Source organism: Lotus japonicus, chromosome 5, assembly GCF_012489685.1.
Source record: "Lotus japonicus ecotype B-129 chromosome 5, LjGifu_v1.2".
Classification (NCBI taxonomy): Eukaryota; Viridiplantae; Streptophyta; class Magnoliopsida; order Fabales; family Fabaceae; genus Lotus; species Lotus japonicus.
This window is the reverse complement of record NC_080045.1, coordinates 42,687,967-42,760,055: the sequence shown is the minus strand read 5'-3', so window position 1 is coordinate 42,760,055 and position 72,089 is coordinate 42,687,967. Positions and strand designations below refer to the sequence as shown.

Here is a 72,089-nt window from a genome sequence, read left to right as displayed (position 1 = left end):
ACTATCAGAGTTATATATAGCGGAGATTGTACGACTTCACGGAGTACCGACAAGTATTGTATCCGATCGAGACCCGAAGTTTACATCACATTTTTGGGGAGCTCTTCAAGAAGCTTTGGGAACGAGGCTGAGACTAAGTTCTGCTTATCATCCGCAGACTGATGGACAGACTAAGAGAACTATTCAGTCGTTGGAGGATTTGCTATGCGCTTGCGTTCTAGACAACAAGGGCAGTTGGGATACCTTATTGCCATTGATTGAGTTCACATACAACAACAGTTTTCATACGAGCATTGGTATGGCACCGTATGAGGCTTTGTATGGCCGCAAGTGTAGAACACCTTTGTGTTGGTACCAAAACGGAGAAAATCTGTTGGTAGGACCGGAACTTCTGCAACAGACCACTGAGAAGATCAAGCAGATCAGAGAGAAGATGAGGACTTCTCAGAGTAGACAGAAGAGTTATGCAGATCAGAGGCGCAGAACTCTGGAGTTCGAAGAAGGAGATCATGTATTTCTGAGAGTTACTCAGACGACGGGAGTTGGTCGAGCAATCAAGTCAAAGAAGCTTACGCCCAAGTTTATTGGACCGTATCAGATCACTCGTCGAATTGGACCAGTCGCTTACCAGATTGCACTACCTCCATTTCTATCAAATATTCATGATGTATTCCACGTGTCACAACTGAGGAAATATATTGCGGATCCGACACATGTTATCGAGCTGGATGACATTGAGTTGAAGGATGATCTGTCTTTCGAGACACCGCCAATTAGCATTGGTGACACCAGGATAAAACAGTTGAGAGGGAAAGAGATCGAGTTAGTGAAGGTCATTTGGAATAAAGACACTGGTGATGCGACATGGGAGCTGAAGGAGAAGATTCAAGAACAGTATCCAGAACTTTTTACTAACCCTTAAGTTTCGAGGTCGAAACTTTCTTTTTGGAGGGTAGTAATGTAAGGCCCGAGTTTTTAAGTTTATGCTAAGTGAATAAACTTCTTATTCACGATTAGGGTTGATGTAATGTGAAGGGAAACCTGAACGAAAGTTTATTAAATGAAATATATTTATGAAGGAGAAAGTTCAGGAAAAGTTCAAGGATTTCATTATGATCGATAAAAGTTATAGCACGATCGTTACACGCTTAAACCTAGGTCAGAAACCCTAGTATATAGCTAATTTTCACTTTTAGGCACGCTGGCAGTTAATTCCAAAAATCTTCAGAGAAATGTTAGAACTTCTCTTTTTCCATATATCACCATCATTTCGAGGCGAAACTCTAGGATCTACGAACGTCCGATTCCAATCATCGGAAGTTTGCCGAAACCGAATCCCTGGTATTTCAAAACCCTAGAATTTCTCGACAATGAAGACTTTATCTATTCAGAGCTTCAAATGAATATTCTACACGCGTACACCCATTTCTCTTGATGATTTCAATCTTTCTTCCGAAGGAAGTTTTCTATTCCGACATTCGATGCAAAAAGCAACTTATCGGGTAAAATAGTTTTATACCGACTATGCATTAGTTGCCAAAAATACAAGGAGACCTCTTTATAGTTTTGGAATTCTTTTGCCAAAACATATCTATTAATTCACGGAGAATGACGCCGGAAAAATCAGATTCGCGAAACTTTCATTTTCCCGCGAATTTCCAACCTTTATATATAGCAAAGAAAGGAAGAAAAACTCAAATTTTCCTCCATTTTCTCTCCTCAAATCCGCGGCCAAGAACAAGGAAGAAGGAAGAAGAATTTTCTTCATCGTTTGCTTGATCGTCGATCAATCAGTTGCTACTTCAAGGCTTCGAGGTATAGTCGCTAATCCTTACCTCCGATCGCTTTTTCCATAGCTTTTCTGTAGAGTTTTCTGAGTGGATAGTTTATGGGTTTTTGCAAAACTATCCTGAATCTTTCATTTTTGATTCTAAACCTCTTCCTTATGCGCCCAAGATCACTTCTGCCGGATTAGATTTTCCGTTATGTCGCCGGAATTCCGTCGGAATCAATTTGAGCCTAAAATACCCATTTTTGGAGTTTTTGGAGTAAAGCTTCAACCTTTAGGCTGAAAACTATCGCCTTAGCTTAGTGCTAGTAGGATTAGTTGTCATAAACGTCGTTGGTGACGTCCCTGCAAAATTTTATTTTTGGGATTTCAGTTTTGAAAAATCCTAAGTTAAAAATCATGACCAAAATACCCCTGCGACAGTTTTTGATCCGATAATTTTTCCGAGTTCAGAATACCCTTAGTTACGGCTAATGATAGCATAGGAACCAAGTTTGATCGAAGAAAAATCGAGCCCCACAATTACCAAAAGTGGCCGAGCCCTATAGGGGAGGAGGAGGAAAAATTTCCTTTTCCGAAAACTTGTCTTTCGCGCTAGATTATCGTACCTTAGAGTATAGATTACTTCGAGTAACCTTAGTAAGTATCGATAGCTTAGTTTTCGATAGATTCTTATAGTATTCTGTGATTTTATTGTAAAGGTGCTTTTGAGGATTTCCCCGAGGACCAACACTTTGAGAGCGAGGAAGCACTAGTTGATCATTCTGGAGAACTTTCAGGTGAGGGCTTCTCACTGAATCTCTAGTTAATGCTTAGGGTCGATGTTTCGACATGGTTTACTGTTTATGCACTGGAATTGTGTGTGATTGGAAAATGTTTTCTGAGGCTTCGGCTGACAATGTAGATGATTCATCTACTGAATGTTTTTGAGATTGACTTACATGCTATGTGCTATGTGGGTAATCTAGGATGTGTGGTGCATGCTTTATATGCTAAGTGCTAAGTGTTTATGATGCGATTTATTGATATATGACATGTTGTTGATTGTGATGATTTAAAATATGCTCTGTACTGGAATCTGAGATTCTGAATGGTGAGAATAGCGGGCAGGTCATGCCGATTTTATTTTGAGAGTTTTGAGAAAGTTTGATAGGACGAACGAGGTTCGGGCCTTAATTTTGTTTAGTGGATCGAGACATCCTCTGGAAGCGACTTGGGATTGGGAGATCCTGAAAATGTATAAGACTTGCGATAAGACAAAATGGAATCTATTTTATAAAGAAAATTCATAAGACCTTAAATAACCTCAAAATCTTTAAGTAATGATAACAACCTCGAAGGAAGGCATTGGAAGTCAAATCATAGTTTTGGAAAAGCGAGGAGTGTCGTCGGATCCAAGTGTAGCGTTTATTGTTGTGCTGTTGGAGCAGCGTTTGTTTGTTGTGCTGTTGGAGCAGCGTTTGTTATTGTGCTGTTGGAGCAGCGTTTGTTGTGGTGCTGTTGGAGCAGCTATGTGTCGTTATGAAGTGTGTCTTTTGGTCGCAGAATCGACTTTACCTTAGGGTAAGCTTTTGGAGACTTTAACTTCCCTAGAACACGTGGCGACGTGTCGAGTGAGGACGGAGACGTTGTTTGACTAATCATTTTGCATATATGCAACATTAATGAGGTATTAACACAGGACGTACTCTGGACCTCGTCGGTTTCCAAAATGGTCATAAGACTCGGAATGCCGTGGAAGAGCGTTTGTAGACGTCTCTTGTAGCAGACCGAAATGGCAGACCTACGGGTTTACTGCTGATCTGACTACCCCTGTTGGAGTAAGAGGCACGCGGGCCGAAATGGCTCCACCGTGGCTGGTGTTAGGGCTGATCCGTTTGATGTCCATCCCTTTCCGGAATGCATGTGGTTGACTGGGTTAACCTGCATACATATCATGCAACATGCATACTAATTTAGTTGTTGAGTGTGATTGGTAATTGTTAAACCTATTTGGAACATGCTATCTGCTATTATTGTGTTTATGTTATTGTGGAACATGCAACCCTAGGAATGACATCTTTAGCTATAAGCCTAAGTGGCTATCTATTATTTGTACCTATTGGGTTTATTATCTACATAGTTCTTTAGAGTTGACCCTCGCGTCTTCTGTGTGTGCTTTGGCGGACAACGCCTTTTGTCAGATGAATATTGCGGACTGGTTCACCATGGTCCACCCTTCGGGGGGGATTAGGTACGAGATGATAGATCAGGACGACCCCGGGTCGTGGGTGGTTGACCCCGCGAGCCATCGAGCGACGTATTCGGGGCGCATCATGGAGGACCACGTGGACAGTGGAGGACTCTTGAGGTCAGGAGTGTTGAGGCGATGCTCTATCAGCTTCAACTTGCCACCGGGCGTTCACTGCGGACCAGGATTCGGAGGAGCACCGCCGCCACCGTCATCTTCAGAGGAGGAGGATCCCTCAGAGGAGTTTCCAGTGGGAGTGCCTTCGGCAGGGTCTAGTGCACCCTCTGTTGCGATCATTGATGATCAGGGTTCGGGCCCTAAGCCCGTGAGTCCAGCATCGGAGCGCACTGCGGTTGCGAGGGGAGGACGGATAGGGCTGGTAGACTTGGTCGTTCTGGATTCTGATTCAGACGACGATCATGCTAGCACATAGTTTTGAGTGTTGGTATGAGCTCCTCGAGTTAGGATTAGTGTAGGAGTAGAGTTTTAGCTCTGACAGTCTTGCTTCATTTGTTACTTAGGGGACAGGGTAGATCCGCCTATAGCTTTTTGTGTGGTTTCCTTACGGGAATCACAGAGAGTTGGTTGGACTTAGGAGGTCTTATTTTCAGGCCATTGGGTCAGCTGATTCTCAGTTTTGAGGGATGGTGTTGCGGGCACTTCACCCTTTTCATTTGGTTTGTATATATTGCCTACGGGCGTTGCACTTTTCTTTCCGTCACTGGAGGTTACTCGTGACGAGGTTGTTACTTACAACGGGGGCTGTTTATATATTGTATATTAGTTCTATTGCTTTTCGCTTTTGGGTTTTATTTAATTAAGTCTTGTCTTAGTTATTATAAAAAAAAAATACTTCACGTTTTTCCGCATTAAGTTTACTTTTGGTTACTAAAGTGACGCCACCGAAATCGGGGTGTTACAACATAATAGCGTGAGCCTCTAAGAGATTTCACTGGGGCTGGACCCCACACATATGTATGCACCAGTTCGAGCTTTTCTGATTTTGATTTCCTGCCTGCTTTTGAGAAGCTAACTTTTCTCTGTTTTCCCAAAATGCAATGCTCACAAACACCAAGATCAACATGCTTCAAATTTGACATCTTACTCTTTGATGCCATGATCTTCATTCCTTTTTCACTCATGTGTCCAAGCCTTTGATGCCATGTAGATGAGCTATTGACAGCTTCAGTTACTGCTATCATGTCCTCCTCTGCAACCATATAAAGGGAGCCTCGTTTCTTTCCTCGAGCTACAACCAGATTGCCTTTCGTTACCTTCCAAGCTCCACCCCTAAAAGTGGTGTGATAACCCTCATCATCCAACTGGCCTATAGAGATCAAATTTCTCTTTATTCCAGGGACATGTCTGACATTATGCAATGTCCATAGAGTTCCATTAGAGGATCTGATATCAATATCACCTCTTCCCACAATATCCAGTGGTTTTCCATCTGCAAGATAAACCTTTCCAAACTTTCCAGAGATATAGTTAGATAATAATTCATTTGAAGGAATAGTATGAAAAGATGCACCTGAATCTATAACCCATGAATCAACAGGACTATCCAAGCTGCAAATTAATGCGTCTGCTACTTCCTCAGTTGCTGCATTAGCAGATTCATCATCATCTTGCCTCTTTTGGTAATTCTTCTTCTTCCTTGGGGCTTTGCATTGATTGGTGAAGTGACCTTTCTTGTCACAATTTCAGCACGTGATGTCATTCCTGACTCTTGTCTGACTTCTTCCTCTTGATTTTGATCTGCCTCGGCCTTGGGCTTGATTGTGACTCTTCTGGCTACCTCTTCCTCTACTTTCAGTATTCAATGCTGAACCGGAAGCGTTTGAAGACTCTCCTGAATCTTTCCTGCGAATATCCTCGCTTAAGATCAGGTCTCTGATGTCATCAAACTTCAGCTTGTTATCCCTTGCAGAGTTACTGACCGCAGTGACAGTTGCAGCCCAACTATCCGGTAAGGATTGTAACAGACTCAAGGCCATCAATTCGTCGTCAAAGGTAATCTTCACTGACGATAGCTGCGAAATAATTGTATTAAAGCTATTAATGTGTTCAGTTACAGAGTTACCTTCTCCCATTCTGAGATTGAATAGACGTCGTATCAGATGTACTTTATTGGCGACAGATGGCTTCTCGTACATATTTGATAATGCCTTCATCAGATCTGCAGTATTCTTCTCATTCACAATGTTGAACGCAACATTTTTGGATAACGTCAATCTGATCACACCAAGGGCTTGTCGATCTAACAGATCCCAGTCTTCCTGCTTCATGTCGTCTGGCTTCTTCCCTGTCAAGGGTTGATACAACTTCTTTTGGTACAGATAGTCCTCCATCTGCATCTTCCAAAACCCGAAGTCTCTGCCATCGAACCTCTCAATCTTCACCTTCCCTTTTTCCAGGGCCATTGCTCCCACTTCTTCCTCTAAACTAAGGATCTATCCCACGAACCTAAAGCTCTTGATACCAGTTGTTGGGAGCAATAATAGAAAGGAGAGAAGAGAGAAAGAAAAATCACACAGGAATTTTTAACGTGGTTCGGAACACAATGTGTGTACCTACGTCCACGGCTACACTAGGTAGTAATATTTCTTTTGGTGTGTATAATGCTTACAATGAAGTGCTTATATATAGTAGGAGTAAGTCAACCTCCTCCTTATTCTAAGCGATGTGAGACTTACAAATAGACTACATAAGCAATGTGGGACTACAAATAGACTACATAACATAATGTGGGACTACAAATAGACTACATAACATAACTTGGCTTACTAAAACTATCTTGTGATCAAATTCAACGGGCTGGAATGACATTTGGAAGTGATTCAAAATATTTAAATATCTTTTCCAATAGCATACGAATGCATATATTTCTTTATTAGTAGGAAAATTGTCCCTTCTAAAAAGAACTCTCCAAAGTAGAGGAACAAATCAACCCATTTAACTTACGGGTCCAGCTCCTACCATTTGTTTGCAACTATCAGTAGCTGAATTAAAGTAGTAATGCCACATGCAATAGCTGATTTTTTTGGACTTAAATTAGGGGTCATTCATGTCACAAAATACTACAATATATGATTTTAGTGAAACTTTAAGGAGTGGACAATCTCAAATCATATTTTGTTCTTCCATTTCCCAAAATGAGGCATAGCATGTCTTCAATGTCAGGAGAAGAGGAACAAAAAATCCAAGACTCGAGCATCAGACATCTCCTTGATCCTTTGAAATTAACTACCTAACATTCAATGGTTGTAAGGAAATTTGAAAATCAAAAATAAAACTCTTGTATGCATTATAGAGGTACCAGTTGTCAACAATTTTCTGCTTTCTTATCTTTCGACCAATAATAAAAAAATCACTTCCTGGAACAGCCTCATATGTTCCACCATTATGCAACCATAGAATAATTAGTTCTTCTTTCCGCAAAAATGGAAAACAAAAGGGCAATAAAACAATTACTCTGAAATTGATCACTTACATAAATTGATCGGTAAAAAAAGGGGAAAATGAGATACACAACATGAAATTAATCAGAACGACACAAATACTCAAACAAATTAAACAAAGGCTAATCACCAATAGCACAAACACTGATGAAATCAAAGGCATAAAACTTGTGAAATAACATGATGAATTACAGAACATTAAATTAATTGTATGATGTACAACTATAATAGAAAAGATACACTTAACAAGCCCCATTCACCAAGTACCACAACTTATGCATCAGCAGTTATCAGTCAAATGAAGTAATAGAGTCTCGATTAACCTACAATTGGACAAAAACTTGTCCTACTATGATGCTGGAAAAATTACATAAAGGTATTGAGTTGAATATTTCAAAAATGTTAACATAATACTCCTAATTATTGATAAAAAGCATTATTGATCCACATATATAAATAAAGTATCCACGTCTTAAGTTCAAATCATATGAATAAAACGAAAGGAAATGGGACAAACGAAAGTCAATGAACTACATCAGATGTAACACATAAAGCCAAACTTAAAAATTAAACCGAACCAACATCATATGGAGAGCATGAAGGGCATGTAGGAAAAAGCAATACCATCATACAGAGTAGCTATCACTATCTGGGTGAATTAAACAACACATATATTGAACTGAGGAGTAAAGATCAAAACTTTTTTAAAAAGAAGCAAGGAAAACATTAGAACTTTGCTTTCAATTAACCATGTCAGTAGGAGCAACCAATATCAAAGAATTTTAGTTTTGATGATGGTCATATATATCTTGTTGGTTTGGGGCATGGCATAACTATACCATAAAATGACATATGAATTAATTTGTGGGCAAAAGCTTTGGAAGTGACTTCAAAAAACTATCATAGCATCTGCTCATATGATCAAGGAAGACCAACAAAGAAAATAACTATACCATAAATAGAAACAGAGAGTGGGAAACACCTTCTGAATCCTCTCAATGCAACCCTGATGATACGGCATCACCGTCGTGTTCGAAATGCATCTGTCTCCACCAAATCAATAACCCCAAAGCCAGAACTAACCTACCTGCAAAGATTGATAGAGAGTAAGAAGGAGTGCATACACGGGGCCAGCAGAACTATATGAACAGACAACAGAGGAAGGACCAAGCAACAATGGGTTCAATTTATAAGCACTAAAAGGCTATGTATATAGGGAACATAGAGTATATAGAATAGAGAATATGACCAAATTGTAAAGAAGAATGAAGAGCTGGCTTTCTGATCTAGAGTTTAGGCACATATACAGGAAAGCAGAACCCACAGCTGGATTTTGAAATATTTAGAATGCATAGAGGTTGGAACCCATTTGTAAAGCAAATAAAACAGTTGTATCTAGCAGCATGAGGTGAGATGATGACCACCAAGCATCCCTCAATATTGAAGGTTGGAGTTATAGGATGCCCTTTCTTCAAGGTTCCTACAGAAGAAGATGCCAAGCAAAAATCATCACACTGTGCCAGTGACGGAAACTTTAGGATTGCTATGGCCACTGAACATAGCTATGAGAGTAGGAGGACGAAGGTGATGACGAACAAGAAGAAGCAGTAGCAAAAGATGACTACGTCAAGCTGTTAGGGTGATGATGTTTTAGAATTTGGGCCAAATATTGAATATTGAATCAGACAAAAGCCCATCCCGTGGAAAAGTAAGGAGTAGTTAACCAAAAAAAAAACCTGTGAACAGTAGTTGAAGATTTGGAAATAGAGGGTAGAAGATTCATTATGGTCAACAGAGCTGAATGGTATTTACAAATAGTAAGGATAACAGCTAATGGGGCGTAAGGGCCAATCCTTGACCCAATAAGTGGGTCAGGGTTCACTACATTAGGGAATCAAAAACATATTTAAAAACATATTGGAATACTGCAATTGACTTGTTCACACATAATCATCTAGCTTAATGGGCCGCTTGGTTTGCCTTTTGGGCCTTCCTCCTAGTGGGTCATCATAGGTTATATCAATAAAATTCTTTTTCATATAAATTATGTTCCTCCCGAGCTCTCACTTGTAGACAACTCTGTCGAAAAGGAGGGACCAAATACGCAGTGTCTCCTAAAAGCCATCTTTCAAAGTACCTTGGCCCTAGAAATTGCTTGATAAATGTTCAAATGTCAAGGGTCTAAGCGCACTCACACTCAACGCTAAATAGGCACCCATAAGCACCTAAAGAGGCACAATTTTTTTTTTACCGCATTTAACATGTAATAAGGCACAAAGTTTTTGTGAAATCCCCAACAAACCAAAAGAGTCTATAAGAAGACACAAAGAACTTGAAAAAGCATCTTCATTCTAATGCTAATCTTAGTAATCTAGGACTTGGGCTTAGTGATTTAAATTCTGAGTTTGGGAACTCAAAGTTTAGGGAGAACATCTGGTCGCCCAACATGATTTTAAAATTCTCCAATTACGGACCTTGAACTCCTCAAGAAGTAAATTTTTTTCTTTCATAAGTTCAAGTTTTCGAAATGTAGAATTTTTTTTCTTAAAAGACACAAAAATCTAAAAAATCTAAAAAAATACATAAATAGTTTATCTCAATGAATTTAAGATTATTTTATTTGTGCTTAATTAATCTTTTAAGTGTTTTTTTAAAGTTAATTAATCTTTTAAGTTGAAGTTTAGATATTGATCCTTATTCACTAAAAAAAAGCAAATGAATGCGCGCACATACGAAAAGAGAAAATGTATGCAGTTCTCAGGAAAAAAATAACTATAAGGCATAAGCTAAGAGCTCAAGAAAAAGAGACCAGTCTAGGCAGTCAACACACTCTCTCTCCCATTGAAACATTATTTCACTCTCTTATAAAAAAGGCATCAGACTTTCTCTCATCCATTAATTTTCCTAAGAAAAATTCTATTCCTAAGGGCGAGAAGTGGGCAACCAACACACACTCTCTCCCATTGAAAGTTTGAATCATTCCCTCACTCTCCTATAAAAAAGGAATCAACCTTTCTCTCCTTCTCTCATCTTTAAATATTCCAAAGAAAAATCCTATTCCTAAGGGTGTGAAGTCTGGGCAGCCAACACACTCTCTCCTATTGAAAGTTTGAATCATTCCCTCACTCTCCTATATAAAAGGCATCAACCTTTTTCTCCTTATCTCATTCATGAATTTTCCTCTCACCCACCTACAACCTTACAAAAAAACTTGAGTCTCATAGCTTATATCGTCACTTCTTCTCCTTCTCTCATTCATAAATTTTCCTCGCACGCCACGTGACCAGCCACCGCATCACAATCGTCCGTGCCACTATATTAGAATCACCTCTGATCAGGTTACCACCGTTTTGTCTCCCTGACCCTTGTTATGTGCTCTGTATGATTGCTTCTGAATATAATAAACTTTTTTTGTGTTTTCGTACTTGTTATTAGTCACGTTGGTTTTGCTTGCTGGACCAACAAATGATAATGATAAAATGAATAATGAAGGAACAATTGATAAAATCAAATAAAAAATGGATGAGTCATGATTCTTATTGATTGAGTCGTGAAGTATTACCCCTTTTATTTGACAATATCCATTGATTCTTAGTGATTTGGTTCTTCAAATTATAATCGCTTCTTTTTCTGTTAATTTTAATCAAACAAAACATGCACTTAATACGTAAATGTCTTGCCTTATTGTTCTTTAATTACATTTTGACTTTCATTTTTACTTGGGACTGACTATGCATCACATGATTTATGTTTTTATCATTCTCTTTTTCTTTTTTGAAACTTATGTTTTTATCATTCTCGCATGACATTTATGTTCTTCTTTAACGTGTTTTTATCATTTTAACTTCTTTTCGTATTGCTTGAAGGATTGAATCATTTTCAGAAAAATATTATATGGGTTTTGTTCAATATGATTTTGCTAATTTTAGTTTACAACATGTTCCACAGGGCTCGCACGCACACACAAGACGATCCAGATACCCCCTGCGTATTGCCAATTCAGATCTTCAAATGTATCGGTGTATCTTGATTGTCTTTGTCTTCTTCGATATAAATAATGCAATATTTAAATATAAAAACACAAAAATATAATTAATTGTAATACACTTTGAATTGACAAAACAAAATCAAACACTTCAATAAAAAAATAAAAAATAAAATCAATCACGTTTAGTGTTTGATAACAAAATCCAACTTCTTCTCTAATTGTTTTACTTGTAATAGACATGTAGTGTTTTTGTGTTTCTTCATGGGTTTTGCGTGTTTCTTCTAGAAAGTAATATTCATTTTTCTTTTAAAGAGAAAAAAGAATTGAACATTAATAAGTCACAGATACAACAACTCATAGCATGTGGAAAAACAGTCCATAGAGGAGGTATGTCAAAGTCAATACAAGTCCCCAGCTTAAAATAAAAGGATAACAAGAAAGAAAAAACAACCTATGGAACAAGGTACAGATAACAAAGGAGAATAACAGACAAATTCGCATACTACCAAACAAGAACCCAACAATCAAAAAAACCAGTAAAGGAACATCAGTTGAGAGAAACTAAAGGACAAGAAAACCATTTTTTTTATCTAACAGTTGCTTGAGTTACGGAAATTTGTTAGGAAATAGATTTCTTCTTCTTCCTCTTCTTCCCTTTCCTTTATCTATGCGGGGTAGTTAGGTTCTGTTGTAGCAGCAACTGGTTCTGAAACTTGCTCTTCATTCGTTTCCTTAACCTGGCTGTCATCATCAATAGCAGGCGCTGCTACTTCTTCTCAATTTTTTTCTCGTCTTTTGGTGGCGGATTGAGACATGAAAAGAAATAGAGACTATTGAGTGCGTTTTGGAAAAGGAGCTTGAGCTTTTGCATCAATTTTCTCCTATGAATGAGGTAAATCAGCCATTGTGCTTCTCAATAGGTTTCTTCAAGGAAGAGAGAAGCATAGTTGTTGATAAACCTCATTCAAAGAAGATAGGGTTGCAAAAGTTGAAGCTCCTTTTTCAAAACACACTCAACAACCTCTATTTCTCTGCATGTCTCATTTCAAAAGACAAGGAAAAGGCAGAAGAAGTGGCAATGTCTGCTATTGATGATGACAACCAGGTTGAGGAAACGAATGAAGAGCAAGTTTCAGAATCAGTTACTACTGGAACAAAACCTAACTACCTTGCATAGATAGAGGATAAGGAAGAGGAGGAAGAAGAAACCTATTTCCTAAGAAATTTCTGTAACGCAAGTAATTGTTAGATAAAAAAATGGTTTTCTTGTCCTTCGGTTCCTCTCAACTGATGTTCCTTTATTGGTTTTCTTGATTTCTAGGTTCTAGATTGGTAGTCTGCGAATTTGTTTGTTGCTCCCATTTGTTATCTGCATCTTGTTCCATAGGTTTTTTTTTCTTTCATGTTCCAATTTCCTTTTATTTGGGTTGGGGACTTGTCTCGGCTTTGACAGACCACTATGTGTATTGTTTTTCCTCTTGATATATATGAGCTTTTGTATCTGCGACTTATTAATGTTCAATTCCTTTTTTCTCTTTTTTGATGCATCGGAAAATAATCCATTTTTCTCTTTAAAATAAAAATGGGTATTTTTTTTAGAAGACAACGTAAAACCCATCAAGAAACACAAAAGTTAAAAATACAACAGCACTGCTCAATATATGAATGGTTCACTAATCCAAATCTCTGCCTCACTGATGTCTGAGAATCTGTCCTTGCCTGGGTGATGAAGACACCTTTGCGTTGCATGATTGAGGCTGGTTAGTTGAGTAAAAGGGTTATGCTTCTCTTTGTTGGGTGAAGGCCTTCTTTTGTGCCTTGTAGCTACCAGGCTCTGGGTAGTTAGCATATGTGCAGAGACCAGCGTTGCTGGCTTTTAGTTTATTTTTCTGTTCCTTTTTTTCCCCTTTCTCTTGTTTTTGGGTTGAGGTACCGCTAATACCTCCCTCATTTATTTCTATACAATTCATATACTCGGTTAGGGGGAGTATTGTCCCCGAATGTTATTCAATTTTTTAATCAAAACTAATCCTTAAAAACAAAAAAATTAATAATTTAGTTATTTAATAATTTGAAAAATCCTTAAGTAAATTTAAAATATTTTAAATCAAGTAATAAGGTTTTAATATAAGTTAATATAATAACATATGTTTTTATACTTTTTTATCAACAATGAAATAATTTTAACGTAAAAAATTATAATAAGTTATAATTTTAATATTGTAACATATTATTTAGTAAATTTAAATTTATTCAACTTTTGTTGTAATTAATATTATGTTTCCTCAAGTTATTTTTACTACTATAAAATAGATCAAAAATCATATTTAAAAAATATTTTTTCAAATACATACATTTGATATAGTAATAATAAATACCTTAAAGAGACTTTTTTTTTGATTTTCAACTATTTTTTCGACATTACTTATTAATAAACATTTTTATAAGGAAAAAATAGTAATAAGTTTTATTTGTTATTTTTTAAAAATTTCTCAACTTATGATTAATAACTAAAATTAAAATAATTTTAATTTATAATTATTATTAAAAATTAGTTAAGAACATAAATAAATTATTATTAACAATCTATTATTGGCATTAATGTAAAGGTGGTCAATTTCAATTATTATTATTTTTTTAAAATTCACTTCAAGTTGTAATGAATAATTAAAATTTAAATAATTTAAATATTTAATTTTAAATTAGAGAAATTGAAAAGCTTTAAATTTTAATATTTCCTTCTAAATATTAGAAATTTAAAAGTTCAAAAAATAATAGTTAATATAATTAATAATAAAGTGGATGTAGTTTTTATTTTAGTTTTCAATTTTTTTATTTAATGTATTTAAGACAAAATAAATTTATTATTTCTTTATGTGTTTAATGCTATTTTTTCAAGTCTACTTTACTTATGTATACTAGATATCATACCCGTGCGATGCATAGGCTTACTTAAAATATTGTTTAACATTATATAAAAATTATTATAATTAAATAATTAAAATTAAAATATTTTTCACTATAAATATAAAAAAATTATGTCAAGACATTTCAATAAATATTATTATAGTTCATTTTGTATAAATAATTAATATTACTCAAATTTAATTATTAGTATAAAAATTAAATTTTTATTTATTTAATAATATGAAAAATTATTAATTTAATTTGAAATATTTAAATTACTTAAAAAAATGTTAAGTAGTAAGTGTTTAATGTCTTGAAATAAGTTTTAATATCATTTTTTATATTTTTTTACCTGGAAAAGCCATTTGGTGTGACATGTCAAGACCAAGAAGAATAAATTAATTTTAAACTTTTGAATTATAATAAGTGATAACTTAAATAACCTTTTTACAAAAAAAAAGCCCAAAATATTATCTTGTGAATTTAATTTTTTTCAACTTATTAGGTTTGGGAGTATTTTCTCACAGCCGATAGCCATGAGACTAATTCCTTGAGGCTCTACGATCACGTTAAGTGGATAGACCAGACCTTTCACAACAAACATTTATTGAACTTTGACCATTATTATTTTCTCTATTATGCTTCCTTGAGTAATTTTATTAATATATCATAGATAAAAAAACATTTTTTTTTCAATAATGCACATATATGTTATAGTTAATATTAAATACCTTGTAGCAGCATTTTTCAATTTTAAAATAATTTGAATTTTTAATATTTATAAAATGCAAAACTTAAATAATTTTAAATAAATATTTAATATTTTTCAAACGCAAATAAATATTTATTGTTTTATAGTTTAATGTAAAACTCAAGTCTCCTTCACATTTTTTTTGGTAAATCGGAAAGATAAATTTCACTCGCAAGGAATCGATTCCTGGACCTCCCCCTATCCAACTCATATGTCCCCAGCTCTTACCACTTGAGCTATCCTACGAGGACCAAGTCTCCTTTACATATCAACTCAAATGCACATATTTGTTTTTAATTGTATTTTTTTATTGTAAGATCTTAATTTATAAATTATAATTTCTTATAAATATAAGAAATATATTAAATAGAAGAAGAGTCACTATTTCCTTCACTATTGTCTTATAATTTTGTTTTTTAATTAGTTAATGGCTTTAAACATTGCAATTTTATTAAGTTTTTAGAGTTGTCGTATGCCACACGATTTCAGATTATAATCTCATTATTTTCTAATAAGTGATACTTAAATTTTTTTAATCGGTTACATCTCCATGGATATGCATGTAGTATAATTTTTTGCGAGTTCATTTCATTGACCTTTCATTAAAAGAAAAATGAAAATACATCAGAAAACACAAATACATTCTAGGAGTACAGTATTCATTGTATGTTGATTATGCATATTCATCTATTTATTTATTTAACCATTATTGGGGACTTTTCATTTCTGTCAGTTTCTTAATCCTTACTCCCTCATATGCCAACTTACTAATGTGGATTATCATGCTTATAAAAAAAAAATAATGTAGATTATCATGCTTATAAAAAAAATTAATGTAGATTATTATTTTAATTCAATCTTTGTATTTAATACAATGATGAAGTCTCTTGTACATATACACATTTAATGCTTAAAAAATCACAAGTGTGCTTTACATATATATATATATATAGATAGATATAAATATAGATAAATATATATAGATAGTAATGTTTTATTTTAAAATTATTTCATCTAAATTATTTATTAATAAATATTTAATATTTGTCAAATACAAAGCTCAAGTCAATTTTAAGTTTAATATTTGTCAAATGCAAAACTTAAGTTAATTTTAATTTTATGAATGTTGTTATTTCATACAAGTAGTTGAACTTTCTATAACTCACAAGGGAGAGTTTTGTTCCCTTGACCTTTATTTTAATCTATGATATGTTTCTCTTTTCTAAAAAAAAAAGTAGTTGAATAGTTTTTTATAATACAAATTTTTTCAGTTTTTAATTTTTTTAATATTTTTATTTTTTAATGTATTAAATATAAAGGTATGAGAGTTTTATGGTTTAATGCATTTAATGCATGTAAAAACTCAAGTCTCCTTTACATATGTATATAGATATAGATATAGATATATATTATATAGTTATAATAAAGCATTGTGTCATGCAAAATTCAGTATAAATGATCTAATAACTGTGCAATATCTTCTATAATTCATTAATAAGATGAGAAATTAGAATTTTTTTTTAAAATGGGAAATATTTATAATTCCTTAACGAGATTTGAAATTGATATTCAATTTGTCTTTCTGTCCAACTCAGAATCGTATATTTGGGGCATGGTCTTTGGTAAACATGCATCTCATCAAGTCTAGGGACAGGTGCATGTTTAAATTGGGCTTGGTCAATATTTACGGCTAAGTGAAAGACAAAAACAACTCATCTCACGAACACCCATAAATAAAGCTACGTGTGTTAATTATTATTATCATCATCACTATTATTATTACATTTTTCATACAAGATTATATTATTACATTTTTCAAACAAGATTAATTTCATATTGTTACTTTTTTCAAATTTGGCTTAACTGCACTTTTGGTCCCTGATTATTATTATATCCTTTGTGCGAAATTGGTCCTTAATAAAATTAATTATAGTTCTAATCCTCCATTTATACCTTCGTAAGTCCTTTTGGTTTTCAGTTTCCTTTATGTATGAAATGTAACGATTTCTGGGTTCTTCATCATGTTCGTCTTGTTCTTCATCTTCTCCTATTTTTTTCATAAAACCTCCATCAAACAAAAAACACAAAAAACCCATAAATTTGAAGCGGTCTCTCTCAACACAAGAAAAATAAACTACCTTGAATAAGGAAAACAATTGAAAAATGGATAACTACCTCAGCAGCACTGATCAACTACACAAAGAACAATAATAATTATGGTCATATGCCTGCTCTGAGCTTCAACCCCCCCTCCCCGAATTAGAGCCCCAACGTTCATTCGTTCTAACATTTTCACCAAACTTTCCTATCCTTCAAAACCCAGAAGAATCTCATGCATCCCTTCCTCAAACAATGAAAGAAATAACAACCACCCAAATTTGCGCCACTTTCGAGCCAATTCAACCTTGTTGTCGACCTAGAAAGAAGAAGGGGGGAAAAGTCCCAACTTCGGAAATGAGTTATCTTGACCCAGAAGCTCCCATCCTCCTACAAAAACCCACAAATCCAACAACGACACACCAAGATCCACAAAACATAGAAAATCACAGATCCATAAGACAATGGCTTTTATTGGTGATTCAATGGCTCAGAACTAGATGAGGTCAATGCTGCGTATTCTTTGGCAGACTGTGATCTGCACCATGGAAATTGGATATATGATACATTGGGACAAACTCATGCCCTGTGTTGACAAAAACACATAATTGCTAGGGTTAAGGGAGGTCAAACAAGGATTATGAAAACTGGCGATGGAAACCCCATCAATGTGACCTCCCACGATTTTAGTCTTTAATACTGGAAATAACATTATGTCACAACATGAAACACATTCCACACTTATGTGTGCGATAATAAAAAAATGTTCCGCAGTATTGTTAGCAATACATGTTTTTACGACTAATGCACAGGCGTAAACAAGTATCGCACTTTAGTTAGTAAAGAAAATTAATTAGTAGAAAAATAGTTCTCGCGCACACCAAACACCAATAAAGCAATTATGCACTTTGGTATGTGTGGAGTTAAATTTTGATTTTATAGCGGAATACAAAAATATGTGAAAAATATTTTTTGAAATGAGATGACATGAAAATAGATGTGGGTGGTACTAAAATCCATTCCCACGAACAAAATGTGTCCCAAGACTTATCATTTTCTTTCTCACCTAGAACATCATCTAGTTTTTATGGTCCATAACCGTGGGATAAGCGCAGCTGAACAAGGCATTAAATAAAAACATGAAAGAAATAATTGCAGGTTTTTTTTCAATAAAAAATGAATTCAAGTACATTCTTTGCTATGCTATGGGAGACCAAAAAATCATATATACACATAAAAATGCTTTGATATGCCAAATTAATTAGACCCCAAAGAATGTAAAAACCTTCCAGAAGCTAACCAACCAAGAAATATGATAAGATAGCGGTGCCTACTACTAAAAAAAATTACTACCACCTAAAAAATAACATCATGCAAAACTCCAGCACCCTGCTGCCATGAGGTGATATAAGCTACCAAAACTTTTTCCTTCAATCATACCCTGTAATAAACCTGTAAATTGCAGCTTGAACATGAAACAGTAGCATCAAGGCCAAGGGCCTCCAGAATATATGACGATAACGAAAGATTGAGACTAAATCTGCGATTGCGGAGAATATATTCTACCTTGGCGCAGGATTGATGGGGCATACAAACTGGGGAAGGCTTTTTGCCACTGCCAGCAGAAGAATACAGGGTCTATTGAGAATGTGAAGGAACTGACGAACTAACTTTCATTCCCTCTGAATTTGGCACCAAGTTGCCCCCATTAAATGAAGTTTCAGTTGCTGTTGTATAAAAAAGCTGGTTGTTATTGAGTGGTTGTTGCCTTTGCTCCTTGGGTTGGCAACGAAGTGGTGTAATTTCCCCCAAAAGAAATTTGCTTATGACCCTTTGAGTCTCTTCCTTTCTCCTGAGGTAAACTTTTGACGGTTGGAGCACTAGATGTTATAATAGACTTGTGATGAACATGAGAAGCTGTGGTTCTTCCCAAGGTCTTAGAGAGAGAATTTTGATTAGAACTTTTGCACTGAGCAAGGCTTTGTGACAAAACAGGGGTGTCCATTGCAAACTTTGTGGCAGATAATGCTTTCTTTCGAGTAGACATGGCAGGTCGCGGCTGTTGCATGTTCTGAAGCTGAAGCGACTGCGGCTGCTGTTGAGAACCTGAAGCATTACCGGAAAAAGGCATGTTTATTATCGCAGTTGAAGCAATGGCGCCACTAGGCCAGTTTCCACTCGTACTACTCATCACAAAGTTTTGATTCTTTGATGAATTGTCAAAGACAAGAGTAGTTGGCCCAATGGTTGGTGACTTTCCATGAGTGATCTTCTTAACATCATCTTGTTGGGAGGAATTACCTCCACTCTTATCTCCAGTAATTGAACAAGTCTTCTGCTGAGTAGTATAAGGTGTACTTGCAGCTGGATATCCTTGGTACGCAATATCAGGCAGACTGTGGAGTATCTGTGGGTTCTGTGCCATGGATGAGAAGTTAAGGCTTGAAGGAACACTGGTCCCATTAAATGTAGCAAACGATACTGCAAACGCTTGAGATGGTACAATTTCAACTCCCCCCTTTGAAGCCTGTTGTTTCTGCTGCTTGTCAGCAAAAATCCCACTGTTGCCACCAGCTTTATCTGATGTTGCAGATGGCTTAAAAGAAAGGTTCATAGGCTGAACTGGAATTGTGAAGTTCTGCCCATGCACATTCTTCTGTGCATAAGATGTTCGATTAGCAACAGATGGTACGTTCTCGCCCCCCACAACAACCTCATGCTTCCGAGGATGAGACTGGGGAGTTCTTTGCTTTTGTGACGGCTGTTCCCTTGTTTTAGAGGTCATGATATTATTACCATTACCTTGTGCACCCTGTGACTGCTTATGAGATGATGAAATACTTGATATGCTTGCATTAGGATAACTTGGTTGAACCAGTACTTTTGAGTGAGGGTGCTGTTGTGGATACTGAAGAGGATGGAGTATTTGAGAAGAGTAGAAAGGCCCACCAGGACTTACACCTCTGATCACAGCAGTTGAATAGGGGAATGAATACCCATTATTGGAAACTATAGTCACATACGGAGAATCGTTGGCTGAAAATTTTGGGTAGCTACAGCTCATTGCAGCAGCAGCTGCAGGCAGAGTAGAAGAGGTATCAAGAGATCCGGCAACCGAACTATGAGACCTATTATAAGAGGAAGCACTGCTGGGAAAATTCACACCGCCTGCCTGATTAGTAGGTGCTGCTACTGATGCTTGATGCTGGCCCGGACCAAATACAAAAGCAGGACCCTGCTACATTCAAAATTAAAGCAAATTACTTTCTAAAATAAGACCCATTGGGGCAACCAGTAAAATGGATTAAATCTATTTTTTTGTATAGAAACAGTTAAATAACAAGACCATACCACTAGAGTACCAATTGAGCCAGGATATGGACCTTGTTGGAGCACAAGCTGCATGTGTGTTGAATCCATTGGGTTGGCATTATTAGAACTTCTAAATGCAGCAAGACTAGGATCGCTTGTAGCAACCAACACTTTCTCTTGTGCACCTTTTTGGTTTACACCTGGAAAGTGTTTTTGAGATTGCTTGCTAGAAGAGGGTACACAGTCGACATTGTTGGGTTTAATGCCACACAGAGAACCTGGGCCAATAGCAGCTGGTAAAGGGGGGCTCATCTTTGTATACTGCTGGTGTAAGATGTTACGAGCAATGTAATAATGGGTTGCACATCTCTTTCGTTTTGGTTGAGAGAGAACAGAATTCACACCCTGCATGTTTGAATTATGAAGGAATTCTTCACGATACCGTCACATAAAGATAGGAGAGGCGCTAGTATACGGGCACCGGTCAGAAACTAGGAATAAAGAAAGGACTCCAATACGCACAAACAGAAGAACACAATTTTATGAGAACTTGTAATACCTGTGGGGATTTCGATGATCCTCCTTTGGTTTTATCTGTTTCCCCAACTTTCTGCAAAAGTGGCTTGCATCTGCCAATCATAATTATTAACCTTAGTCAGAATATTGATATGACCAAAAACTATGTAAAAGAATGAAGAAAATAAAACATGTTTCTAGGAAAGTGCTGATGTAATACCCAATAGAAGTGAGATTGCTTGGCCGTCCTGATACACCAGCTGGCAAAGGCACTGAACTAGAATGATCTGAAGAAGGAAACAAGGGTGAAGTCTAAGTTATAAACAATCAGCACATGGGTCAAAATCAGAGTTGACATACAATCCTGAACATTAAAAAAATATCAAAAAAAATTACCAATTTTCTGCACTTTGGGATTTGACGATATACTTGGCTGTTCCTTATTCCTATCCTGCTTTTCCAATTTATTGTTTGTCATTATGTCATTGTCATTGTTTGGCGTCACCAAATCATGTTTTAGCACATTCAATTTTTTCTTAAACTCGATCATATTCGCCTCTTCAATTTCTTCCGGAGTTTTCTCTTGGTTAACTGGTCTTTCTGCCTTGTCTTCAACTTCAATACTGTCTATCCTCTTCTGCAACAGCACAAGTGTTGACAGGTTGGAGTAAAGAGATATGAGCAAATAAAAACAATTTCAAAATTGCTAAACCTACTCACCATTTCCACATCCGGTGCCAAAGCTTTAGTTTCTGAAGTCAATTGACTCTTTGACAAATCATCCCCTTCTAGGGATAGCATCATAGGAGGAGTAGCCTGTTGGAAAGGCAATCTTTCAGATACCAGACAGTAAAAAGCAATGAAAATGTAACCAGAATACAAACTAGAAGGATCCTCACCATCAGATCTATCTCAAACTTGCCAACTCGTTTGGTATTGGCATCAGGAACATCACACATCCTAAAAAATCGAGCCACAACCAAATGGGATCATTGATCAGGTATCCAAATCGAAATAAACAAATGCAAGAGCAAGAAAAAAAAATATTATCATTCATTGGTGCTCACATTCTGGTAGAAGCTGAATCCTGTTTATCAGCATCCAACTTGGAGCATGATTGTGATTCATTTGTAGGGGCATCAAATCTTCCAGTACCTACATAAGCACCACCAAATCCAGCACCTGGATTCACTTTGTCTTCCCCAATGTCCTCTTTTGGAACCGCTGATGACCCATTTTCATGACAATCCACATCTGCTGGTTGCTCCTGGCCCTGAATTCTTAATAAATCTTCACACGAATACTTCGGATCTTTAAACTCTTCCAATTTATTCTTCTCTGCTGATAAAAATGCCAATGAGAAAGTCAACAAAAATAATAAACAATGATAAAAGAGAGAATCTACAAAACTCAACCCACCAATATCCTTAGAGTGACAAGACTCTGAGGCGTGGTGATCCATGCTTGCTTCCAGCTTCTGCGATGAAAACTCGTGGCCCTTTGAACTCCTCAAACCGGTTAAAAGCTCGGCTATCTCAATCTCGATGTCCGATGAAGCCAATTTCAATGTCTCTGGTTCAGCTTCAATCGCTTTCTTAAACATCACATTCACAAACATCTCAAAACTTAGTCCTTCAAAATAACAAATCCCACAAAAAAACAAAATTGAAAAAATTGCGCTGACCATCTTCTTCCTAACAGAAGCATTCGAAGAAGAAGGCCAGGCCGGTTCAACAATTCGCCTTCCCGGAGAATTCGACCGTTGCCGGAAAGTCCGATTCTCCCCACCGCCGGTGCCCCCGGAGACCCAGCTCTCATGCAACCTTTTCAAAGAAGCTGCAAACACACATTAATCAACCACAAAGGACAAAGAGAGAAAATCAAATGAAACCCAATTCCCAAAGATACCAAAAACGAGGGAAACGAAAACAAACAAAAATTCGAAAAACCGCATTTGTGTAATACCAACCTGAACGGGCCTTCCTGGGAACTACCACGCCGATCACCTCATCGACTACCTTGAACGGCGGCCGGGGCGGGGGAGGCTTCGCCGCCGTAAAATTCCGGCGGTGGTGGCTCTTATCAGAAGCGGAAGACGAGGAACGGATCCGAGAAATCCCAGCGTCTCGAACGTCGTCGTCTTGTTCATTCCCGACGCTATCTTCAGTGCTTGGTTCGCCTTCTTCCCTGTGAGAGTGAGAGCCTCTCCTCCTCTTGCTCCGACTCGACGAATCCCTATCCTTCTCTCGATTCCTTCCCTTCTTGCTCGAAGCTTCCCTCACCTGCACCACCGCTCCTTCCTCTGCCATGAAACAAAAAATCGTCAGAACCAACACACAGACACAGACACACAGAAGAAGAAGAAGAAGAAGAAGAAGAAGAAGAAGAAGAAGAAGAAGAAGAAGAAGATGAAGATGGTGATGATACCGGAAGAGTCTCTGAGAGGAACACTTCGAGGTCGGCGCGTGGGAAATCCATTGGTGGAGGACGCCATGGTCATGGATGATCTTCTAGATTCTCTGGTTCTGTCCATGCTTTTCTTCTTCTTCCTTCTAACATGTAATCAAACTGAACGACGGCGAGTCAGTTTCCGATAGCAACAGCGGCGCGTCACCGGAAGATCAGTATTGACGGCGGCGCTCAATTTTGTCAGAGCAAACACTTCTGCTGCCTCTTCTCTCTCTAAACCCTTTTTATTTTAATTTCTGTGTTGGGCTTTACTTAAAGGGACAATTAATCAATTAATTAAGTAATGAATATTATTATTAAAGGCAATAAATTATATTTTATTTAACAATGTGATCATTTCCTTTTTTTATATGATGTGTATAAAAAAAGGAGAAAATATTTCGCTTTCTCGTTTTACACGTCACATCTCCAGCAACAAGGGACGGCTACGATATGGTGTTGTGGCTTTCGGCGTTACTGATGCCGTTGGATTGGTCACTTATCCGACGGTGTTGGTCTGTCCATGCCAACATGGCAGAGACGTTATTTTCTTTAGGCTTATTAGCACTTTTGGTCCCCCAGGTTTGACATTTGTGCAAACGAGGTCCCTTAAGTTTAAATATAGCATTTCAGTACCTCCACGTTTATCTCCGTCAACAGTTTTAGTCCCCCAGCACCTTTCCGTCCAAAAGTTAACGATTCTGAGGGTAAATATGTAATTAAGCACGAAAAAATTAATTAAAAAATAAACATAAAAATTTTAAACCCAGAAAAATATCTCCTCTTCATCTCCCTTATCATCTTCATCACCTTGCCCAGAAAAAAAAAATCTTCCTCTTCCAAACGCAGAGCCCCAAGCTGAGCACAATCCACATCCTCCTTCTACCTCTCGACCTCTCCATCTTCTGTTCCCTATCCCTCAAACCCCATAATGTTAGAGAGACAAGAAGCAGAAAACCAACCGCCAACAACTCCTTCAATCGTAGAGAGAGGGAAAGAGCGAAGTGCAGATTGAAGGAGGAGGGTGGAAGCTGTGGCGGTGTCATGGTGGTTGTAGGCTTTGACGGCGAAATGAGAGGTCTGGTAGCTCCATGGTGGCGCCGGCGGCTCTAATTTGGTGAATAGAACATGGATCCCGTGATTCCATTCTCCATTACTGTTAGGGTTTCCCGATTCCGCTAATAACACAAGTCTTGATCCGCGATCAATAAAACGACACCATATTCGCTTGATTTTCTTGTTTTCGTTGATGCGAGTTTTTTTTGTCAGATTTGGAATGAATTGGTTGTTTTGAGTTGCAGATTGTGAATTGAATGGAAGGAACTGGAGGCAGCAGTGCCTCTGCTTCTGCACCCGTGAACCAATGGTGGCAGGAATTTTTGTGTCGATCTATGTTTCAAGGGCAAGTACAATTGGAGTTTGAATTCGAAGGAGGACCTCGTGAACCATGGATTACTTGCAGTTCTTAGAATACAGATGATGTCTTATTATAACCTTGCATACTACAATGTGAAGAATTCCTAATTACTTTTATTCCCTGATATTGTACAGATACGAAGAGCTAAGTATTGTTTGCCCTGATGAATGATGTTGCATACATATTTTTACTTCCAAAGATGGACTCTTTTTGCTTCTAGTGGATTTGTTTTGTTTTCCATATTTGGATTTTAATAATTTTCTGGTTTTTTGACGTATGTTGATGAGGTTTGGGGAAAAATTATTTTTCTGGGTTTGTTCTCCATTTTGATGAGGTTTGGGGAAAAGTTATTTTTCTGGGTTTGTTCTCCATTTTGTGGGTTTCAGGTGGTGGTGGCTGAGGAAGTAGGAGGAGTGGTGGTTGAGGAGAGAAAGTTTCATGAGAGAATATGTTTTGTGTCAATTTCAGTTTTGGGTTTGAAGATAATAGAGGAAGAAGATGAAGATCAAGGGTTTTAATTTTTTTTCTATTTTTAAAATTAATTTTTGGGTTCAATTGCAATTTTAGTCCCTAAAACCGTTAACTTTTGGACGGAAAGGTGCTGGGGGACTAAAACTGTTGACGGAGATAAACATGGAGGTACTGAAATGCTATATTTAAACTTAAGGGACCTCGTTTGCACAAATGTCAAACCTGGGGGACCAAAAGTGCTAATAAGCCTTTTCTTTATTTCAATCTATCTATCTAACTTTTCTCCTTTTAAATAATGAGAAAATGATTGGTCCACTTATAGTATAATTTTATTTACATATGTATGTATATACGCTATATCAATAATTATATTTTTATTTTAATTAAAATTAAAAAGGAATGTAGAATCTGCCAGCTGGTATTGTGTTTTTAATTTTAGTATATATTATACTTTAAATAACTATGATTATATTATAATAATAATAATGTAAATAAATTATCTATGGTCTCGTCATTGAACACGCATATCAGGTGGGCGTGGATGCAAGCGTTAGCCTGCACCTACCAAAGCTGTAAAATAATGTAGATTTCTTTTTACCCAAGTAATGTAGAGATGAGTAGTACTATGACCAATTGCTAATGCACCCATGAAAGTACGGCCCACATCATCAAATATTTTCATATTTTCTCTATTTTTTTCTTTTTTAAATACGTATATTCCTTATTTAAATTTTTTGTTCTAATCCAAGTTACATTCTAATTTCTTTTTTTTCTAATTTATTATTATGCTTTGAATCAATACCAAAACCATTTTAATCTTATAAATGTATATACAAAAATATAAAATAAATTTTTTTGAGTTAATTTTCAAATCAATTCTTTAAAACTATTTGATATCAATTTTTAATAGCATATTTGATATCGGTTTGAACATAAGATATTACATTCAATTTTTATTTATTTTGTAATATAAAAAATAAACATAATCATTGAAAATCACAATTGACTTTGGTTAATTATTTTAATATCATTAATAACTATTAAATGCAATATCAATACATTAATTATTTTCGAAAATATGAAATTATTTAATATGTAAATTATCAGAAAATATAAATATATATCCAAAAACAATTTATTTCGTAATATAAAAATGAAAGATAATCATTAAAATTTTTTTTGTCAACTTGCATCTTAATGATAGAAAATTCACAATTGACTTTTTATTAATTACTAATTATTTTAATGTCATTAAGAACCATTAAATGAGAAATTAATACAGTAGTTATTTTCTAAAAAGTCACAGTTTCTTTGTTAATTATTATAATGTCATTAATAATCATTAAATGCAATATTAATACATAAACTATTTTCAATGATAGAATATAGTATAGGAGGCAAAAAACTACAACACGCAGTTTAAGAAAAGATGTTAAAGTAGTTAAATGTAATAACTTTGTTCTAAATTACTCCCTCTGTTCCTTATTATAAGGCCAATTTAACTAAATCTCTAGGATTAAGAAAAGTTGTTAAAATTAGTTAAGGGTTTGTTTGGATTGGGGGAGGGGGAAGGAGTGGAGTGGAGTGGAGTGGAAGGAGAGAAGGCTCCATTGTTTGTTTTATTTAAAATAGGATGGAAGGGAGTGGTAAGTAATGGTTCAAGTTCCATCATGCTCCATTGGTTTCCTTCATATTTCCTCCCCCCAAAATTGGATGGAAAGGAATGGAAATGAAAACTAATCACTAATTAAATTATTAAATACTATTTTACCCCTGATAACCTCCCTTCATAACTCCTCCAAATTGTGACCTAATTTTCTGCCTCCACGTTAGAAAAAGATTTGCAGCCACGTTGATGGAATTGAAATGTAATCTTTCCTGCACTTATGTTCATTCTCCCTGTCTTAGCAACCGTACGTTGAATGAAAACAAGAGTTTTCAAATGCATTTGTTATACTTTGTTAAAGCAATGTGTATTGGTCACTGTCTCACTGAGAATTCACAATCAATTACTGTTAAAAAATTAGCATTCATATGTTATTTTTTTGAGAAAAACAGATGTTGATTTTGTACCTACATGAACAAGGCTTCTGCATCTTTGAGCTATAATAATTAAAATACAACCAGCTATTAGTACAAGTCTCTGAAGTCTGAATGGATCTAAATTCATTATCATGAATTAAGCAAACAAATTTGAAGTGCAAATCTGTCGGTTGAAAAATTTTTAATGACAGAATTTTGAACTTCAAAGAAAATTAATATTTTACAATAAAGGTAATATAGGAATAATAAAGTTATAATTCATCCTGCTTCGTCCGTTATCCAAACAGTGGAGTTGGTAACTTTGTTCCGTTCCATAACAAAATACCCAAACAGTGGAATGTGATCTTTACTCCGTTCTGTTCCGCTCCATTCCGTTCCATTATATTCCGTTCCGCTCCGCTCCATTATGTACCATCAATCCAAACATAGCCTAAAAGCAATAAATTTGTTAAACTTTTTAAGGAACATTACTAAATTACCCTTACTTATAACTTTTTGAATACAATTAATTCTTATTCCAAATTAACTACTCCACTAGTAACTCCAAGCATTGATATAAGGGTTTATCTTGATATTTTCAACCGCCCCCTCAAATTTACTTCATTGGCAATTCACTGTTTTCTTGTTTTAGATGAATAATTCATTGCCTTTTTAATTGCAAACACTGCACCAAGACTCCAAATTATTTGTTCCCTCTCATTTTTAATTTCCAGCAAATTCCAAATTTTTTAGTTCCCTCTAACAATTTCAAGTGTTAATGAATTGATTTGCTTTCTGAAAACTTTTCACGCTAAACTTGTTCCCACCAAAATTTATTTTGGGAACTAAAAAAATTCAGCTTAAATATTCACCATTCCAATGTGTGCTCTAAACAATTTACACCACAATGGATATAGATTTGAATTTGTTAGCTAGAGATGAAGAAGATATTGAGCAAATTGTACAAAGTGTGATACCAGATCTTAACCTTGTTGTAGAAGAAGATATTGGTGCTGATTCCATCCTCAATATGGGTTCCATGTGTGATTTGAATGAAGAGTCAATTGAAGAAGCTAGAGTGAATCATGTCAATGAAGGTGATTACATTATTTTTCTTCTAACCATTCCTTGAATAGTGCGTCAATGTCAATTCTTTTTTTTTTACTAGCATGTTACTATAACCAGCAAGGAAAAAAAACATGTCAATTATGAACAAGAAAAGTTTTCATGTGTATCCATATATTGAAAGAAAATATACTTTATTCAAAACTTCAATCCCTTGTTCATATTGAGCGGCAGACATACTCTTGTGCAATCTTTGCTCATGCTTCATGACATATTTTTTTAATGTTTATCAGGAGATACAAATGAAACACAAAATAACGAGGTTGATACAAATGAAACACAAATTGGTGAGAGTTCGACGCAATGCAAATTTTTAACCAATGAAGAAAGAGAATCAATATCTCGGCTATTGTTGCAATCTATAGTAGATGGAAAAATGAAGAAAGGTACCATAATAATGATTGCTTCATTGTACTCAGTTGGTGAAAGAGTTATTCGGCGTATTCGAATGCAATTAAAGGATATCGGTGATGTATCTCATAAAAAGACAAAAAACTGTGGACGCAAGAGGGTTCAAATTGACCAAGCCAGATTTCGCGATGTTCCTTTGTCAAAGCGAACTAGTTTTCGATCTCTGTCATGTGCGTTGAATATAAGCACGACCTCATTGCACATACTTTGGAAGAATGGAGATATATGACGTCACACAAATGGATTAAAGCCTTTTTTGAAAGATGAAAATAAACTTTCTCGAATGAACTTTTGCTTGTCAATGCTTGAAGGAGGTAGCATACCGCATGATCCAATTTTTTCATCTATGCATAATATTGTTCATATCGATGAGAAGTGGTTCTACATGACAAAGAGGTCTACAAATTATTATTTGCTACCAAATGAGGAAGAGCCATTACGCACTTGCAAGAGCAAAAATTTTATTGGTAAAGTAATGTTCTTAGTTGCTATAGCTCGTCCAAGATTTGATGTGGACGGGAATGAAATATTTTCTGGAAAAATCGGTGTCTTCCCTTTTGTCACTCAAGAGGCAGCTAAAAGAAGTAGTGCTAATAGAGTTGTAGGGACACTAGAAACAAAACCGATAACTTCAGTGACCAAAGAAGTTAGTAGACTATTTTTAATTCAAAAGGTTCTTCCTGCTATCCGAGCAAAGTGGCCAAGAGATTGTGTTAGAGATCCGATATTTATTCAACAAGATAATGCTAGAAGTCACATTGATCAGAATGATGCAGAGTTTTGTCAAGCAGCTAAATTAGATGGATTCGATATTCGTTTAATGTGCCAACCTCCAAATTCACCGGATCTTAATGTCTTAGACCTTGGTTTTTTCAGCGCGATTCAATCATTGCAACACAAGGAAGCACCAAAAACCATGGATGATCTTGTTAGTGCTGTTGTGAGGTCCTTTGAAGCTTTTTCTGCTATTCAATCTAATAAGATTTTTCTAACTTTACAATCATGCATGATAGAAATCATGAAGACGAAAGGTTCATTTGAATACAAAGTTCCACATATTAACAAAGCAATGTTACAAAGAGAAGGTCGACTTCCTATGCAATTGAAGTGTGACCCTTCTATAGTGGAGGAAGTTTTACAATATTTGAGAGATGCTTCAAATTGATGCCTATTGTGATCTGGTACTGATCACTTATTTTGGTACTTTTAATTATGTTATTTTTTTCTTTACTGTGATATTAAGATCAAGATTCAATTGAATGTCCAGAATTGTTTTATTTTGCCAACATTTTTTCTATTGAAAGTCCAGAATTGTTTTACTAACACATACTGTATGAAGGTGGATTTTTTTTTCAATGGATCACATGGACTAATATTGAACTACTCCATAACGAAAAGGAAAACTAACAGCAATAAAAAGAAAAATTAGAGATAGAAATAATGAAATCTTGGCATTCAAACGTTTTCCATAGACTTAATTCTCAAATTAGTCCCTGTCTTTGTTTCGCCGTCTGAACCAGGTCCCTGATCGGAAAAATTTGTGCAAAAAGTCCCTATGAATGAAAATCGTTTGGGGCAAGTCCTCGCCGGAGCCCGGAGCTCCGGCGAGTGATGAAGTGGCGTGATGACTAGATAAAAACTGATGACATGGCATTAAAAAAAAATTATTTTAACATTAAATTAAACATAAACTAATTTGTTTTAATCCTTAATTAACAAACTTAAGCATATTTCCCCAAACCTTTTCCTAATTACCCACTTATTACCCTCAATTCCTAAACCCAATCCCAATTCCATTTCCTAAGTTCATCTGCATTCTTAACTTTTCATGTGAGAACCTAAGTTCATCTGAGAAACCTAAGTCCAATCCTTCCTGTGCGTTCGTTCGTTCTTCTGGCAAAGTGGATATACATTTCTTTCCTGTTCGATTTGGCAAAGTGTGAAGTAAGTAGACAACTCAACTCTCGATTAAGCATTGTGTTGATTATTGTGGTGATTATTCCTTTCGATTAAGCTTATTCTGAGATGGGTTTTGGGGTTTTTCATTCTCGATGGGTTTTGGGGTTATTCTGAGATGGGTTTTGTCGTTGTGGTTTTCATGGTCAATGGGTTTTGGGGGGTTTTCATGCTCGACTCAGGGATGGGTTGGGGTTTGCATGCTCGATGGGTTTTGGGTCTGGTTTTGGGGTGGGTTTTGGGGCTGGTTTTGGGGTGGGTTTCGAGTGCATTGCTGTGGAATGATTCTTTGGGTTTCTATTTTAGGGATTAATGTTCACTTGCTATTTAGGGGATTTGCAGGATGGTGTTTACCTTCATTGTTCGCCATGGTGGTTGGTTTGGAACCTCCCCTTACTGCCATTATTTTGGTGGTGGTCGAAGTGTTTTTCCTGATCAAGATGAAGATAAATGGTCATACATTGACACTGTTGACATGATCAAAGAGCTGGGATACAAGGAGTTTAATTTGTGGTGGTCATACATTGACACTACTGAGGATGTTCCTAAAGAAGTGTTCAGGCCTTACAAATCTGATTCTGATGCACTGGAAATGGCTACGATTGCTGCTTCAAAGGGTGAAGGTGTCTTGTTTGTTGAAAATCTGTCAAAAGAGCCACTCTCAATGCATGTTAGAAATTTTGAACCAATTGTACCTTCTGTGGTGAATGAAAAAGAGAAAGCTAGAAAGAAGAAGGCTCAACCAACAAAGATGAAAACTGTTAGAAGGTCCCACCGGTTACAAGCTGTGGTGAGGAAATCAAATAACTTGGGCAAGCCAAGCCTAGTTGTTATTTCTGATGATGAGGACTTGCATGGTGAAGTCACTCTTCATTCTCAGTTTCCAATTGATGAAAATGTTCCTGAAAATGGGATTGCTCCTGATGTCACTCTTCATTCTCAGTTTCCAATTGATGAAAATGTTCCTGAAAATGGGATTGCTCCTGATGTTACAGTGTCTGAATCTTTGCAGATAAAGAAAATGGGATTCTTTATTTTTCTTTCTTAAGTAGTTGAATGTGGACCACATGGCCACTAGGATGGTCGAATGTTTTGTAATATTAATGGGTTTTGGTGGACCACTTACTTTGGCCACTAACTTGCTGGATTTGAAATGCATTTTAAATGCTTTTAGCTATCTTTATCCTTCTGTAAACAATGACAATTGGGGTACTTTAACTCCTCCTTATGCATTGATGGTTTACACTCATCTATTTAATTGTCTATGTTGGTTGGATATTTTTAGCTATTTTTAGTACATGGGAACATACACAAAATACTTCCTGATAGTACACAAGATGGAACATACAGCCTTGAACATGCCATTAACAACTCCTTTTCATTACATTCAGTACATGGAACATACACAAAATACTTTCTGATAGTACACAAGATGGAACATGAAGGCTTGAACATGCCATTAACAACAAACAAAATGAAGGCTTGCACATGCCATTAACAACAGACAAAATGAAGGCTTGGACATGCCATTAACAACAGACAAAATGAAGGCTTGAAAATGCCATTAACAACAGACAAGTCTAGATAGATAACCAAACATAATTAAACTAAGGCCTTAAACTAATTCTTTCAAGGCTTTCTTTCAACATGCAGCCTTCTTTCAAATCCTTCTTTCAACCCTTTCTCATACAGAAACACCATATTGATACTGTCACAGCAACCAGAGTAAAGAAACATGAGAGCTTCTTCTGGAATCTTTCAACTTCAAGCTTCATCTTGAGCTTCTTAATCTTTTTGTTCAAATCAGAAACAACATTAACATTAACAGAGTTTGAATTCCCAATCTCAGAATTATAACTCATTGCATGACCTTCAACTGCATCTCTTCCCTGAACTGCATCTCTTCCCTCATATGGATCATCAATCCAAAAAAAGAAACCACAATTATGTGGAAGCTGCCACAAGAATACATTTTAGTTACAGATTTTTCAACAAACACAAGCTTAAACTCATTTTGGAAGGCCATACACTTACTTGCCAATTTCTGCATCTGAGAAATCTCCTATCCGAGTTATGTCGAGTACCAGCAGTGTAAATGATCAGAGGAAGACCACATTGACATCTAGCACTTCCACCTGCAGTGATTGTCTTCGACCTTGTGCGAGATGAAGAAGCAGATGAAGAATTCATGGTTTGTGAGAGGAACGCGACTCAGGGAATCTGAAAGGAGAAATCTGAAAGGAGAGGAACGCTTATCAGGGAAGAGGAACGAACGCGACTGATTCTGAAACTCGAAGAGAAGAACCTCGACTCAGGGAAGAGAAAAACGCGACTCAGGGAAGAGGAACGTGACTCAGTGAAGAGGATCGAACGAATATGTGAAGAAGATGGGATGAAGAGATGAAATCAAACACTCAGATGTGAAGAACATGGGATGAACCCTAATTTCAACAGGTGAACGAAATTGGGATTGGGATTGGGATTGGGAATTGAGGGTAATTAGGAAAAAGGTTGGGGGTATATGTTTAAGTGGGTTAATTGATGATTAAATCAAGTGGGTTAATTGAGGATTAAATCAAGTTAATTTAGGTTATTAAATGGTAAATTAATTAATTTTTTTTTAATTTTATTTAATGCCATGTCATCAGTTTTTATCTAGTCATCACGCCACTTCATCACTCGCCGGAGCTCCGGGCTCCGGCGAGGACTTGCCCCAAACGATTTTCATTCATAGGGACTTTTTGCACAAATTTTTCCGATCAGGGACCTGGTTCAGACGGCGAAACAAAGACAGGGACTAATTTGAGAATTAAGCCTTTTCCATAACACAAAATACCATAAAAGCATGAACCTTTTCCAGCTTAACAAACATTTCTTGAAGTACTAATAGGTAGGACTAGTACAATTCTAATGACATGAAACACAAAAATGGAGAAAATATATTCTCATGGCCTAGCTTCCTTTGCACTTGACATTCTCAGTAAAAGGTTGGGAGATAGATTTTTACCATCTTCTTCACAACTTGATTCAACTCCAGTTCCTTAAATATTTCTACCCCATCATCATCTGGAAATTTGTTTAAATCAAATGGGAGACAAAAAAATTTTGTAACACCCCGATTTCGGTGGTGCCACTTTAGTGACTTTAAATCAATAGTGCGGAAAATGCGTAAATATTTTTTTTTGGTTTTCTTTTCAAATAGAAGACTTAACATAATGAAGACTCAACCCAAAGATAATAAACATAAAGTAATTGGAGATAGTGCCCGCAGGCGAATAAGTATATCCCATGGTCAGAGCCATGAGTTTTGTGAATACAGTTTTCAAGGAGATAAGTCAGCCCCAAAACGGGAAACGACAATCAGAGCTGTGAAAACAATCCCCCCATATAATACACTCCTAACATCGACCCTCATCCGATCATGCATGAAGTCCGGGTCCACGTCAAAGGCTCAGTAGTAGTCATTGCGCTCCGGATCCTCCCCGAACGACGATCCATCTTGAATCAGCTGTTGGACGTCTGGCAGCAGGCCGACCGCCCAAACACAACCATACACACAAAGCCAAGGCGCTAGGGTCAACTCACAGAATATAATAGATAATACAAGCAACATGTGATGAATAAAGGGGTATATATATAGGTTGTATATATCCATATAAGTTATGTATCGTCTACCCTAAGGTATATACATAACATGTTATCAGATTTCTAATAACAATTCAATATTCAATATCTCAACAGTTCAATAAGTTATATCTCGAAAACTCGATAAGCAATATATCAACGAATATAGTTAAATGCATGGTATGCCAATGCAATGTCATGCTCGAAATATGATCCGGATAGAATGTCACCCTCACGATGACCCGAAGCATCTCGCTCCGCTAAAGCATCGCTTTTATGAAGCATCTCGCTCCTATAAAGCATCTCGCTTTTATGAAGCATCTCGCTCCTGTGAAGCAGCACACTCCTGTGAAGCATCTCGCTCCTATGAAGCTGCACGCTCCTATGAAGCAGCACACTCCTGTGAAGCATCTCGCTCCTATGAAGCTGCAAGCTCCTGTGAAGCAGCACACTCCTGTGAAGCATCTCGCTCCTATGAAGCTGCACGCTCCTGTGAAGCATCTCGCTCCGATGAAGTCCGATCTGAGATCGTCCTTCGGAAAGCAGCACACTTTCCAAGAAATGTATGCATGAATGCAATATGGTTAGCCAAACCACGAATCGTCCTCACCAAGGTACGCGAGTCTAGCTAAAGTACATTGTCTCTACAATACCCTAAGGTAAACAAAGAAGTGCTAATCGAATTTGGTAACTTTCCTAGTCACTTGGGCTCACCGTCTCGATGGCCAACCAAACTGCTCAACGAGCAAAAGAATGCAGCTCGCACTCAGTGACCTTTCAACTTACCATGACTCACCATCTCGATGACCAAACAAACTGCTCAACGAGCAAAAGAGTATCAACATACTCATAACTGACTAGTTCCCCGGCTTATCCCTTGGATTGGCCAACCAATAAAACTTGCTCATCGAGCAAAGTGCCAACGCACAATGGTTTACCCAGAAACCTGGATCCGACGACACTTCTCATTTTCAAAACTTAATGTTCAAGCCCTAAACTTCCGTCTGAGTCTTTTATCAATATATTAAGGGTTTTGAGGTTGTTTAATACATTATTGAGGTTCATTATGAAATTGTTTAAGTTTTGTCTCTAATCCTATTAGTTTCAAAGATCCCATAATTCCAATGATTCCCTGGAGAAGGTCTCAAAACAAAAGGTCCATCATCACCCAAGTAATGGCCCGAGAAGTTCCCAGGTAAGCTGGCCGGGCACAATGCCTCATTAAAAGCCCTTCTTGCCTTAGACAGAACAACCCAAGTTCTTACGTGAATTCAAATGGGGTTTTTCCAATATCATTTTCAAACTCAATTTTCCTTTGAGAAGGTCTCGATCCATAAAACAATAATAGGGTACGAACCTCGGTCCGTCCCATCAAACTTTATCTAAAAACTCGTTAGGAGTCTGGCATAACTACCCGTTATCCACTATCTTGACGTTCCTCACTCATTCGCACAATTGCACGGTATATTCAATATAGTCAGCAATTCAAGTGCGTAATAGAAAGACACTTTATAATCAATATAATCCAAATATCATGTGAACAAATAATCACATAGCCTATAGTTAACCATTTTAACAATTAAGCATGCGAGTCAATTATCAACATATCAATGCGATAAATCCTAATCTCCCATGTCGGCCGAAGCCCAGAAAACGGAGACACACGTCTCAATCAGTTCACTCGGCCGAAGCCTTCAGAAAACATTTTCAATCCAGACAATTCATATGCATAAACAATAAATCAAGTCGAATTTATCGACGCCTACAAAGCATTAGCTAGCAAGTAAGTTGCCCTAACCTCGAACTCGTCCAGTGTGTTCAAGCAAGGCTCCTTCACAATCCTCTTTTCCTGCTCCAAGTGTTCCTCCAAACGAATCTTTGAGCAAACGAAGCGAAGGTCAATCAAAACAAGTCCATTCGGTCAATATAACACTAACTAGCGTTAGACAAAGCTTAAGAAGCTTCAGAGTACAATTTTTAAGCATGAATAGACGACATAACCTCGTTCACTAAAACGAGCATAACTCGAGCTACAGAACTCAGAATGACACGAAACCAGCGCCAAAATTTCGACAATCGGAAGAGCTACGCAATGGCTCAGGTCATAGAGACCCAAAAATTATTTTTGGACACGGTACTCTAAGCAATAGGTTTCGGCCACTATGTAAAATAGGGTTTCCGAACTTTTTCTTCGATCTAAATCGATTCCTAGGTATTCTTAGGCGATATCTAGGCCAAGGAAACTCTCAGAAAAAATATCGAATCGAAAACTGTCGCAGGGGTATTTTGGTCATTATTTTCAGCTCAGAATTTCAAAATCAGAGTTTCGAAAAACAAATTAGATGGGGTTGGTACTAACGACGATTATGACGACTAATCCTACTAGCACTAAGCTAAGGCGATAGTTTTCAGCCCAAAGGTTGAGACTTTGCTTAAAAATGGGTATTTTAAGCAGAAATTGATTCCGGCGGAGTTCCGGCGACATAACGGAAAAACTAATCCGACAGAAGTGCTCTTGGGCACGTAAGGAAGATGTTTAGAATCAAAAATGAAGTATTCAAGATAGTTTTGCAAAAACCTCAAAACTATGAGCACAGAAGGACATAGAGAAAAGCTATGGAAAAAGACGATCAGAGGTAAGGAAAAGCGACTATACCTCGAAACCTTGAAGTAGCAACTGTTTAATCGACGATCCAGCAAGAAATGAACAAAATCTCTTCTCCTCCTCCTCCTAGCAAACTCGCGGCTTCAAGAGAGAAAATGGGTGAGTTTTTGTGTTTTGTGAGGTTTTTGTTTCAAGCTTCAACATATATATATAGGGAATGAAATGGAAGATATTTTGTAAAGATTGGATAAGGATGGATAGATATTTATCAAAGATATTTTGAGAAGATATTTTGTGAAGATATTTTTGAGAAGATATTTTGTAAACCGGTACAGACTTGTTTAGATATCGGAGGATTTAGCTCATAGAGTTAAGATAAAAATATGAGAGTGATTTCCGATTCTTCCTACTGATTCCAAGGTATTCTAGACACGATATTCTCCCCGCTGAATCTTCTAATTCTTCAAAGAAATATCGGTATGATTTTTGGTTTTCGAGGCTTGTTTTTAATGCTATATATTGAGGTTGGCAAAACGCGGGAAAATGAAAGTTTCGCGAATCTGATTTTTTCGGCTTCATTCTCCATGAATTCTAAGATAGGTTTTGGCGACATAAATCCAAAACTAAGAAAAGGTTTCCTTGTATTTTTGGTAACTAATGCAAAGTCGGTGTAAAACTATTTTACCCGATAAGTTGCTTTTTGCATCGGATGTCGGAATAGAAAACTTCCTTCTGAAGAAAGATTGAAATCATCGAGAGAAATGGGTGTACGCGTGTAGAATCTTCATTTGAAGCTCTGAATAGAAAAAGTCTTCATCGTCGGGTGATTCTAGGGTTTTGAAATACCAGGGTTTTGGTTTCGGCAAACTTCCGATGATTGGAATCGGACGTTCGTAGATTCTAGAGTTTCGCCTCGAAACGATTGTGATATATGGAAAAAGAGAAGTTCTAACATTTCTCTGAAGATTTTTGGACTAAATTCCTACAGTGTTCCAAGGGTGGAACACAGTTTGATTTCCTAAGGTTCTTGTCCTAGGTTTTAAAACGAATATTAGTCGTGCTATAACTTAAATCGACTTCGATACAATCCTTTGACTTTTCCTGAACTTTCTCCTTCATAAATTTATTCCATTCGATAAACTCTTGTTCAGGTTTTCCCTTCACGATACGTCAAACCTAATCGTAAATGGAAATCTCTTCCACTTATTCTAAGCTTAAAACTTGGGTCTTACATTACTACCCTCCAAAAAGAAAGTTTCGTCCTCGAAACTTAGGGTTCAGTAAAAGCTCCGGATGTTATTCCTTGATCTTTTCCTCTAATTCTCATATAGCATCGTCCGTGTCTTCGTTCCAAATAACTTTTACTAAAGCACTCTGCTTCCCCTTCGATTGTTTCACTCTTCTAGTCCCAATATTGACCGACGGCGTCTCAACTGACATATCATCTTCAACCTTCCGAGATTTAACCACAATCGTAAATGCTAACACCACTAAATCTCTTATTCGGTTGCAGTCCAAAAGACAATGATGGTGGAACAACTAATCCATTCCTAGGATAACATCTAGGTTCTGTTAAGTCAATCAAACAGTTAGTACTCATCATAAGATAACATCTAACATGCTATACAATATGGTTAAGCAATAACTTCAATCAATTCTAAGCGAAAAATCGCTTGCAGCCAATCAATTTTCACTCTTTGCAGAGTCACACAACCTAGCACAGAAGACCTATTCCCCAAAGACTCCCGAAAGACTCGACAAGCTCTGATACCACAGTGTAACACCCCGATTTCGGTGGTGCCACTTTAGTGACTTTAAATCAATAGTGCGGAAAATGCGTAAATATTTTTTTTTGGTTTTCTTTTCAAATAGAAGACTTAACATAATGAAGACTCAACCCAAAGATAATAAACATAAAGTAATTGGAGATAGTGCCCGCAGGCGAATAAGTATATCCCATGGTCAGAGCCATGAGTTTTGTGAATACAGTTTTCAAGGAGATAAGTCAGCCCCAAAACGGGAAACGACAATCAGAGCTGTGAAAACAATCCCCCCATATAATACACTCCTAACATCGACCCTCATCCGATCATGCATGAAGTCCGGGTCCACGTCAAAGGCTCAGTAGTAGTCATTGCGCTCCGGATCCTCCCCGAACGACGATCCATCTTGAATCAGCTGTTGGACGTCTGGCAGCAGGCCGACCGCCCAAACACAACCATACACACAAAGCCAAGGCGCTAGGGTCAACTCACAGAATATAATAGATAATACAAGCAACATGTGATGAATAAAGGGGTATATATATAGGTTGTATATATCCATATAAGTTATGTATCGTCTACCCTAAGGTATATACATAACATGTTATCAGATTTCTAATAACAATTCAATATTCAATATCTCAACAGTTCAATAAGTTATATCTCGAAAACTCGATAAGCAATATATCAACGAATATAGTTAAATGCATGGTATGCCAATGCAATGTCATGCTCGAAATATGATCCGGATAGAATGTCACCCTCACGATGACCCGAAGCATCTCGCTCCGCTAAAGCATCGCTTTTATGAAGCATCTCGCTCCTATAAAGCATCTCGCTTTTATGAAGCATCTCGCTCCTGTGAAGCAGCACACTCCTGTGAAGCATCTCGCTCCTATGAAGCTGCACGCTCCTATGAAGCAGCACACTCCTGTGAAACATCTCGCTCCTATGAAGCTGCAAGCTCCTGTGAAGCAGCACACTCCTGTGAAGCATCTCGCTCCTATGAAGCTGCACGCTCCTGTGAAGCATCTCGCTCCGATGAAGTCCGATCTGAGATCGTCCTTCGGAAAGCAGCACACTTTCCAAGAAATGTATGCATGAATATATGGTTAGCCAAACCACGAATCGTCCTCACCAAGGTACGCGAGTCTAGCTAAAGTACATTGTCTCTACAATACCCTAAGGTAAACAAAGAAGTGCTAATCGAATTTGGTAACTTTCCTAGTCACTTGGGCTCACCGTCTCGATGGCCAACCAAACTGCTCAACGAGCAAAAGAATGCAGCTCGCACTCAGTGACCTTTCAACTTACCATGGCTCACCATCTCGATGACCAAACAAACTGCTCAACGAGCAAAAGAGTATCAACATACTCAGAACTGACTAGTTCCCCGGCTTATCCCTTGGATTGGCCAACCAATAAAACTTGCTCATCGAGCAAAGTGCCAACGCACAATGGTTTCCCCAGAAACCTGGATCCGACGACACTTCTCATTTTCAAAACTTAATGTTCAAGCCCTAAACTTTCGTCTGAGTCTTTTATCATTATATTAAGGGTTTTGAGGTTGTTTAATACATTATTGAGGTTCATTATGAAATTGTTTAAGTTTTGTCTCTAATCCTATTAGTTTCAAAGATCTCATAATTCCAATGATTCCCTGGAGAAGGTCTCAAAACAAAAGGTCCATCATCACCCAAGTAATGGCCCGAGAAGTTCCCAGGTAAGCTGGTCGGGCACAATGCCTCATTAAAAGCCCTTCTTGCCTTAGACAGAACAACCCAAGTTCTTACGTGAATTCAAATGGGGTTTTTCCAATATCATTTTCAAACTCAATTTTCCTTTGAGAAGGTCTCGATCCATAAAACAATAATAGGGTACGAACCTCGGTCCGTCCCATCAAACTTTGTCTAAAAACTCGTCAGGAGTCTGGCATAACTACCCGTTATCCACTATCTTGACGTTCCTCACTCATTCGCACAATTGCACGGTATATTCAATATAGTCAGCAATTCAAGTGCGTAATAGAAAGACACATTATAATTAATATAATCCAAATATCATGTGAACAAATAATCACATAGCCTATAGTTAACCATTTTAACAATTAAGCATGCGAGTCAATTATCAACATATCAATGCGATAAATCCTAATCTCCCATGTCGGCCGAAGCCCAGAAAACGGAGACACACGTCTCAATCAGTTCACTCGGCCGAAGCCTTCAGAAAACATTTTCAATCCAGACAATTCATATGCATAAACAATAAATCAAGTCGAATTTATCGACGCCTACAAAGCATTAGCTAGCAAGTAAGTTGCCCTAACCTCGAACTCGTCCAGTGTGTTCAAGCAAGGCTCCTTCACAATCCTCTTTTCCTGCTCCAAGTGTTCCTCCAAACGAATCTTTGAGCAAACGAAGCGAAGGTCAATCAAAACAAGTCAATTCGGTCAATATAACACTAACTAGCGTTAGACAAAGCTTAAGAAGCTTCAGAGTACAATTTTTAAGCATGAATAGACGACATAACCTCGTTCGCTAAAACGAGCATAACTCGAGCTACAGAACTCGGAATGACACGAAACCAGCGCCAAAATTTCGACAATCGGAAGAGCTACGCAATGGCTCAGGTCATAGAGACCCAAAAATTATTTTTGGACACGGTACTCTAAGCAATAGGTTTCGGCCACTATGTAAAATAGGGTTTCCGAACTTTTTCTTCGATCTAAATCGATTACTAGGTATTCTTAGGCGATATCTAGGCCAAGGAAACTCTCAGAAAAAATATCGAATCGAAAACTGTCGCAGGGGTATTTTGGTCATTATTTTCAGCTCAGAATTTCAAAATCAGAGTTTCGAAAAACAAATTAGATGGGGTTGGTACTAACGACGATTATGACGACTAATCCTACTAGCACTAAGCTAAGGCGATAGTTTTCAGCCCAAAGGTTGAGACTTTGCTTAAAAATTGGTATTTTAAGCAGAAATTGATTCCGGCGGAGTTCCGGCGACATAACGGAAAAACTAATCCGACAGAAGTGCTCTTGGGCACGTAAGGAAGATGTTTAGAATCAAAAATGAAGTATTCAAGATAGTTTTGCAAAAACCTCAAAACTATGAGCACAGAAGGACATAGAGAAAAGCTATGGAAAAAGACGATCAGAGGTAAGGAAAAGCGACTATACCTCGAAACCTTGAAGTAGCAACTGTTTAATCGACGATCCAGCAAGAAATGAACAAAATCTCTTCTTCTCCTCCTCCTAGCAAACTCGCGGCTTCAAGAGAGAAAATGGGTGAGTTTTTGTGTTTTGTGAGGTTTTTGTTTCAAGCTTCAACATATATATATAGGGAATGAAATGGAAGATATTTTGTAAAGATTGGATAAGGATGGATAGATATTTATCAAAGATATTTTGAGAAGATATTTTGTGAAGATATTTTTGAGAAGATATTTTGTAAACCGGTACAGATTTGTTTAGATATCGGAGGATTTAGCTCATAGAGTTAAGATAAAAATATGAGAGTGATTTCCGATTCTTCCTACTGATTCCAAGGTATTCTAGACACGATATTCTCCCCGCTGAATCTTCTAATTCTTCAAAGAAATATCGGTATGATTTTTGGTTTTCGAGGCTTGTTTTTAATGCTATATATTGAGGTTGGCAAAACGCGGGAAAATGAAAGTTTCGCGAATCTGATTTTTCCGGCTTCATTCTCCATGAATTCTAAGATAGGTTTTGGCGACATAAATCCAAAACTAAGAAAAGGTTTCCTTGTATTTTTGGTAACTAATGCAAAGTCGGTGTAAAACTATTTTACCCGATAAGTTGCTTTTTGCATCGGATGTCGGAATAGAAAACTTCCTTCTGAAGAAAGATTGAAATCATCGAGAGAAATGGGTGTACGCGTGTAGAATCTTCATTTGAAGCTCTGAATAGAAAAAGTCTTCATCGTCGGGTGATTCTAGGGTTTTGAAATACCAGGGTTTTGGTTTCGGCAAACTTCCGATGATTGGAATCGGACGTTCGTAGATTCTAGAGTTTCGCCTCGAAACGATTGTGATATATGGAAAAAGAGAAGTTCTAACATTTCTCTGAAGATTTTTGGACTAAATTCCTACAGTGTTCCAAGGGTGGAACACAGTTTGATTTCCTAAGGTTCTTGTCCTAGGTTTTAAAACGAATATTAGTCGTGCTATAACTTAAATCGACTTCGATACAATCCTTTGACTTTTCCTGAACTTTCTCCTTCATAAATTTATTCCATTCGATAAACTCTTGTTCAGGTTTTCCCTTCACGATACGTCAAACCTAATCGTAAATGGAAATCTCTTCCACTTATTCTAAGCTTAAAACTTGGGTCTTACAATTTTCTTCGCTTCATTCTCCACAACTGCACTTGAATTGGTTGCAAATATTCCACTTGAGTCAGAGAAAGAGGCCTGAGAATTTTTATTGGACTCCATTTTGTTGTATACAAATTTGTTTCACAAAGTCTTCTATTTATATAGATTAATATTGTGGGTACCGTAACTGCACTTTAATTCATGGCATTTCCTAAGTAGTATCTATAGCATTTAGTTATACTCACATACTCCAAGTACTCGAGCAAATGAAAAGGTAGTAAAAGGTAATGAATGATTGTAGCATTGAAAATAAGTAAAATTATGAAAAGCAAAAGTATGAAGAGGGTAAATTTGGAAAAAAAAAATAATCAATGCTAATTAAATCTTAGAAATGGACTTATATTTAGGAACAAAAAAAACTCTAAAAAATGGCCTTATAATAAGGAACGGAGGGAGTAATGTTAAACTTTCAACATTACTAGACTGTCATGGACTTTGGACTGGGTGATTGAGTCTTTAATCAGAGGACTAGGCTGTTCTCTTAGGATTAAGCTGGACGGTGTGGATCGTCATGGACTTTGGACTTGGTGGTTGAGTCTCTAACCGGAGGACTAGACTGCTCTCTTAGGATTGACCTGGATGGATGAAGCTTATACATTCTGGCCAGAAGACCAAAGTGAAATCTAATTTGTTACGAAGACATCCGATCGTTAGTGAGGAAGTAAGATGACTTTTGATTGCGCAAATGGTCAAAGGTCAAGACTTCACCTAACCAACGCAATCTATCACGGAGCTTGTCGACCGCGTATAAAAATGCTCCCTTGAGGAGTGTGATTGGTCCACAAGTCAACCGACAATGTAATGAATGCTTTTAGCTAGGGTTTGGAGGTCGACTCACTATAAAAGGAAGGCTTCCGCCCTTCCATGTATCCCATCTTTTACCTGTGGAAATAATACCTCATGTTCTAGGTCTTTTATGCTTTCGATTCCCCTTGAATTTCTTATCAAATAATTACCATTTGCTATATTATGTGTAAGTGTCATAAGAAAGTGTAATTAGTCTTGATGAGTAAGATGAATGAGAATATAATCAATGAGCTACATATTTTACTAGTTCAAATTATTAAGAGCAATAGTATCAAAAGTGTGACAAGATTCATTGCCAATAAATATAACCGAAAGCAGTATATTAGAATTCAGAAATTAATAAATTTCTTCACAAGATTCATTGCCATACATTTATATTTATATTTGTTTAAATACATAAAAAAATATGATACTCCAAACTGACTCGATTTGTTTGTTTAAAATGTCAAAAGTCCAAACTATTTAAGATTTATTAAATTTATAAATTGTTATGATTTGGGGACGATGTGGTTATCCGCGGCCCAAACAATGAAATGAAGGAGTGGTGATTGGCTTAAGATTCAAGCCTCTCATGGTTTTTGTTTTTGGTTCTTGTATAGGTCTTTGACTTTATATCTTTTGCTTCCTTTTTTGTTTTTTTCCAGTTTTTTTGTTGTTTCTACTATACCAATGTTAGGAGGTAGTGTTGTTCAACGGACAGTTAGGAATTTATATTTTTGTTATTCCAAAATTATTGGTTTTTTTTTTCAAGGTCTTTATTTTTATTCCCTGAGCTTAGTAATATTCTTTCCTCTTAATCAATATATTTGGATTAAAAAAATGATATGTATGTATTCGATTAGTATCAGGATTCAACTTCAATAAACCTTTCAAAATTAATTTAGTCTTAAATTCCCAGGCCAAACATGGCTATAGCATCCACTACATTGCTGACTAGAAAAATTCGAATATTAAATATACCTTACTTGGCGACATCCTTGTCACGATCATGATGACTTTGGTTTGTTGCGTGATAGGCAGTTGGATGAGCGTGGAGATTTGTTGATGTGTAGTTATTGGCTTCCCCCTTCAAGTGGCCAATTAAAGTTGAATGTGGATAGGAGTTTTCGGGAGCTAAGAATCGTATGGGCGGTGGTAGTCTCCTTCGCGATGAACGTTGTGACACCCAGGGCTGACGAGGTCGGGGATGATCGTCGGTGCAGTGAGGCACATACAAGGAGGGACTCTTAGCAAGACTTCTAGGCGGAGGACAGATGAATGAACAGACAACAAGATACATCTTCTTTTCGGAAGCCCAACTCATAAAAACTCTAAGGTTAATTGTGCTTGCCTTGGAGAAATATTGAGATGGGTGACCTCTAGGAAGTTTTCTCGAGAAGTTCATGAGTGAGGACAAAGCGTATTGGAAAGACTCGTGTTGTTAACTTGAGGCTAGCCGTCAGATCGGGATGTTACAATCGTGGTCATTGGGTGGCTGGTTTTATGGTCACAGAGCATGGGGCCTTTTTTGGCAGAGGCGCTGACAATGTGGCACGACCTTCGTATGGCCTGGGGATAGGGAGCGAGGAACCTAGTGTGTGAAACATATTGTGCAGCTTTGTTGGAGGCCTTGGAGGATTTTTACACTAATCACTCCTTGTACATGGTTTCTAATACCAAAGAGATGTTTAATAAGGATTGACAAGTGGACTTGAGTAGAATTTTTTGTGAGTACAACTACCCGGCTGATCATCTTGATATGTGCGGAGCGAGGTCTAATGCCCTGGAATTTTGCGTGCTACATTCTCCATCCTACGAGCATGTTGAGAGACTCCCTATATGTGTCTTTGTTCATTTTTATTGTAGTTCTCTGACAAAGTAAACTGTTTTTTAAAAGAATTCTTTTTTATTAATTTTTGCATCATAAATTAAACTCATATATTTAAAGTGACTCCTTAGAAAATAGGCTTAAATAAGTTTTTCGTCTCTAACCTTTACCAAATGCTTGGCATTGGTCCCTCGCCGGAGTAAAGGTGAGTTTTAGTCCCTAACCTTTGTCAAAAGGTTTGGTTTTGGTCCCTCCGGAGCTCTGGGTCAACGCCGGAGCTCCGGTAGCCCATGTGGCATGGCCACATCAATTTAATGAGCTGACGTGGAATTTATTTTTATTTTTCATTTAAATTATAAAAAGGGAATTTAATAAAATAATTAATAGTGAAACTATTCCTAATCTGTTAACAAAAAAAATATTCCGAATCATCATAAACCCTATACCCAAACACAACCACACCAATCACCAACAACAAAGAAGAAGAAATCACTCACCTACGTAGAAGATAAAACATGTCAGGAGCAGGACCTGTTTCACAGGACTGGGAACCCGTTGTCCTCTGCAAGAAGGCTCCCATCGTCGCTGCCAGGAAAGATTGACAAGGCTGTAAACGTCGCTCGCCGCGCTAGAGCTAACATCAAAACCGTCAGGAAACGTTAGTCCTCCTTCCTCTTCCTTATCTTGAGATCTGTAACCCTTCCTAATCTCCAATGGTCATGCTAATTGAGACGGTGAAAAGTCAAAGCAAGATGTAATTGTGAGGATGCTTCTACTGGTACGATCTGAGCGGAGAGGATACCGTAAACCTTGCGGATGGAGCCCCAACAGAGTTGATTCTCACCGAGGCCTCGTCTCCGCCACCCTCTACCTCCCCTGCAACGAGGTGGTCTCCCTAGAGAGCTTCCACTCCCTCGTTTCCCATGCGCCTCGCTTCCATTGGCCCCCAGGATCTACGTCGTCTCATCTGAAGTAAGGGTGGGGTGATAGTTTTGGTCCGTTGGTGGTGATTGGGAAAACAGCTGATTCGATTTGTGTGTTCTGAGTTTTTTTGGTGAAGGGATTTCTGGGTTTGTTGGTTTATGAGGTTTCTAGGTTGAATGGTTTATGGATTGAGGCATTTGCATGATTCTTGTTACCGTGGCTTTTGCTGATTTCTGGTTTCGTCTTGCTGTTCTGGAATAATTTATGGGTCTAAGAAGAAGGTGGAATAATTTCTGGGTTGAATGGTTTGCTGGGTTCTTCATCTGGGTTGAATTATCTCAATGTTCTTGGCAGATTATCTTTGTTTCTAGTTCTACTAAATTTGTAAGCTTTTCCAACATAAAAAAGATTTGAGTTTAAGCAGATGGTGAAGATGATGGTTGAAGATGATGAAGAAGGATTAGAGTTAAAAAATTTAGGAAATAAATTAAGTTTTATTTTTTGAATCATGTGACTTGTCCAGTCATCAGCTTCTCACGTTAGTTTTCTCACGGAAGGCAAACGACAGACCAAAAGTGCAATAACAGTTATAGTTGGAGGACATTTTTTTGCTAATTTTAAAGTTTGGGGACGACTTTCGCAGGAAGCCAATAGTTGGGGGACCAAAAGTGTAATTAAGCCTTTATTAAATTATGCAAGTGTTTGTTTTAACTATGTGATAAGATTGCATTGCGATGTCTAAGGACATGATCTAATAGATCATTGTATCGAGTCGTTAGATTATGGTCTCTATTAAATCAAATGTTGTACCACTTGTGTGGGCCACCGTCAATTCTTTTGAGTTTCATTCTTGCGAAAACAAAGTCACCAAAGTCAAAGCAAGGAAACAAATGATTTTCCCTCCGCCAAATCTAACTTCATGACTCCCTCGTTAACAAGGTTAAGAATTTTCTTCATCCAAATCTTCTTCATCCCAAACATTTTCTCCATAAACGTTACCATTTTTTCCAGTGGTTGTTGGTTTTGTTCATAGTACCAGTCTCAGCTTGTACTCAACGTCCATCACCCAGTCTGAATACAATCTAATTTTTGTTGCAAGCTAAAAGTATTTTTGTTTTACATTATAGAGGTAAATTGTTTTAAATTTATGCTAAAATGTTGTATTTGTTTAAAAATCAAAAGACTTGGCAGATAAGTTTACAATAAATGTGTAATTTGATGACTTTACCTTTTAAGATGTTATGGGAATAAGTTAATAATCTATTAATCTCATAAGAGAAAAAGGATGATGCACCGACGGTGTAAAGTTTTTTTACACCGTCAACCAATCAGATTTTAAGGATGTGCCACGTCAATTAATGAAATTAAATAAAAAGAGAGATTTTCTTACATCCTTAAAATCTGATTGGTTGACGGTGTAAAAAAACTTTACACCGTCGGTGCATAGAAATTAAACCCATCTCATAATATGGGATCGAAAGCATGTTCCTCAACGCACCAATTAAGATGCCTTTAGGCTTTAGCCCTTTCCATGGCTTTGTATCCTTTGGACAAGAGAAAGGGGTGCTATTTTATATTATTGCAAGAGTGATACAAATCAAAGCAAACTGACGCCAAGGAAAGCAAGAAAATAATTAAGGAGGTTTTTGTTTCACGGATTGGAAAATGATACCCGGGAATCTTGTTCCCGGGAATGTTATGATGGGAATGTTATTCCCAGACATCTTTAAAAAATTCATTTGGTTCACAAAATCAGTTTCTGGGAATCTTTTTTAATATTCCTGGGTATAATTATAATATATGTTTGGTTCAAAATGTATATTTCTGGGAATAGATAGTAAAATTCTTAAAATACCCTTCGCAGTAAAAGACATGGGTAGTGGGTAGTTGGTAGTGGGTAGTGGGTAGTGACAATTCAGAGATTTCACACCAAAAATCTCATTCTCTTCTATTCAGGATTCAACTTACCCACCTCTCCATCATGAGAATGAGAAATGTTTCTGGATGGGCATATGACTTACCCAGGAATGAAACCGGGAATATTTTTTTCAAATCTACTACCAAACACTAGAATGTAGATTCCGGCCCAAACATTCCCGTGAATCATTTTCCAATTCGTGAAACAAACGCCCCCTAAAAATACAAGTTCCTTATACAAATATAGTGCATGAACAAAGCTCTACTCTTAAGGCATAAACAAATAGTTCAATTATAAAATTGTAAAGTAATAAATTAATAAAAGCATCCTTCATCGGCTTTTCTACATTTTTTATTTGCATACAATATGATAAGAGAGATCCCACCCCCTTGGCCCCTTCCACTTGTCTCATATACTATAAAATTATTACTAATGCCCCCATGATTACTATATAAAACTATAAGTTCGTACACACCCTTCTAGCTATGAGATTTGGTAATTAATTAATGTTTAATCTAGCTACCTGCACATGACCAGTCGTGACTTGAATGTTACTAAAATACTTGTTTATTTAATTCTTTGTATATTGAGCTTATTGTATATTTTGACCTTAAGCTACTTTCCTTGCCATGTATAGCAATTTTTTAATAAACATGCACAACTGATGATTAAAATAATAATAGTGATAGAATATATTAGTGGGCTAACCCACTCATTCAACTTAAACAAATAATAAAACGAACCAAGAAATATAATCTTGGGTTAATTAATTGTGTTGGATTGAAGTTGTCTTCACCTAGAAAAGTAAACAATATTAATTTTATTTGGACAAATCTGTTGAAGTGGCAAGCATTTGTTGTTCCACGTTGGAGTTGCATTCTTGAATGGTGAAGATTTCGGGACTATGAAATTGTTTTGTTCCAAAATGTGAAGAAGCCATGATTAGGAAATATAATATTTTTTTTCATTTCTGATAATCATGAGATTAATTCTTTGAGATTTCAAGATCACGTTAAGTGAGTAGTATTTTCCTATAAATTATTTTCTAGTGCAATCCAACGTATCCTGTGTGTTGGAAGCAGATATGGCGAACGAAGGTACCCGAAAAAATTCATTACTTCATGTGGCTAATAGCTAAGGAATCTCTACCAACAAATGCGAAACAGGTTCATAATGTAAGACCAAGATTTGGTCGTTTGTACAACTCTATGTTTTGATGATTACAAGTTAATTATTGTATATGAACAATTATGGTACTCTAACGTTGTTCTCTGAGTGTTTAATTGACAGGCTCTGACTCTGGTCTAAATACACACTTATCAGAAGCACAAAGCCAAAGAGTAGCCAACACCATGCTTTCGCTCTCACTATGTTCTGTTTGAACAGTAGTATATGCTTCAGAAGTTCTGAAGATCATAAGCTCTGATGTGGATTCAGACCACTTCAAGTTCTGAAGACTAGAAGCTCTGAAGGCTCAGAAGCTCTGAAGGTCCAAAAGCTAAGAAGTGAAGACTCTGAAGTCCAATAGTAAGCTGGCTCTGAAGACCAAGTACTTCCAACTCTGATGACTAGAAGTTCTGATGAACAGTCCAGAAGCAGAAGCTACGAAGGTTAGAAGATCCAAGCTTCCCTCTGACTCTGATCTCATAAGCTACACGCGTCCCAGCATGAAGCGTCGCCAGATCAGAAGTCAACTAGGATAAGGCTCACGTCGCTATCCAAGTACAAAAGCAATTGTACTATTCTGACGGCCTTACCTAAGATGTTCAGCCATAGCAGAATCTGGAAGTTCCAGATTTTCCCTCCAACGGTAGCATTCCATGCAACGGATACAACCTTAATCCTTGGAGTATAAATAGAGGCTGAAGTTGGAAGAAAGAAGCTAAGAAACTTTGTGCAAAACTCAAGCAAATATTCAACGATCAATTAGCAATCTTTCTTCATTCGTTCTTATTGTGTTTACCTTAGCTTTCTTAGAATCACTTCATTGTAAACCAAAACCTTTCAAACAGTGAGTTTGTATTTCCTTAAGGGACCAAGTTTGGTCAGATCCTTGAGAAGACTAAGAGAGTGAATCTTAGTGTTTGCTAGTTCATTGTATTGTTAGTCACTGAGCAGGTTGCTAGTGCAGTTGTAACAAACATTGAAAGTGGATTGCCTTCATTCTAAGAAGGAAGAAATCACCTTAACGGGTGGACTGGATTAGCTTAAGAGATTATCAAGTGAACCAGGATAAAATACTCGTGTGCTTCTCTTCATCTCTTATCTTTGCACCTTGTGGTATTTGTTACGAAAAAATTTGTCTAAATCTTTGAGTGGGAAAAGTTTTACCTGAAAACGCTATTCAAACCCCCCCTTTCTATCGTTTTTCATACCTTCAATTGGTATCAGAGCGTAAGTTCTGATTACCACACTTAACAGTGTTCAGAGATCCAGACCAGTGTGAAAAAGTCAGATGGCTACTACCACCAGTGATGCTAGAGAGATCACTACAGTGCTAAACCACCTATGGTTGATGGAGAAAAGTTTGAATACTGGAAAGATAGAATCGAAAGTTTCTTTCTGAGATTTGATGCTGATCTTTGGGATCACATTACTGATGGCTACACTCGTCCCGTTGATGCGGATGGAGAGAAGATCCCTAGAGACAAGATGACTGAAGCTCAAAAAAAGATGTACAAAGATCATCACAGAGCAAGAACTATCCTGCTGAGTGCTATTCCATATGATGAATATCAGAAGATCACAGACCGTGATTCTGCCAAGGTGATCTTTGATTCCCTGAAGATGTCTCATGAAGGAAATGAAGAAGTCAAGGAGACAAAGGCCTTGTCACTGATCAAAAAGTATGAAGCCTTCATGATGGAACCTGATGAAACAGTTGATGCTATGTTTTCCAGATTTCAGACGATCATTTCTGGAATCAGAATACTTGACAAAGGCTACACCAATGCTGACCATGTGAAGAGAATTCTCAGAGTCCTTCCTGAGAAGTGGATTCCTTTGATGACCTCCTTGAAGTTGTCTAAAGACATCAAAAGGATGAGCTTAGAAAAACTCGTTGGTGTTCTAAGAAGTCATGAGATAGATCGTGCTGATCATATGATTCAGAGGAAGAAGTCTATAACCTTGAAATCCAAATCTGAAAAGTCCAAGACACTTCAAGCAGTTGAAGAATCTGAAGAATCCTCTGAAGACTCCGATGAAGATGAGCTAACATTGATCTCCAGGAAGCTTAACCGCATCTGGAAGCATAGGCAGAACAAGTACAAAGGTTCAGCAAAGGCCAGATGAAAGCAAGAATCTTCCTCTAGTCAGAAGAAGTCCTCATCAAAAGAAGTCACTTGTTTTGAATGCAATGAACCTGGACATTACAAGAGTGACTGTCCCAAGCTAAAAAAGGACAAGAAGCCTAAGAAGCATTTCAAAGCAAAGAAAAGTCTCATGGTGACTTTTGATGAATCAGAGTCAGAAGAAGCTGATTCTGATGGTGAAGTCGTAGAATGACTCATGGCGATTGTCAAGGACAAGGAAGCAGAATCAAATGATGCACCTAATGTTGAATCTGCATAAGAGGAAGAGCCAGACTCTGATGATGAAAATGAGGTATTTGCATATTTCTCAACTTCTGAACTCAAAGCTGCCTTGTCTGATATTATGGATACATATAACTCTCTTTTTACTAAGCATAAAAAGTTGAAAAATAATTTCTCTGCTGCCTCTGAAACTTCTGTTGAACATGAGAAAATGATTTCTGAATTAAATGTGAGTAACCATGCTTTAGTTAACTTTAACTCTGTGCTCAAAAATCAAATTGCTAAATTAGAAGAAGTTGTTGCTTGTGATGCCTCTGATGTTAAGAATGAATCTAAATATGAAAAGGCTTTTCAAAGATTCCTAGCTAAGAGCGTAGATAGAAGCTTAATGGCTCCAATGATCTATGGCGTGAGCAGAAATAGAATGAATGTCATTGGCTATTCTAGACCCAGTAGAAAGGAGTCTCATGTGCCTAAAACAAAATCTTTGTATGAACATTTTATTCCCTCCGGTACTATATTGCCTGAACCCATAACTGTTGAAGTTGCTGATTCCCCTCTAAAAAAGGGAACCTTCTCTATGTCTAAATATCATGCTCAGATTTCTCTGTATTATCATGTTGAGAAACTCAAGGTTGTCAGAACCTCTGGGGTAACTAACAAGAAAGGACCCAGAAAGTGGGTACCTAAGGAAAAGATTATCTATGTTGCAGATATCCTTGATCGCTCCACTGAAACACCAATCATGTTATCTGGACAGTGGATGCTCGCGACACATGACGGGAGAAAAGCGTATGTTCCAAGACCTAAAACTTAAACCTGGAGGTGACGTTGGTTTTGGAGGCAATGAGAAGGTTGAAAAGTTTGCAGATATGAGCATAATTGTTTCTGATGAAGGTCAAGCTTCAGAAGACGCTGAGCCAGAGGCAACTACATCAGAAGAAGCTGATCCCTCTAATCCGCCTCATCAGAAGAGGAACAGAGTGATTGCCTCTCACCCTAAGGAACTAATTCTTGGGAACAAAGATGAACCAGATCAGCATTCAAACCTTCAGAAGAGACTCTCTTAAGCTTAAAAGGATTGGTGTCATTGATTGAACCAAAATCTGTTGATGAAGCTCTTCAAGACAAGGACTGGATTCTGGCTATGGACCTAGTCCAGAAACCCAAAGGTGCTCACATCATTGGAACCAAGTGGGTCTTCAAAAACAAGTTAAATGAGAAATGAGATGTAGTCAGAAACAAAGCAAGACTAGTTGCTCAAGGCTGCAATCAGCAAGAAGGGATAGATTACACTGAAACTTTTGCCCCAGTAGCAAGACTGGAAGCAATCAGACTGCTGATCTCATTCTCTGTGAATCACAACATAATTATTCATCAAATGGATGTCAAGAGTGCTTTCCTGAATGGATACATTTCTGAAGAAGTTTATGTGCACCAACCTCCTGTATTTGAAGATGAGAAGAAACCTGACCATGTCTTTAAGTTGAAGAAATCTCTCTATGATCTGAAGCAAGCTCCCAGAGCATGGTATAAGAGATTAAGCTCATTCCTTCTGGACAATGAGTTTGTAAGGGGTAAAGAAGATACAACTCTCTTTTGCAAATCTTACAAAGATGACATCTTAATTGTGCAAATTTATGTTGATGATATTATATTTGGATCTGCCAATACATCTATTTTCAAGGAATTTTCTAAGATGATGCAGGCTGAATTTGAGATGAGTATGATGGGAGAACTTAAGTACTTTCTGGGTATTCAAGTTGACCAACAACCAGAAGCAACTTACATCCATCAGAGCAAGTACACAAAGGAACTTCTGAAGAAGTTCAATATGTCAGAATGTACGCCAGCCAAGACCCCAATGCATCCTACATGCATTCTGGAAAACGAAGATGCTAGTCCTAAAGTTTGTCAGAAGCTCTGCTTTCAGGTTATTGTGATGCTGATTATGCTGGAGATAGAACAGAAAGAAAAAGTACTTCTGGGAGTTGTCCATTTCTGGGAAGTAAATTAGTCTCATGGGCAAGCAAGAGGCAGTCAACTATTGCATTATCCACTACAGAGGCAGAATACATCTCAGCAGCTATTTGCAGCACTAGATGCTCTCGATGAAACATCAGCTAGAGGATTATCAAATCTTTGAGAGCAATATTCAAATCTACTGCGATAATACTGCTGCCATTTCTCTAAGTAAGAATCTCATCTTACACTCAAGGGCAAAGCACATTGAGGTAAAATATCATTTTATTAGAGATTATGTTCAGAAGGGCGTACTTCTTCTGAAGTTTGTTGATACTGACCATCAATTGACAGATATCTTTACAAAGCCCTTAGCAGAGGATAGATTTAAATTTATACTGAAAAATCTGAATATGGACTTGTGTCCAGTATGAAGATGGATCAGAACCTCTGACTATGATGCTTCTGTTCCCTATCAGAAGTTGTCTAGTTCAGAAGATAACTTTATCAGAAGATGTACCCATTGGTGCTCCTTCTGAGACAAGACAACAAATGTGTGTCAGTTAATTCTGATGCTTCTTTCCTTGTGCCTCTCGGGAATTTCTGTTGTAATGATTACATCTGTTTTATTCTCCACCGCATGTTATGTATATTTATTGCTTGTTATTATGTCATTAATTTCTAACCGTTGATTTTTAACCTTTATCTGTGGTTTGTTTAACTACTCAATGGTTACCTTCAAAATTCACTACTTACCCACGTTCGCACACACGTTCTTCACTTCACACACGTTCTCTCTCTCTCCTTAAAAAATCAAGTGTTAAGGTTTTCTTAAAACCCTCTCTTCTCTCTCTCCTGTTCATCACCCTCTTTACCCAAACCTTCATCCGCCATGGAACGAACAGTGAAAGTCGATTCCGCAGATGGAAGGGTTTTTCCTCATATGGTTGTAGGCTTAGCAACAGGACAAACTGGTCTTACTCTCCGTTCAAGATCCCTTGAATCGCCTCAAGCTGAGACTCAGGATTCTGGGGAAGTTATTCCTATTGTTAAAAGAAGTTGTGTAGTTACTTGCAATTTTCCGCCAGAAGAACTTCAAGTACTCTGGAAATTCGAGTTGATTTCAAGAATCTGGCAGAAAATGGAGTGGATCTTCTTCCCGCTGTGAAAGCTCAAGGCTGGGAAAGGTATTTCAACAGGCTCTCAGGCCCCATCTATGAGAAGCTTATGAAGGAGTTCTGGAAACATGCAGACTGTGATGATTATCAAGTCGTGTCGCATGTGCTGGGCAAGAAGATCATCATCTCTGAAAGGTTTATAGCTTTACTCCTGGGTGCTGATACTATCAACGGCTACAGATTTCAGACTAATGACTCCAAGTCAAAGAAAGTCAAAGATAACATCAATTAAGTGTTGTATGCAAACTGGAAATCTGGGAAATATGATTACAAGACTAAAGATCTTCATCCTGATCTGAGAATCTGGCACAAGATCATGCTCAACTGTCTTAATCCCAGACCCTCTGGAAGTTCTCCTGACTACATCAACTTCAATCAGAAAGTGATGATGTACTTCATCAAGACAAGTAAGAAGATTTGCCTTCCTTACTTCCTGTTCACCTATCTGAAAGATTGCATCAAGAAGTCAAGGACTACTGCTGGTGTAAGTAAGAGCACAATCAAGTATATTCCTTTTGGAAGGCTTCTATCTGATATCTTTGTTGAAAGCAACTTGGTCAAGGAGATATTCAACACAGGATGCACAGAAGATTTGACTACTCTCTTTAGAGATGCTTTGACCTCTACAACTCTGAAGAGGATGAGACTGATAGAAACCAAGGTTGGATCTGCCTCTGTCATTCAACCGACATAAATTATGAAGAGAAGAATTCCCCTTTATGATTTCCCCCTCTGGTCCAAGGTTGATGACCCTGAGGCAATCTTGCATTACATCAATGATCTAAGAAGTCAAGGTCTAGATATTGATGTTGATGAGTTCTTCAGGAATATCCCTGATGAACCTGACTATGATGCTGCTCCCAAGAGGAAGCCAAAGAAGAAGAAGGCTGATGCTTCGAAGAAGGATGATGCTTCTAAGAAGGCTGATGCTTCTGAGAACGCTGATGCTTCTGATGCCAAGGATGACTCTGAGGATGGCAACGATGATGAGCCACCACCTCAGAAGAAGAAGAAGAAGGTCAAAATTGTGACCAAGGCTATCCAGCAGGAAACCCAACAAGCACCGAGGCCTACCAGAGTTACAAGGTCTTCGGTCAGGAACTCAAGTAAGTTTGTAGTTCTTTCTGATGATGATGAATCTGATGATGCTGTTACTGGTTCTTCTCCTATTCCTACCCCAACTCTACCTCCTCTTTCACCCAAATACACCTCTGTCATGAAACCAAACACCATTATCTCTACCACAACAACCACCACTTGTTCATCACTACCAAAAGCCTAAAAAATCCAAACTTCAATTCACGACAACCTAACCTGGCAAAAGATTCAAGGTCCACAAGCCTCTAAACCTTCATCACCCATTCCTCTCCCATACAAACGCATCACCTCTGAAGAAGAATCAACCCCTCCTTCCATACCATTTGTCACTCATATTGCAGTTTCATCACCTTCTAACAACTCTGAAACTAACCGTAACTTTTTTGGAGTTGTAAGTGACATGACCTCCACTCTTCCGGATGAAATCATTAGAGCTCCTAGCCCAACACACTTTCGTCCTCCAACTCCTTTATACAATGCTCCAGTGACTCAGGCCACTCTTGATGTTCCACTTCAACCTGTCCCACTAAATGTAGTTTTTCCTCCTCCAAAGGAAACTAAAGATCATAAAGTTTCCCTCTCCAACTACTCACGAGTAACCTCTCAGGACTTTGAGTTTCCTGAAGTTAGCCAATCTGACCAAAATCCAGAACAAACCACCTCTGTTCAGATGGCTCTGGATAATGTGTCTCTTCAAGTAGCCTCTGATACTCAAGCAACCTCTAAAGCCACTAGCAGCAACCTTCCTCCTCCACCATCACCTAAAACCAACCTTCAGATCATTCCCTACACCTACCCTGAACCAGAAACACTTCTGGAGTGCATCAATTCATTCCATCAACATGCATCAATGATGGTGAGCAATCTGTATGCTGCCACCGATCTCAGTGAAAAACCATACATTGTTGCTGATCAATGGAGACGTCTCTGCAATTGGTTGCATGATCAGATTGATGAAATGCTGGAAATATACGCTGAAGAAAGAGATGAAAGGGTTGACGCTGCTAAGCAGAGGTTAGCTGCAAGAAACAGAAGTAGAGAAGCTCTGCATGAAATGCTTCTGAGAGAAAAGCTTTGGAAGACTATGGAAGAAGCCAAAATAAGGAAAGAACAAGAAGATGCTGCCAAGAAGCAACTTGCATTATCTGAAGCTGCTAAGCTTGAATCTGCTCGTTTGGAAGCTCTTGAACAGGATGCTAAGTTAGAAGCTGAGGCTGCTGCTCTGAAAGCTCAGGCCCTTGCCTCTACCACTGCGATGGCTTCATCCTCTACTCAAGTCATTGGCTTAGTTCCTGGCTCTGACATTCCTTCTACCTCTGATCAAGTCATTCCTCATGCTGCAACTGGATCTGACATTGCCTCTATTCATGCAAGACTTGATTCTTTCCAGAGGCAACTCGATCAACAAGCTGCTATCAACAAGGGAGTGCAGGAAATGTTTGCTACTATCCTCAGTAGATTGCCAGAACCTCAACCCTAGATTTAGGAACTATATTTCTTTTGCACCTCTCTTTCTTATTATGTTTTTTAAATCATTTATAGTTTATGCTCTTTCTAAACCTCGTCTTTAATTAGTTATCTCATTGATTTACTGACTCTTCTTTCTTCTGTTAGTTTTTTTTTTTTTGCATACTCATTAACAAACACATAAGCTTTGCAAAAACAAATTCCTTTATTTCATTCTTCATAATTTTGCATTACATTTAAAACGGAGGATTCTTCCTCATGGCTTTACACCGCCGGCGCATCTCTGCCTTCTCAAGCTCCAGACGATGCTGTTGATACTCCAAGCGCACCAAGTTCTCGCGCATCTTCTCCTTCTCCTCTACCGAAGACTCTGTCTTGCTCTCAAGCGAAGCCTCTACAGCATGGATCTCCGCAGAAACTTCCAACTCCCTCTGGAAGAGCTCTTGCATTTCCTCCACAAACTCCAAGAAGACTCGGAGTGTGGTGTCCAGCTCTGGACTCAGATCAGTCCCAACAACTGGACAATCAGTTGCTGGATGCTAGGATTCTCCAGATGCCTCACATTGAAGAAGAGATCTTCCTCAAAGGCTCTTTTCCTAAGCTCTCTCATGCAAATCTCAAAGGATGCCATTGAAGTGTTTGTTACTAGAAGCAGATGAACTGTGAAGACTGTTATGAAATCACTGTTATTTATACTCAAAGTTCAGTCTCCAGAAGTTATTGCTGAAGCAGTTTCTCGAGGTGTTTCTCTGAAAACTGATGCAAGTCTTAAAGTCTTTTGGCTGGTGGTAAACGCTCGTTTCTTTTCTTGGTCGGTGTTCTTCACCTCATTTAATTTCTTCATCTGCATTCACTATTTTTCAGAATTATCCTTATTATCTATTTATTTTTATTCTCTTTAACTTAGTCCTTCTCTAAGGGGGAGTACCTTGTACTTCAAGCTAAGTTTTTCACACTCTCAGATCTTTTTGCTTATGACAAAAAGGGGGAGTACACACAATTTTTGATGTGTATATTGTGTTAGTGTGATTTCTTTTTCTTTTGAAGAATATTAAGTGATCAATCGCTATGACTGTAGATCTTTCATGAGGCACCAGCAAGGAAACATTTTCACTTCTTCTGAAGTGATAGTATGCTCTGATAGTTTAACTCTGATATCACTCCTTGATTACCTCTGATTATTCATACGCTCTGATATTCTTATAAAATCTATGTCATGTATGAATCTGATTGATTTATCACTCTGATCACTATTATTATTTAGCTCAGAATCTAGACGCCACTAATGTTTTTATTAAGTCTTAGATTCAGGGGGAGCTAAGCTCAGAATCAAGCTGTGACTTGGATTCAGAACGAGCAAAATAAACCATACATCTCAGGATAAGTTCACCTCTGATACCCTAAAACTCTGAGTGTATTCAGTTTATTGTTTAAGAATTGTTCATCAAAATATTTGGTTTTGTCATCATCAAAAAGGAGGAGATTGTAAGACCAAGATTTGGTCGTGTAGTACAACTCTATGTTTTGATGATTACAAGTTAATTATTGTATATGAACAATTATGGTACTCTAACGTTGTTCTCTGAGTGTTTAATTGACAGGCTCTGACCCTGGTCTAAATACACTTATCAGAAGCACAAAGCAAAAGAGTAGCCAACACAATGCTTTCGCTCTCACTATGTTCTGTTCGAACAGTAGCATATGCTTCAGAAGTTCTGAAGATCATAAGCTCTGATGTGGATTCAGACCACTTCAAGTTCTGAAGACCAGAAGCTCTGAAGGCTCAGAAGCTCTGAAGGTCCATAAGCTAAGAAGTGAAGACTCTGAAGTCCAAGAGTAAGCTGGCTCTAAAGACCAATTACTTCCAACTCTGATGACTAGAAGTTCTGATGAACAGTCCAGAAGCAGAACAGTCCTCTGACTCTGATCTCATAAGCTACACGCGTCCCAACATGAAGCGTCGCCAGATCAGAAGTCAACTAGGATAAGGCTCACGTCGCTATCCAAGTACAAAAGCAATTGTACTATTCTGACGGCCTTACCTAAGATGTTCAGCCATAGCAGAATCTGGAAGTTCCGGATTTGCCCTCCAAAGGTAGCATTCCATGCAACGGATACAACCCTAATTCTTGGAGTATAAATAGAGGTTGAAGTTGGAAGAAAGAAGCTAAGAAACTTTGTGCAAAACTCAAGCAAATATTCAACGATCAATTAGCAATCTTTCTTCATTCGTTCTTATTGTGTTTACCTTAGCTTTCTTAGAAGCACTTCATTGTAAACCAAAACCTTTCAAACAGTGAGTTTGTATTTCCTTAAGGGACCAAGTTTGGTCAGATCCTTGAGAAGACTAAGAGAGTGAATCTTAGTGTTTGCTAGTTCATTGTATTGTTAGTCACTGAGCAGGTTGCTAGTGCAGTTGTAACAAACATTGAATAGTGGATTGCCTTCATTCTAAGAAGGAAGAAATCACCTTAACGGGTGGACTGGATTAGCTTGAGAGATTATCAAGTGAACCAGGATAAAATACTCGTGTGCTTCTCTTCATCTCTTATGTTTGCACATTGTGGTATTTGTTACGAAAAGATTTGTCTAAATCTTTGAGTGAGAAAAGTTTTACCTGAAAACGCTATTCAAACCCCCCTTTCTATCGTTTTTCATACCTTCACATAATCATCTTGGCAAGTCTCCTCACTGTAGTAGATGTGATGCAGAAAGCGAAGATATTGACCATATTTTCATGTTGTGCCCTGTCTCACGGAACCTCTGGTCTCAATTTGGAATGCTAGTTCCCCCGCAACGGCAACATGCGTCGTTTAAAATCTGGTTTGCAGAGTTTGTTTTACAACACAAATCTGTCCTTCCGTTTGCCGTTCTTTGGTGGGCGTGGCGATGGAGGAATGACGCTGCAATCGACGAGGGACATTGGCAGTTAAATTATTTTCTTCGCCAAGCTATGAATGATGCAACGAGTTGGACAAAATGGCCAGGTCTTGTTGCTGGTTCGCGGCTTGAAGATAATGCTGGGACGTGAGGAACACAGGGGCAGCATGTCTGTTGTGGGGCAGCGAAGATCAGATATCGGTGGCGGTCGATGGTAGTTGGAATGTTGTTAACAAACGTATGGGAACCAGTGCTGCATTGCGTGATCGTCATGGTAATTGGGCTTCTGGAATCTCAACGAGTTTTGGCCATGGTAATGCATTCTTGGCTGAAATTTTGGCTGTTGAAATTGGCTTAAATCATTCCTGGGAGTTGGTTTCAAATCAGTTTTGTGCACAACAGATTGCAACCAGGTTGTTAATGTATTTGGTACTGCTATTGACGTCTCAGCCTTTTGTGCTCGAGATACAATTATGAGAGTTCGGGCATTAGTGTCCAGGGAATGGAAAGTTGAGTTTCGTTATGTACCAAGGAAGAGAAATAACGCTACTGATTTCTTGGTGCGCGAAGCCTCAAGGGAGGGGACACAGCGTAGAGTTTGGACCACTCCACCTTTTAATGTTATTGCGTCGTTGTATTTAGACGCTCTTCCATAGTTCTTTGTCTTTTTTAAAATTCCTCTTATAAAAAAAAATGCTTAAAAAAGTTTAACGGTTCTGCTAGACTTCACGAAATATAATATTTAATTAGACTACAACACAAGTAAGCAACAACTATATATAGTATTTTGATATTTTCAATTATAGCACCACAAGTATTTTTTTAAAGTTCTGACAATGCTAGGATATTTTTTAACTTTTTTTTTGAAATTGCGTTTTTTTTAAAGAGAAATTGCGTTTAGAATGACGAAACCATTTAATAAATAATAGCTTTTCTATTGCAAGCTGTACAATGGAACGCTCTAGACCAATGTTCAAAACTGTTAGGTTTATGACTTAACTTTTTTATTCATGTAAAATATATTTTAAAAATGTTTCCAACAAACAATAATCTACTTTCCACTAGACCCGACAAAATAAATAAAGCTTGCTTTTGGTTATGGGTTCCATCTTTTTTTTTTTTTGAATGAGGTTATGGGTTCCATCTTTAGATTTAAGTATATGAAAAAAATATTGTTGAAATTGGATTTTGTGGGTGCTCAGTGAGTTAAAAATTCATCTCAATTATCTCCTCATTTAGAGATTTTATTTTTGGCTTTAATTTTATGAATTTTTCTTGTATCCGTAGAAGTTGTAATAGTGTCGTTGATTTTCTTACTTTTTTTTGGTATATCGAAAAGATAAATTGCACCCGCCAGAAATCGATCCTTAGACCTCTCCCTACCCAACTCATATGTCCCCAAACTCCTACCACTTGAGCTATCATTCGGGGACATTGATTTTCTTACTAAGGAGACAAAGCTATATTTAGAAATTTGGAAAAGGCAAAACGTAGTGGAAAAAGAGGCCCTTTTACCTTACTTCAAATAGATATGAGACAAGAAATTCATTTTTTTGACAAAGTTCATGCCACGACGATCTATATGGAAGGGCAGTTTTGTTGATGCATTCCTGTTGAAGTTAAAAAAGAGTACTCAAGCCACTAAGAGTTACAAATCTTAACCAAGAGAAGACAAAGACTAATTTAATATGAATCGACGCATCAACAAAGCGAAGCGGCGTTCCCTTCTTTTCAGCTGAGAAGGCCTTTCCTTCGAAAGGAGACCCGAGGAATAAAGAGTCGTTGCTATTGACTGACCCTTTCATAGTGACTTCGAATCAATAATCCTATCTTTTTTTCTCATTTTGTTTTAGGCGAGCCGAATAGAGAGTAGCGATCATTTTCCACGTGTAAAATAAAGTTACTTCGAAGGCTTGACTTTGAAGGATATAACATTTTTCTTTACGATAATCTGACACTTCACTTATCACGAGCACAACCTCAAACAAGATAAGTCACCATTTGATCTAATAAGAAGAGTGAGAAAGCTTAAGCTATAAAAGGGATCTTTGTTCTAATTGTCATAAAAAAGGGAGGACGCGATGATTATGTTGCTCTTCGCCAAGATGTTCAAACTCACTGCAAGATTAAGAGCAAATTCATTATTATTTCGATTCAAAAATCACTCTACTTTGCTTTGTTCGTCATGAGATGCTCTTTGGCGGCTGCTTCGTTGAGAGTTCGTTCGTTTGGTCGTTATCTACTACTGAAAAATACAACAGTCGAGTGGTTGCTAGACAATAGATAATGATGGTGTCTCTTGACTACAGTAAACAATGAACAATGAGAAGTATGATGTGGAGGGGGCACTGTGTCTATACAAGCAACAAGGTATAGAATCAGAAGATTAGGAAAGAAAAATGAAGAGTGAAACTAAAATGTAGGTTGAGTACCATGTTTAGAACTCCAATTTCAACTCCATTTGTGCGACTTCCACTTGTTTAGTGTTGAACCCAAGAATGCGACTTTTTTAGTGCGACTTTCAATTGTGGATCGGGTACTGGGTTTAAGGTCAAGTTATGCCAAATCTCAAAAAATGAACCTCTAATGCCAAATTATGTCTTCTATTCTCAGGTTTTTTTTAGTGTTGAACCCGAGAATGCGAGTTGGGAGCCGAGTTTAGAAAACTAAAGCCCACAAACTCGAAATGAATCAAGGTACCACATGTCAGAACTTCATATGGGAGATTATGGTGCTTTTGGAGGGAAATGTTATAAAGCTAGATGCGAAACTCAATTTTGTCGCCGATGTATCAAATGTAGGGGAAGAGTTTGTTGCAAGTTGTCATAACAACACAAATGGGGTGTTCATCTCCATTTATCTATTTATTTATGTATTTTCAAGGATTACTATTTTCTATTATTTCATATTCAACTTTTCTTCTAATTTTTTATATAAAAGTCGTACACCAACCTAATCTGGTTAGATCGGTTCGTGTTTTGGTATGAAATCATGTAAAACCAACCCAACCCGTCTGTCTTGTTCTTATCGGTCCAGGTATTAAAATTACCACAACCCGACTCGCGTGCAACCGTAATTGGGTGTATGAACTTTGCTTCTCTCTTAATGCTATATGAATTAATTTCTTATATTTTTGATCAATTGTTGTAAAATTCTTGTTGTTTCATAGTAGATTTCTTTGTGTTTATGCGTGAATTTCATATACGTATGTTAAATTCATGATTAAGAGGGTTATGTACATTGGTATGTTGCATATTTTTTTTTTGAAACCAACTTCATTCAATTAAGAAGAAACGGGAGGCCTAAAGGTCATTACATCATATTGGACAATGTCAAATAACTGTTGAGGGGTCTCCTCAATCCAAACAACGTCACCCAAAGAAAAAGATAAAGTAGCTAACGCGTCCGCCGTTCGGTTCCTCGAACGACGAACAAAAAGCAAATCAAACACATCAAAATTCGAAAGTAAATAACGACAATCCTGAACAACCGAATCCAAAATAAAAAAACCACCTACACGACGTCATGCATCAAACAAAACCAAGCAATCCGTCTCCAAGGAAACCCGGCGAAATCCAAGGTCCTTTGCCATTACCATAGCCCATCTCAAGGCCATAGCCTCGACCATAGTAGGGGACGTGACAGGGCCAAGAGGGCAAGACGCGATAGCAAGGACCTCACCATGGCAATCTCGAGCAATAAGACCCATCCCTGCATCACCATAACTCTAAACAGATGCATCAAAATTTACCTTGAAGATTCTAGCTCTCGGGTAGCTCCATAGTGCTTGAAGGTTGCGCGTCGTGCCCGCCCCAACTGGCTCTTGTTCATGTGGAGGATGAAAGGAACTCGTGCGCTTGAGGATTTGCTCCACCGTGGCATTGTGTCGTTGAAGACCAGCTCATTCCGAGTTAACCACGGCGCGTACAGGATCTCCATGAACAAGGCCAGCCTCTCATCCTCCATGTGCTGCATTAAGTCCTGGAACATGTCATGGAAAGGACGATTCTGCTGCAATCGTAGCCCTAGTGAACTCGCGAACCATACCAGTTTAACCACAGAGCAATAAAGCAAAGCGTGCTCAACCGTCTCCACCTCCGCTGAACACCGAGGACACGAAGGGTCCACCGCCAAACCACGCTCATGGAGGAGTGACTGCACTGGCAGGATCCCCAAGCAAGCTCTCCAAGCGGTCTCTCGACAGCGAGGAAGAGTGGGAGCCTTCCACAATTGCTTCCAACGAGCAGGAGGTAGTGAGGGCGCACTAGACGAAGATCCCTGCCTGCTGCCATCATTCTGCTACAAAAAAAATATAACCCGACTTGGTAGAATAGTGACCATCAGTAGTCTATGGCCAATAGAACAAATCCTGCTGCGGGACAATAGATAGAGGCATCGCCATAATAGCTCGCGTTGTAGGAGGACAACAAACAAACTCAATAAGAGGTTTGTTCCACACCAAAATTTCTTGGAATTGAGTCTTCTAACAAGTTTAAGGCCAACTGAGGGATTATGTATTAAATTTGTGAGATTATAAGAATCCTTGAGGTGAATGGAATTAATTGAGCTAGCTTCCTTAGAGGAATCCCTACACATTGTTCACATTAGTTAGGGTTCCTTCTCAAGGAGACTTAGGTTAGAACTAATTTTGTGGATTTGATTTTCCAAACCACAATCAATTAAAGATAGGAAAATTAGGATTAATAATAATTAATTGAAAAAAATGATCAAACATAATCTGTCCTAAATAGCAACAAAATTGGGTGGACTTAATTTGTTTCCCTTCCCCAAAAACAACAACCGCCATTGCGCATTCAATATCTCACCACCACCAATTTGGGCCTTCTTCCGATGACCCATTTCATTGTTCCAACGTTTTTTTTTTAAAAAAGCCATCCAATGCAATTTGCAATCAATAAGCATTTTTTACAAAAAAAAAAAAATAAGAGAATCAACAAGCATATTTACAATATATATGCTTTAATAACATTTGGTGACACAAGTGTAAGAATTTAGGGGTATTGTATCATTCAATAACTTTGTGTTGGATAATAGTATCTTAAAATCAACTGTTGGATTGAAAGTTACTATCACATAAATTAGGGAAAATTTATTATGGACTACTTTTTGGTGGTGTAAACTTAGACCACTACCTGATAACCTGTTATTGGAGGTAATTTTGTATTTTTGGAATTTTCGAAAATACAAATAATTAATATATTCAAGTTAATTAATTACCCCTAATCTTCTCCCCTTTTCTCTCTCTCAAAGCTTCAACCTTTTCAATCAGAGAGCACCATCTTCACCGCCGGCGACTAACGCCACCGCACCTCCGTCGTCAACTCCGGTCGCACCACAACCCCATCATTTCCGACGTCAAAGCATCCACCACCACTGCTTCCGAGTTTTCTTTCTCACTAAAATTTCAGATCTGAGAGCGTGCATCGTTTCCTCCCAGATCTAAGGCCGACACAACAGCGAAAATCGAAGAGATAATGGCTGGGTTTGCGGTAGTGGGTTGCGGTGGGGATGGGGTGAGGTTAGGTGTGGGTGGGTTCTGGGTTTGGGTGGGTTGTGGTTTGCTGGTGGGGGTGGTTCTAGGTTGTGGTTTGCTGATGTGGGTTCGGTGGAGGGAGAGGTGCAGAGTGAGAAGTGGCGGTGGCCGCCGTTCTGGCTCAAGATGAAGAGTTCACGTTCAATCTGTGAAGACCCAGAAACCATATTTTTTCTTGTTCTGGTTGATTCATAACAATTTCATCCAGAACTTGATTTATCCCCTACTTGCAGACAACTTCACTATCTAGTGCCATCCTTGCACTACCAAATCTTCTTCTTTCTCTGAAGCTTAAGAAAGTTTGAATCTTTGCCACTCTTGCTTTCCCCTTAGATCTTGCATTTTTCAGACAGTTTTCATCTGGGTTTTGATTTCCGCACTAAAAGTTTGAACCTCATTTCCCCTTTTTTTGATCATGGAATTGATGGACGGATATGTTAATATCGTTGTTCATTTAACTTCATGAGGAAAACAATTTTAGCATTTGCCATTTGAGATTGTATAAGCTTTTGGAAGATAGTGGTGTTAGAGGTTTTGAATTTCGGTTTTTTCTTTCTTGCTTGCTGTGATCTCATCATGGTGGAGATCAATTCTTAAGTCTGCATAGTTCTCGTTAAATTTCAGAGATGCAGAGAGGAGATTTGTGGTGGTGCTTTGTGCGCAATTTAGTTTCAAACTTGTGAAGATTCATTTTTGGTTTTTGAGAAATTATGAGGTGGAGTTCAGAGGGGGTTGTGGCTTGGGCGGTGGGGTGGGGCAGTGGTGGTTGGGTGGATGATGAGAGGATGAGATTGTGAAAGGTTGAAGATGATGAGTTTTTTTTTTTTTGACAGCAAGATGATGAGTTACCTAATCCAATTAGCTTAAATCATATTAACATTCACTAATTATATAACTAATTATACTATAATATATTAATTATTTGATTTTTAAAAAATTAGACATTACTTGTAAAACCTGCAGTAGCAGGTCAAAAGCATGTGGTGCAACTATAGACCACCAAAAAGTGGTCTATAGTAAACGCGCCCCATAAATTATATTTATACACTTTTACATCAATCCAAAAAAAAATTAGATACATCAATTATAATCATCATATAGACATTTTGAAATATATAAATAAAAACCATTTGATCATAAACATAGTTATTTAGATTTATAAGACTCAATACAAGTAATTGTTAAATTCAACAGTTAAATTGATAAAAAACTTATTTTAACTAAAATTATTAACGTTTTAAAATGACTAAAGTCCTACACCGGTGTACGTTGATCTCTTCCACACACATACATAATATATATTCGAAAGCAAAAGAATGAAATTGTCAAGGGTCATTTAGGCGACCCCATGAATTTATTCACCTAAAAAAATTCACTCACCTACCACATACAAAGCTCAAAATCATTAGAGAGCAAGAGAGTTCAACACCAATAGACCACCTAAAGAACCAAAAACACCAACCTAAACCACCACTTCCAACTTACACTTAATAGACTAGGCAAGATTCCGAAAGAGCATCATAGAAAACATAAACACCCACTAGCAAACAGAGAAAACCCCATTCGAATTGATACCTCTCTGTTACTGTTACAACCTCCTATTATGAACAAGCCTAAGATTAATCTAAAAGCTCTACCTCATCCTTTATGTAACAGATCCAAAACCTTCAAACTGATCCGCAAGATCCAACCTCCTAGCAAGAAGCTGTCACTCCTAATACCCCCAAAGGCTTCAAAACTAGCATAAAAGTAACAGCTGCCACAACACAACCAGGAGCACTATAATCGCCTCCGACCTTTTCCACCCTCCCTACTTCATTGAAACATCACCCAAGCAAACAAAGGACCACAAATCCACTCTTTTTCAAAACTCCTGCCTTAAGGGATACTCTTGTGGGTTCTCCAAAGATTAAACAGAATCATGTCCACAATCTATATCTTACACATCACCCTTCATCTAGTTGGAGCTGATCAGTGTTTCCAAAACCTTCAGTCTAATCACATGCCCCAACTTCAAGCAAGCACCTTGATTCCATAAGAAATCATTAATCTCTCGAACCAGGGAGATTTCAGCAACATACGCAGCCAAAATTGAATTCAAAAAGCATCTCAATTTCTTTTTCCACCTCTCTAGAGCAACTAAAGCAATTGTACTTCTTCCCTCCTGTACACAATCAGACTACCCAAAAATAACTTCAATTTTTTATGTATGGAAGGAATCAACTTACACCGGTGTAGGACTTCAGTAATCTTACACCATCAATAACTTCTTAGAAAAATATATTTTATCAATCAAACCGTTGAATTATAACTATTCATCACCGGTTACAAAATTAGCATATCTACCCTGTAAGGGCCCAAGTTCAATGATGCTATAAATAAATTCAATTTATGCGCATGCACTCACCTTTTCAATTTGATAAAGCATCTATTTAGCAGAAAAGTCATCTTCTGGGTAACAAAGAAACATATACACCATTATCTGACTCAGAATAAAGTAGATACAAAATTTGAACTTCTTTAGATAGAACTCAATACATTCACTTTGTACATCAAAGCATCAAACTGTCAGCAACTCCTGAAAGATAGGAAGAAGTAATTTGTCAAACCCCAAATAATTATACAAAAGGGAGTAAAGAAAATAAAACTAGGAAATGTAATGCTGATAACTATTATACAATCATGCATTATTTGACTTCGCTAAATGTATTTATAATCAACAACAACTTCCTGTATGTTGATATCCTTCTTTCCCAACCACAAGAATGTAATCTCTAAAGTTCTTAATCTTGACCAAGGTTAAGTCAGTAGCACCCAAGTTAGTCCACAAGTGGGACTCGCTCCTTTTACTCATTACACTGTGTCCAAATGATGCATCATTTATAGACCTATAGAATGCTAATTCCCAGAACATACTGACTAATGAGGTGGACGTGTAAAGGGGAAACAAATCATGGAAGTAATTACTAAAGTAGTATTAGGAAACTGGTCTTGTGCATGTAACGCTTGTTTAAGCATTTCATTAAACTCCCATCTGTTGTATGCTATTAAAGAACATACTGTTAAGTGGGAATATATAAATACCTTTTCTTTCTGTTTGTAGATGGTTTCCACCTTCTTTATGTACTCATCTGTCAGCTTCTACAAAATAACATAACTAACATGGGTAAAATCCGGGAAATTGACAATTTTAAGTTTTAAATAATAAGCTTGGCTATAAATTCATCATTCACCAACCATAAAGTAAAATTGAATATGATAAGAAAAAAATTCACTGATATTGAATAGAATGGAGGCAAAACAATAAGTTGATTGCTGCAATATAATACGTATAACATCCTCAAGGTATAAAGACAACAACTACTGTCATACGCTTGCAACTTTCAAAGAATGAAATCCATTTTCTGACACACACATACAGAATTGAACATTGTATTCTTTTTCTCACCATATCAGTCATGTGCAACTCTGTGAATGTTACAAATGCTCAGTGCACAAAATCTACACACTTTTTGGGGGAGCAGGGGAATAATTATTTTTGTCACGTTGTTTATTGCACATTGCAGGTGATTTGTGATTGTATTTCAAACTATTGCCCCATCCCCGACAAAAACAGAAGAGAGATGGCAGCAGGAATTTTAAATGGATTAAAAGTACATGGTACCGTATGAGTGGCATCAAGTTACCTGCAAATCACTTGATAAATCCTTCACATTATCTTCTGAAAGCTTTTTTTCCTATGAGAAAATTCCAACAAAATGATTAACAAAAGGATGAAATCTAACAATAAGAAAAAACTTTCAAAAAAAAAAACAATATGAAAAAGGGAGGAAGAATGGCAGACAAGAAATTAAAGAGAGTCAGAAAAGGTGAGTGATTTTAGGATTTAAACCTTTTCAAGTTTTTCATAAGCTTTCAATGCATCTCTTCTTATATTCCTTAAAGCCACCTATTAAAAAGTGAAATGCCCAATCATTCAAAAGGAAATTACAAACAACTGCAATTAAACCAAAACGTTCATTCTTGAAGCATCAACATATAAAGCTATATTATTTACAAAGCAATAATACAGTTTACAACCAAGCAATAAGCACTCTTCACACATAAGTGCTTTTAACTATAACCTATGACATTAGTAACTTTTAATCCTCAACTGGTTACCACTATAAGATTCAGGAAAAGGGGAAACAGAACAATAATTAGTATTTACAACTCAAGAATTGGCTGAAGTTTGTTCCCACTTAAATTCTAACAATGAAAGAAGTTACAAGGAGAGTAAACCCCTGAACTTGGAAATAAACAAGAGTTAGTCCATTATCTCAAGCATAAAAAATTTAGCCAATGTACCTTCCCTTCTTCAGTTTGTTTAGACACTACCTTTGATAGTTCCTGGAAAGAAAAACCAAGAGAAGTTCTAGCTTAAACTATTCCAATAACATCATGAAATCCACATATTCATTTAGACATTCAAAAGGTTCCGTAGAATTTATGTATAAAGAACCATTATATAAAAATGGCATGGATCTCTTAATAAAAGTAAACAGATAAATAAAACAGTTCTATTAGAGTCGTGGCAAGGAATATTAAATAAACTTCTTCCTAGAGAGATCACTTTTATTCCATTTTGTTAAATAATTAAAAGGAAATGAAAACCAACTAGGAATAATACTTCAGTAAGTGAAGGTGCATGAATGCAATTCACAGAAAACAATGTGAAGTTACAAGATAGCACATTATTCAATGAACTTGGAGGCAACAGCATCAGTGGAAATGGAAAATACCTTTCTTCTGTCAGATGTCAATTGAGGGATACTCAGCCGTATCACTTCTCCATCATTATTTGGAGTCATACCAAGATCAGAGCTAACTATGGCTTTCTCTATAGCCTTCAAGCTGAAAAACAATATTAATAAGTAATAACCAAAAGTTTGCTACATACTAGATATCACATCAACACATATAATTAAAAATAAAATAATATTTTGAAGTATTGATGGAAGAATACCTCAGATGCACATATATGCAATCATGCATAATTCTCAATCAATTACTAATATGCAGAGTACAAGAACTAAGCTATAAAAATCATCATAAGCATGCCATATATGATCAGAATAGAAGTGTACAATTAGCTTCGGTAAGATCATCTCATATTTCTTATCAGCCTCTCTGGTTTATAATGCATAAAGTACCTTGATTTGTCGTACGGCTGTACTAAAAGAGAACTGCCATCAGGAGTGCTAATTTGAGCAATGCTCTTCAGGCTAGCTGGAGCACCATAATATTCCACCTAGAACATGTTATCGAATAGTTCATCGACAGGACATTTCTCTTTTAAAATCAAACCAAGTACATGTGATCACTTCAGTGTAGCATTTATACTGCTGATACATTGACATTCCAGTTTTTATTGTTATGTAAGTTAATGTGAACTAAACTAATCAAATGTACAATTTGATGGGGCCGTGAAAAACACTCAATTGGAGGCCGCCAAGAGTCTTATTATTTTAGTAATACTAAAGAACTAAGTAATTATCAGACAAAGCAACAGTGAAAACCTGCAAGGAAACAAATGGTAAAGGAAAAAGCTAAAAATCAGATCAAAGGGTCACGAAAGGAAAAGTAAACGTGCAAGAAAAAAATCACTGCGCATTAACTTTG

At 37.3% G+C, this 72,089-nt stretch overlaps 4 protein-coding genes across 6 annotated transcripts in view; 1 reads left to right on the top strand and 3 right to left on the bottom strand.

Annotated features, from left to right (window-relative positions):
- Positions 1-18,363: 18,363 nt before the first annotated feature.
- LOC130717143 (protein TIME FOR COFFEE-like) lies at positions 18,364-23,753 on the bottom strand. 3 transcript variants are annotated; one of them, XR_009012251.1, is made up of 12 exons: positions 23,479-23,753; positions 23,021-23,353; positions 22,471-22,887; positions 22,119-22,392; positions 21,951-22,011; positions 21,772-21,867; positions 21,448-21,688; positions 21,272-21,338; positions 21,095-21,164; positions 20,575-20,940; positions 18,790-20,461; positions 18,364-18,675 (listed from the first exon to the last, which is right to left on the bottom strand). XR_009012251.1 is itself a non-coding variant. In XM_057567264.1 (11 exons), exons 1-11 carry the CDS (start codon positions 23,582-23,584, stop codon positions 18,974-18,976), a joined length of 3,519 nt encoding a protein of 1,172 aa, XP_057423247.1. In that variant the 5' UTR covers positions 23,585-23,753; the 3' UTR covers positions 18,364-18,973. The 3 variants fall into 3 exon arrangements, 2 of the variants coding, with proteins under 2 accessions (XP_057423247.1, XP_057423248.1); XM_057567264.1 differs by having other exon boundaries at positions 18,364-20,461; XM_057567265.1 differs by having other exon boundaries at positions 18,364-20,458.
- A 5,475-nt stretch (positions 23,754-29,228) lies between these two features.
- Positions 29,229-30,110, top strand: LOC130719589 (uncharacterized). Its single transcript, XM_057570207.1, has one exon. It carries the CDS (start codon positions 29,229-29,231, stop codon positions 30,108-30,110), a length of 882 nt encoding a protein of 293 aa, XP_057426190.1.
- Positions 30,111-32,574: 2,464 nt separating this feature from the next.
- Positions 32,575-33,091, bottom strand: LOC130719588 (uncharacterized). The gene is made up of 2 exons (XM_057570205.1): positions 32,936-33,091; positions 32,575-32,856 (listed from the first exon to the last, which is right to left on the bottom strand). The coding sequence occupies exons 1-2, from the start codon at positions 33,089-33,091 to the stop codon at positions 32,575-32,577; spliced, it is 438 nt and encodes a 145-aa protein (XP_057426188.1).
- Positions 33,092-68,836: 35,745 nt separating this feature from the next.
- The window catches only part of LOC130720597 (ribosome-recycling factor, chloroplastic), a 4,392-nt gene continuing 1,139 nt past the window's right edge, over positions 68,837-72,089 (bottom strand). The window contains exons 5-11 of the mRNA XM_057571255.1: positions 71,621-71,718; positions 71,210-71,321; positions 70,776-70,817; positions 70,321-70,377; positions 70,115-70,165; positions 69,513-69,569; positions 68,837-69,006 (exon numbers count right to left, since the gene is read on the bottom strand). Coding sequence (XP_057427238.1) covers positions 68,989-69,006; positions 69,513-69,569; positions 70,115-70,165; positions 70,321-70,377; positions 70,776-70,817; positions 71,210-71,321; positions 71,621-71,718 — 435 coding nt within the window. The 3' untranslated portion in view covers positions 68,837-68,988. The remainder of the gene's footprint in view (positions 69,007-69,512; positions 69,570-70,114; positions 70,166-70,320; positions 70,378-70,775; positions 70,818-71,209; positions 71,322-71,620; positions 71,719-72,089) is intronic.

Bases quoted from the DNA above. Each gene is read 5' to 3' on its own strand.
- LOC130719588 (XM_057570205.1), bottom strand. From the start codon at position 33,091: ATGAATTCTTCATCTGCTTCTTCATCTCGCACAAGGTCGAAGACAATC. The intron at 32,857-32,935 runs GTAAGTGTATGG...TTCTTGTGGCAG, and splicing joins TCAGATGCAGAAATTGGCAA to CTTCCACATAATTGTGGTTT.
- LOC130719589 (XM_057570207.1), top strand. From the start codon at position 29,229: ATGAACTTTTGCTTGTCAATGCTTGAAGGAGGTAGCATACCGCATGAT.
- LOC130717143 (XM_057567264.1), bottom strand. From the start codon at position 23,584: ATGGACAGAACCAGAGAATCTAGAAGATCATCCATGACCATGGCGTCC. The intron at 23,354-23,478 runs GTATCATCACCA...GTTTCATGGCAG, and splicing joins TCCTCTCAGAGACTCTTCCG to AGGAAGGAGCGGTGGTGCAG. The intron at 20,941-21,094 runs GTATTACAAGTT...TCAAACATGCAG, and splicing joins GATCATCGAAATCCCCACAG to GGTGTGAATTCTGTTCTCTC.